Source organism: Oncorhynchus nerka, linkage group LG14 (genome assembly GCF_034236695.1).
Source record: "Oncorhynchus nerka isolate Pitt River linkage group LG14, Oner_Uvic_2.0, whole genome shotgun sequence".
NCBI classification, from domain to species: domain Eukaryota; kingdom Metazoa; phylum Chordata; class Actinopteri; order Salmoniformes; family Salmonidae; genus Oncorhynchus; species Oncorhynchus nerka.
Window position 1 is genome coordinate 73,745,525 of NC_088409.1, and position 72,089 is coordinate 73,817,613.

General features: G+C 42.1%; 2 protein-coding genes across 6 annotated transcripts; both read left to right on the plus strand.

Moving 5' to 3' along the window:
- The first annotated feature begins 2,156 nt into the window (after window positions 1–2,156).
- Window positions 2,157–51,986, plus strand: LOC115141859 (roundabout homolog 2-like). 2 transcript variants are annotated; one of them, XM_029681153.2, is made up of 26 exons: window positions 2,157–2,653; window positions 20,854–21,180; window positions 28,381–28,538; window positions 28,939–29,059; window positions 29,149–29,287; window positions 32,828–32,955; window positions 34,787–34,911; window positions 36,043–36,214; window positions 36,442–36,647; window positions 38,141–38,222; window positions 38,476–38,650; window positions 43,727–43,893; window positions 44,113–44,234; window positions 44,369–44,585; window positions 44,864–44,982; window positions 45,643–45,826; window positions 46,081–46,299; window positions 46,628–46,670; window positions 46,929–47,071; window positions 47,296–47,589; window positions 47,809–47,947; window positions 48,841–49,238; window positions 49,620–49,736; window positions 50,111–50,290; window positions 50,598–50,737; window positions 51,285–51,986. In XM_029681153.2, the coding sequence occupies exons 1-26, from the start codon at window positions 2,575–2,577 to the stop codon at window positions 51,294–51,296; spliced, it is 4,206 nt and encodes a 1,401-aa protein (XP_029537013.2). In that variant the 5' UTR covers window positions 2,157–2,574; the 3' UTR covers window positions 51,297–51,986. The 2 variants fall into 2 exon arrangements, with proteins under 2 accessions (XP_029537013.2, XP_064856441.1); XM_065000369.1 differs by having other exon boundaries at window positions 48,844–49,238.
- A 17,547-nt stretch (window positions 51,987–69,533) lies between these two features.
- Window positions 69,534–71,594, plus strand: LOC115141861 (lens fiber membrane intrinsic protein-like). 4 transcript variants are annotated; one of them, XM_029681156.2, is made up of 6 exons: window positions 69,534–69,735; window positions 69,820–69,880; window positions 70,179–70,354; window positions 70,714–70,863; window positions 71,017–71,151; window positions 71,426–71,594. In XM_029681156.2, exons 2-6 carry the CDS (start codon window positions 69,873–69,875, stop codon window positions 71,485–71,487), a joined length of 531 nt encoding a protein of 176 aa, XP_029537016.1. In that variant the 5' UTR covers window positions 69,534–69,735; window positions 69,820–69,872; the 3' UTR covers window positions 71,488–71,594. The 4 variants fall into 4 exon arrangements, with proteins under 4 accessions (XP_029537016.1, XP_029537015.1, XP_029537017.1 ...); XM_029681155.2 differs by having other exon boundaries at window positions 69,535–69,735; window positions 70,167–70,354; XM_029681157.2 differs by lacking the exon at window positions 69,820–69,880 and having other exon boundaries at window positions 69,535–69,735; window positions 70,167–70,354.
- The last annotated feature ends 495 nt before the right edge of the window (window positions 71,595–72,089 follow it).

Genomic DNA, 72,089 nt, shown 5'->3' on the forward strand with positions numbered 1-72,089 from the left:
CGATTCTGACAACATATCCCGAGTGAGCCATGTTTCCGTGAAACAGAGAATGTTACAATCTCTGATGTTTCTCTGGAAGGCAACTTGTGCCCTAATTTCGTCCACTGTGTTGTCTACAGACTGGACAATGGTGACTAATATACTAAGAAGCTGTGGATGTTGTGCTCGCCTTCTAAGTCGGACCAGGAGGCCGCTCCGTCTGCCTCTCCTGTGGCGACAACGTTGTTTTGGGTCGGCCTCTGGGATAAGATCCAAAGTCCAGGGTGGAGGTCCGAACAAAGGATCCGCTTCGGGAAAGTCGTATTCCTGGTCGTAATGTTCTTAAGTTGACGTAGCTCTTATATCAAATAGTTCTTCCTGGCTGTATGTAATAAGACTTAAAATTTTCTGGGCTAACAATGTAAGAAATAATACATTAAAAAGCGAATTACTGCATAGTTTCGTAAGGACTTGAAGCGAGGCGACCATCTCTGTCGGCGCCATCTTTTTGGGGGGGATATACTGAAGAGTTTGTGTAAAAGGGAAAATGTAGTTGTCTGTAGAGTCTTGTCTCTGGATTGGGTTTCCAGGTTATGGTATGGAGCCAGACGATGATCTGAGAGACATGAGATCAGGGCTCAGGGTGGACAGCTGAATCTCACATTCTTTACCGGAGTCAAACTCACTAGCCTGTCCCACCATCTGTACCCCGCCACACTTTCCCCACCATCCACATACTCTACCCCATGCAGAGGGATCAATTGACTTTCAACATAGCTTGGGACCATTGGATATTACAATTAACAACATTATTTGATCATAAATCGAAAATACATCAATGGCCTCTACCTAAATGCACATGGCTGAATTCCAAGAAAACAACAACTGCTCTCAGGTAAAAATACATAAATATAAACATTTATATACATGATATACATTATATACAAAGGCACAAAAAGTAATGTATTTATTTTGACTGCATCATGAGTGAAATCCCTAAGAATTGGGCATGAGTGCATGGATAACCTCCAACACCTGAAGAGACAGTGTCCACTGGTGCCATTTGTTGTTGTTTAAATATTGAGTGACACCCAATGATGCCACTAAGATTCCTGATGAGATGTTTCCATTTGCTCTGTTTAGCTTTGTAGACTTTGATAAGGTCCACGCTTCCATTGGACCTGGGGGTTAATGCTGTTGTGGCCGGGACAGGCGTCTGGACCACTTCTGTTGCCCAATTTCCAGCCCAATTCAGGGGGACAAAGGGAGAGTAGGCGCCTGGTAGTCCATGAGCACTCTCCATCATGTTGGGCTCTCAGTAAGAGACATGGAGACAATGCATTGAGAGGGCAAGGGGCAGGGGCACACAGAGGCTGGGGTGGAGGCAGAGAAATTGAGCCTGCCCTGGGGAGCAGGGTGTCCTTCTCCCCAGAGAGTACAAGCACCAGAGGCTGTGTGAGAGGCATATTGCAGATCAATGAGAGAGAGGAGGAGTGGGTGTGAACCCGCATCTGTTTAATAAATCACTATGGAATCTGGGGTCTGTGGAGGCTCGGTGGGAGACAGTGTTAAAGGGCTGAGCTGCTCTGGACTGTGGATCACAGTGGAAGGCTATCTTCATCATCAGCAGCAGTACATGTACTGTAGCAGCAGCACAATATCATTATCCTTTATCATCATCATTATGATTAGAATTCTCTTCAACAGGAGGAGAAGCAGAGATCATTTAGTAAATTATTAAAGTCACAACCATAATAATCCTCATCATTATCCCCTTGATTACAGTTCTGTTGGTCAATAACAACATATGCCTTCTGTGATGTAGTTTTCATCCATTTGTGTTAGCCTACTTAAAGGCAACACATGACATTAATCATTTCAGCCAATTGACAGGCTAGGATTATGTTTATTGAATTACCTATAATTGCTTTGCCATACGATGTTAGGCCCATATGAGTTGGGGAAACTGACACCTGCAATTACTGTAAAGATTGACATGGCCGAAACACAGACCTTTAGATTGTGAATCATCTCACGGTCATCTAGCCATGCGTAGCGCAGCAGAGGGATTTGAAGTGGCAAGGTCAGAGCCTGCACAGATGTCGCTCCTGTCTCTTTAAGAATACATCCTCGCATCTGTAGCTGAGAGCTGTGTACGCAGTTGATTCAGCATGCGTCGGGTGCCATTCGTAAAGTGGTGGTCTGTTATTTCAGGCACACATATAGAGATGTGAGCGGGGGAGCGCAACTTCTCCGACGAAGCTGTCTTGTTTATATTTTATAGATCAATATATTTACGTATCGATTTCTTGTTTCGCTGAGGACGTTTCGCTACAATATGATTTCATTATGATTTTGCGTGCATAATGTGCGGGGCGAAGTGATGCGGCGATGTATTTCTTCGGGCAAAATTGTCACGGGGTCCGGAGAGCTGTTTTCAAAGAAGTTCTGTGTTGTCATTTTAACCGTTAGAAAAAACATCAGCTGAGCTTGTAGTAAGCACTGTAATTGTTTACCTTTGATACATTTGGATACTGAATGTGACTGAGGGTTGAAAACCAGCTTGGACATAGACCGACCTGTCACAACGCAAAAATGACCAACTACAAGAATATGGAGACACATACCACGCATGTCTTGCTATTGGCGGTATCAATCATCTGTACCGTATTGGGTAAGAGAGAAACTACAATATGAACTCTTCCATCTTTTCAACTTTTACGTGTAGCCGATGCATCAAGTGCATGTAACTGCCAAAATAAAGGAAACACTTGCGTTAAACTAGGTTTACAAGATACATTGAAAGTAGATGCTTCCACACAGGTTTGGTTCTTGAGTTAATTAAGCAATTAACATCCCAGCATGCTTAGGGTCGTGTATAAAAATTCCCAGTTGCCCATTATTTTGTCTACCATGGCTAGAAGAGATCTGAAACAGGTTCTCAAAGGTGCATAGGGGCGTTTAGTGTGTGTGTGACCAGATCTCAACCCAATTGAACACTTATGGAAGATTCTGGAGTGGCCCTTGAGGCAGTGTTTTCCAACATCATCAACAAAACACCAAATTATGGAATTTATTGTGGCTGAATGTTTTTGCATCCCTCCAATAGAGTTCCAGACACTTGTAGAATCTATGCTAAGGCGCATTGTTCTGGTGGCTTGTGACGTCCCAGCACCCTATTACGACACTATGTTGATGTTTCCTTTATTTTGTCAGTTACCTGTAGGCTAGGCTAAGGAACAATGTTTTGATTGGGATTAATATTCAATGAAAAGTAATGCAAGCTGTTGATTTCTCTTTATTTTTGTTTTACATTATATTTATCATTTTAAAAGGCTATATCACAAGGATATATGCATCACAATGTTATGCAAATCACTGTATTACACTGCTTTTATCCAAAACATAGCTCTGTATTGTGGAGTGTATGGAATCACATTTGATTTTAAATCATTATTGTGAGTTATTTTTCATGAGTCAAAATACTTTTTAATTTTTAAATGGAACATTCAATATATTGTAAAGTCCTAAACATATTGAGAGGAAAACAGTAATTAGACAAAATGTTAAATTTGTAAACGAAAACTAATCTAAAGTCTAATCTAATCCAAAAATAAATTATATCAATGATAAAAAAAGAAACAGAAATTATTTTTATTTTCAATTGAATGTGTTCATGGCACTAGCTAGGTTTCCATTCAATTGGAGAGAGATGTTCATGTGAATATTTTAAAATCTGCATAAAAACAAAGGCACATTTTCCCAGCAGAGATGTTAACATCAATTGACTTGTTGCAGATAAAAGCCTGTGCGTGGTGACGTAGTGCACATAAAAATACATTTTGCCGTTAAATTCCCATGTACAGAATAACAAATAAGTTAGATGGGTCTCCATCAGGTATTGGCACATGCGCTTTAAAGCTAATTTATCCTTGCTCTTGTAATATAGTACGGAGGGTGTGACGCAATTGTGCATCTTCCGAAGGCTTGTGGCGACCAAATTGAGCTCCGTTCCGCATCGCCATTTCTATCCAAATTTTGTAACAACGTATAGCTACACATTGACATGATTGGGTGACGGTAGGTGGGGATGGGAGGTCCTGTATAACACAAACTCACTTCCTTGACAACAGCTCAGCAAAGTACAAGAAGTATGAATGCTCTGACTTCTGCGGAGGCTGCATCAAAGTAAATGCGGTATTTTTTTTTTTTAACCAGGCAAGTCAGTTAAGAACAAATTCTTATTTAGAATGATGTCCTACCCCGGCCAAACCCTAACGACACTGGGCCAATTGTGCGCCGCCCTATGGGACTCTCAATCACGGCCGGTTGTGATACAGCCTGGAATCAAACCAGGGTCTGTAGTGACGCCTCTAGCACTTAGATGCAGTGCCTTAGACCGCTGTGCCACCCGGGAGCCCACTCAGGCTTGTAGTAGTTATTTTAGTCCGACATGTACTTTACTCACATAAAAAGGTTGGATGGAAACCTGGTTACTTACAAGCAATCTTCTCTGCTTTGTTTGCAACTTTTCCTCACCCATGCTTGCATTTCTCAAGCTCTTCAAATCACATTTCTAAGGTTACAATATTTCTTTCCCCAGCGCTTAAATTGTTTAATTTCTCTGTTGGGTTTAGAAGGGAGCGAACTAAATTGGATACTGTTGGTCAATACATTTTGGAGTGAGAGTTCAGCAACCACTCCCACAGAACGCATCATCAACGCTGTCATCCTCTACCAAGCTACATCACTTGCTGTACTGCGGAACAGTAGTGCTCCGCAAGCGGGAGTGAAAGACACTGCCCAGGTGTCGTACTGTCGGCTTGCAGAGCATATGTCGTGTTTAAGACAACTGGGAATAAAACTAAATAGAATGTTTTCAACTCAGAATTCGAGGTTGGAAACTCTGACTTTCCAACCAGATGGTCACTACTAATATTACAAGCTATTTCTCATGTAGGCTACCATCCCTACTCAAAATAAAATCAAGTGGGATGGAACAAATTGGCCATAGCTACTGCAGGTGACATGTGACCATACAGCTGAGCAGAGTGTAGGAGGGAGGGTCCAAGGTGTGAGAAGTGTGCAGAAGGGCATGAGACAAAGGAATGTGTAGTATTGGGGAAAGTAATGGAATGTGTTAATTGTAAGGGTGCCCATGGAGCTGGGGATCAGAAATGTCCCGTGCGAGAGAGGCAGGTTTAGGTTTCCAGTGTTTGAGTAGTGCAGAAGTTGTCATATACAGAGGCAGTGAAGATGGGTTAAGGGGGAGGAGTGGTGAGAGTAGTAGAGATATACCAGTACAGGGGGATAGGCCAAAAAGTGATATATGTTTAATTAAGATTGGAGTTATAGCAATGGTTATCAACTGTACTGCAGGGATGGAACGGAAGTCGCAGAAAATTTAGGTTGAGATGGCAGCTGCAGAGAGGTATTTAGGTGTGCGAGACTTGACATCAGAAGAGTTACAGGGTGTGTTAAGGGGTGATGGCATGAGGTAGGAATAAATACATTTAATAAGTGGAGTAGAGTGGTGTTCATTTTATTTTATATAATTTTGAAATTAGTGAGTGTAGTGTTAAATGGTATGGTATTTATTTAGTACATTTTTATTTTTCAAGCAAAGTATAAGGGAGTTGTACTCCAGTCTAGTAGGTGGCGGTAATGTAACAAATTGGATGCCAACCGCCGTTAAACCTCATAGAAGAAGACCATACAGCTGCCCAGTGGGAAGCACCTCGATGCATCACCGGTGCACTGGTCATTCACACTGTCTCGACGTGCTTCCTGTGAGCAGAAACGTTAGCTAAATAATTGGCATGTTACGGTGAAATACATGGTGATCAAAGTGAATTATCCCTTTACCTTGATGACAGCTTTGCACACTCTTGGCATTCTCTCAACCAGCTTCATGAGGTAGTCACCTGGAATGCATTTCAATTAGCAGGTGTGCCTTCTTAAAAGTTAATTTGTGGAATATATTTCCTCAATGCGTTTCAGTGTTGTTACAAGGTAGGGGGGTATACAGAAGATAGCCCTATTTGGTTAAAGACCAAGTCCATATTATGGCAAGAACAGCTCAAATAAGCAAAGAGAAATGACAGTCCATTACTTGAAGACATGAAGGTCAGTCAACACGGAACATTTCAAGAACTTTGAAAGTTTCTTCAAGTGCAGTCGCAAAAACCATCAAGCGCTATGATGAAACTGGCTCTCATGAGGACTGCCACAGGAAAGGAAGACCCAGAGTTACCTCTGCTGCAGAGGATAAGTTCTTTAGAGTTACCAGCCTCAGAAATTGCAGCCCAAATAAATGCTTCAAAGAGTTCAAGTAACAGACACACCTCAACATTAACTGTTCAGAGGAGATTGTGTGAATCAGGCCTTCATGGTCGAATTGCTGCAAGGAAACCACCAATAAGGGGCCAAACATGAACAATCGACATTCGACCGGTGGAAATATGACATTTGGTCTAGAGTCCAAATTGGAGATTTTTGGTTCCAACCGCCTTGTCTTTGAGAGACACGGTGTGGGTGAACAGATTATCTCCACATGTGTATTTCCCACTGTAAAGCATGGAGGAGGAGGTGTTATGGTGTGGGGGTGCTTTGCTGGTGACATTGTCTGATTTATTTAGAATTCAAGGCACACTTAACTAGCATGGCTACCACAGCGTTCTGCAGCGATACGCCATCCCATCTGGTTTGGGCTTAGTGGGACTATCATTTGTTTTTCAACATGACAATTACTCAACACACCTCCAGGCTGTGTAAGGGCTATTTGACCAAGAAGGAGAGTGATGGAGTGCTGCATCAGATGACCTTTCATCCATAATCCCCTGACCTCAACCAAATCAAGATGGTTTGGGATGAGTCGGACCGCAGACTTAAGGAAAAGCAGCCAACAAGTGCTCAGCATATGTGGGAACTCCTTCAAGACTGTTGGAAAAGCAGTCAAGGTGAAGCTGGTTGATAGAATGCCAAGAGTGTGCAAAGCTGTCATCAAGGTAAAGGGCGACTATTTGAAGAATCTCAAATGTAAAATATATTTAGATTTGTTTAACACTTTTTTGGTTACTACATGATTCCATATGTGTTATTTCATAGTTTTGATGTCTTCACTATTATTCTACAATGTACAAAATATTAAAATTTAAGAAAAATCCTTGAATGAGTAGGTGTTCTAAAACTTTTGACCGGTATTGTAGTTTGTTTTAGGCTTTCAATACTTTTGATTCATTTTTGTTTTACAATATTTATTTGTTTCCTCAATACTTTTTGAACACTATATTTATTTATTTTCATTTAAAAATCCCAAAGTTTTGTGACTCATGAAAAATCACTTACAATTCTTTCTTTAATCAAATGTGATGCCATAGGCGTGCGTGTGTGTGCATGCTTTCATGCATTTGTGCGTGCCTGTGTGTAATTGACATTCTATCCCCCAGACACCCCTCAGATCCCACTGGTGCCATATGGTATGAAGTGTATTGAGTGAGAGGCTTCACACATCTTGAGTTCTATTATGCATGTTTCCACCAGAAGTATTGTGTTGTCACTGACAGGGACTCACATCAGACTCATGGGACATCAATGCAGCTGCCTGAGTCATTGTGAACATCTATGTCATAGGCTACTGTAGGACCTCAAGAATTCCTATGATCCTTTGAGAGACTGGCAATCCTATGATGAAAGGATAAGTACTATAATATTTGAAAATAATGACCCTGAGACAGGATGATTGTTGTCAAAAACATGAACTACTTGGGTACAATTGAAACCACAGTCATGTTTTTTTTAAACAAGCTTTTACTTTAAAGACACAAATGATAGACACTTGTGTACTACAGGGGTGCATGTAAGACAATGATGCATTATCATGTTAGCAGCAGTGGTCTTGGTTGACTTTGGTCTCCACTTTTAGAGTCAGTCTCTGAAAACAGTACTACCTTACTTTTTTGTGAGAACAGGGCTGTTAATGCATGGTCTCCATTCTCTCTCTGGTGTCCATCAATACGCCAATACTTTCCTAAATTGTTTTTGAACTTGAGTGTTGCATGTGTCCTCCTAAGTCTCTGTTTGACTTCGTGAAAAAGAGGGATCCTCCCCAAATTGCATTCGATTGAAGGCAGATTGAGCAAGACAGAGTTGCCAGAGCTAACAACTTAACATATTGATTGCAGTCTCAGCACTTAACTTGCCTCACCAGAGTGTTTCACACGCACAGACTGATAGATCTGATTCAGGTTGGAATTAAATTGTTTTACTCCATGTATCGACAAATCACTGCTATTTCAATGAAGTTAAGTTGAATAAATTTAGAGCACTTGTTGTGCTTGGAGTTCTACTAATCCAATGCTAAACACCCTTCTGAAGGCGACAGTTAATGAAATAGCCAACAGAGATATCTGTCCAAATCCTCCTCCCCCTGCTTACTTAGCTAGTGAAACATCATGGCTGCAGGTTCACCCAAAGCCTCTCAGAGCTGCACTTAATGAAAATGGTCTCTGGTCTGGATGATGAAACCACAAGAACAGTGTCTGCTCACAGCCTACTACTGTAGTACACAGCCTGGCTTGAGTCATATCACTGAATAATGTCCTGCTTCTGGGACATTCTGATGACATCACTGAGATGAGTCATGGGCAGTAAGGGCAACTGCCAAGCAAAGGCCCTATCTCAGATTGGAACTATATGAGACTGTAGCACACACACAGACCACTTGACTTTTTCCACATTTTGTTAAAATGGATTAAATACCCCCCCCCCCCCCCCCCCCATGACAAAGCAAAGATACGTGTATAGATTTCTTTGCAAATGTATAAAAAAAAACTGAAATCCCTTATTTACATAAGTAATCAGACCCTTCGCTATTAGACTCGAAATTGAGCTCAGGTGCATCCTGGCACCATCCCTACAGTGAAGCATGGTGGTGGCAGCATTATGCTGTGGGAATGTTTTTCAGCGGCAGGGACTGGGACACTAGTCAGGATCGAGCGATGGGTGAAGGGAGCAAAGTACAGAGAGATCCTTGATGAAAACTTGCTCCAGAGTGCTCAGGAACTCAGACTGGGGCGAAGCACACAGCCAAGACAACGCAGGAGTGGCTTCGGGACAAGTTTCTAAATGTCCTTGAGTGTCCCAGCCAGAGCCCGGACTTGAACCTCATCGAACATCTCTGGAGAGATCTGAAAATAGCTGTACAGTGACATTCCCCATCCAACCTGACAGAGCTTTAAAGGATCTGCAGAGAGTAATGGGATAAACTCCCCAAATACAGGTGTGCCAAGCTTGTAGCGTCAAACACAAGAAGACTCGAGGCTGTAATCACTGCCTAAGGTGCTTCAGCAAAGTACTGAGTAAAGGGTCTAAATACTTCTGTAAATATAATATTAAAGTTTTTTTTATTTGTAATACATTTGCAAAATTTCTAAAAACCTGATTTTGCTTTGTCATTGTGGGGTGTGTAGATGGATACAAAAAAAATACATATTTAGAATTAGGCTGTAACGTAGCAAAATGTGGACAAAGTCGAGAGCGTCTGAATACTTTCCGAATGCACTGTAACATACGAGTCAATGGAACACTACAAGTTTAAGACTGAGAACATTACTTGAGTGTGCCCTTCAAAGACCATTTGACAGCGTGCCAAGAGTAACCAAACTTTTTTCCTTATGACTCTCGAATGCTTCTCAAGGGCTTTTGGGTCCATTGCATTATGTAAATGATACAAGAAGTGAAATCTTAATGAATAAATCTCAGTGGATAGCAACCAGCCCCCAAGGTAAGCAGCCCCTACAAATGTGTGTGGTGGTGGCCAAATGTATCCTTGTTTGCCAGATACATTATTACCCAACAGGTACACTCTGTCTCTCCGGATTTTTGTATACTGCGAAAAATATAGGAAACAGGGTCTGGGATGTAGCATCTCTGTTTTGAGGAGTGTTGTGTTCCCAGCGCCGACCTAGAGGGGTACTCTTACCCTGAACAACAACAGGATTTGAAGTGAAGCAGGACGTAGTTCTCCCTCTGGTTTTGTTGTTTTCACACCATGTTAGCATGACGGGGGTACACTTATGCCCCTGGGGAAGAAAGACACTGACGCATGCTTAATATTTGTAAATATTAATTAATGAAAGAAGCCCAATTACGTAATGTCATAGCTAGCAGCCATAGGCCAAATATAGCCTTGATCAACAGGGCTGTAAAGATGGGGCTTGATCTTCCCCTAAGCTATTCTCCTGCTAACTCTGCCTGCTTAGTAAGACAGAAGTGTATGAGAAGCCATGAGCCAATATGTGGGTGGGTGTCTGAAGTAGCAATTAGGGCCAATTCAATAGCTTGTCTATCAGATAGTTCTTGGCCTATTTTGCTGTCACTCTCTGACAGGGCTTGGTTGCTTGCTCTGCTGTGGATGTTTCATGTTCTCCATGAATAGCTTTTACTATCTTAATACATCTACAGTGTATGACGATGGATGTTATTTAGACTCATCATCCTTGCATAATGAGTTAAACATTATCTATAAAATGATTAGCTCTTTGGACTCCGTCTCACAGTATGCGAGTTGTAGATGTAAATGGTATTGTAGTTGTGTTACTACATCAAGGTTAGTGCTTTATTAACCTAACGAGGGGAGAGTGTCAGCTTCATTCTGGAAATCTGCACAACATCTATCATGAGGTATGACCATAACAGGAGCTAGCTATTTGCTTTAAGTTTCTTTCCTACCAGAGATACAGGAAACTTTACAGTGCTCCAGACAGATTCTCTGTTACTCTGTACACAACCTTCACTGCTGCGTGGAGATATCCTTGAGAGGCTGGTAGAGAGTGATCACCTTGTTTGAGGCCAACAGCCTCTCATTCAATAGGCCCCTCCCTCTGGAAGACACTTCAAGGTTGCCCACAATTCAGTCTTATGGACAATCCAGACTCCTACTCTGGCATTTGATAGCACTGGAAGCTTCTTCTGTGTGGCGTGTGTTGAGTGAGTGAAGGAATAGTCTGATTGTGAAGTGGGTGTATGTACATTATTTCTCCAGTGTGTAGTGTTACAATAATGACACAAACCTTGCATAACTACTTATTGGATCAACACAGATGGGAGCATTTTGTGACATAGCACAGATTTAAGATTTAGCTCTGTTCTGTGTTTATTCATTTATGTGGACATTTGGATTCAGGAATATGCCCTTCCCTTAGCTGTTCACCCTTAGTGTGTTTAATTTTGTTAGTTCATTTGGAAACAAGGATTGACCTAGAATTATAATTTGGGGCAAGTCAAGTCACACCAAAGCATTTTTAAGAATTCCATATGCACATTGAACCCTCTGAGGACCCACCATGCTATTTATTTCATGTGGTTGAATGCTATCCAGGCCAAATGGGCCATGAGTATTAGCTGAATGTTTGTACCGCTTTATAAAAGCCTCCAATATCGGCAAATACGTGTTTTTCTCTGTCACAAACATGGTTGGTTGCTCATGTTTCTCTCTTTGAAAGGTGCACTCAACTGCCACCCACAATCTTCTTGTCATAAACCAAACATAGCCTGATTACACATCAAAGCAGCCTTACAACGTGACCCAAATTAACTACCCTCCAGTGCATGACTCCCTGTCTTCACTAAAAGATCCCATGGCACTTATCGTAAGAGTAGGGGTGTTAACCCTGGTGTCCTGGCTAAATTCCCAATCTGGCCTTCATACCATCATGGCCACCTAATCATCCCCAGCTTCCAATTGGCTCATTCATCCCCCTCCTCTCCCCTGTAACAATTCCCCAGGTTGTTGCTGTGAATGATAATGTGTTCTCAGTCAACTACCTGGTAAAATAAGGGTTCAATAAAAAAAATGGAAATACTTTATAACATTGACTGAAATAGTACTCATACAACTATGTCATGTTTCAAAAGGATTTCTTTATCCAGATGAAGGGTCCTGCTATGGGATCCCCGATGGCTCCTAACTATGCAAATATGTATGTGCGTTACATGGAGAAACAGTCAATTCTCAATCCTCTCAGAAATGATTTGGACACTACATTGATGATATTTTAGTTCTATGGAGGTGTGATGCAGAACAGATCTAGGCATTCCATGCTTTTCTTAACGCTGGTTCTGACAACCTGAGATTTACTTTACAATCTAACACATCAAATCAGTTTCCTTGATCTTTTGATTATTTGTGAGGTTAATGTTCTATACACAGATTTTTACAAGAAACCCACTGGCTGTATCAGTTTGTTGAAGGCTGATAGCTGTCGCCCTCAACCCTTGAAAAACAGTTTGCCCTACAGCCAGTTCTGTCGAATCAAAAGAATTTGCAAAAAACAATCACACTTCGACAGAAACATGGTTGCGATGCAAATACATTTCTATGAAAGGGGGTACAGAAATGGTCAGATCAATACTGCCATTGAGGAAATCCAAAACAAATCGAGACAAGATCTCTTTCAAGGACAGTTTCGCAAAAATAACCATTCTTGCGTTCTCACTACACACTAAGTGCTCTGAACAAATTAAGGAAATCGTTCACAAACATTGACACATGATAAGATCTGATGATCTGATGGTTTTATTCTCGCAGGGCAGAAATCTCAGAGATCAATTGATAAACTCTGATTTACCACACCAAAATACGTCCGCACAACATCTCAAGTGTTCAATGAAATGGCCCTTACAAATGTAGATCCTTCAAACACCCCCAAACAGGGAAACAGATCCCAATCAAAGGTGTTATTACGTGCTCCACTAAGGCAGTTATTTATCTTATTTGTCCTTTTGGTAAAAATCATGTGAACTAAAAGAAAGAATCTCTGAGCATCGTAGCACCATTAGGTGCAAAAACTCGACGTACTCAGTTGCTGCCCACTTTTTGGAAGCAAACCACCCTATTTTGTCCCTTCGTTATATCGGCATAGAACACGTCACACTCCCTAGGAGAGGGGGAGACTTTTACAATATGTTGTTAAAATGAGAGACCGACCTGGATCTTTAATTTAAAGACATAGAGTTTGATCTGAAGCCATTCCTGTGATTTTTGCTATCCATTGTAAATTATATTATGTTTTGTAGGCCTATATGATGTAGCCTAATTGTATCTATGATCATATGTTATCCATTCATGCTTTTTATATGTACTGTTGATATTTGTAAATTGACCAATGAAATCAGGGCCCAGCTGTCAACATTGGAAATGTATTAATACATTTATTGCATCTGAGTGTGCGGCTTTCCTTTTTCTTCATAAAGCAAACATCCTGATTATACACTGAACAGAAATATAAACGCAACATGCAACAATTTCAAAAACGTTACTGAGTTACAGTTCATATAAAGAAATGAGTCAATTGAAATAAATTCATTAGGCCCTAAATTATCGATTTCACATGACTGGGAATACAGATATGCATCTGTTGGTCACAGATACCTTTAAAAAAAGGTAGGGGCGTGGTTCAGAAAATCAGTCAGTATTTGGTGTGACCACCAACAAATTTCCTTAGATTTGATCATGCTGTTAATTGTGGCCTGAGGAATGTTATCCCACTCCTGTGGGAAGCTGCTGGATATTGGCAGGAACTGGAACACGCTGTCAATTTAGAGCTTCCCAAACTTGCTCAATGGATGACATGTCTGGTGAGTAAGCAGGCCATGGAAGAACTGGGACATTTTCAGCTTCCAGGAATTGTGTACAGATTCTTGCAGCATGGGGCTTCGAATTATAATGCTGAAACGTGAAGTGATGGCAGCAGATGAATTGCATGGCAATGGGCCTCGAGATCGCATCACGGTATCTCTGTGCATTCAAATTGCCAGCGATAAAATACAATTGTGTTCATTGTCTGTAGCTTATGCCTGCTGATACCATAACCCCACTGCCACCATGGGGCACTCTGTTCATAACGTTGAGATCAGCAAACCGCTTGCCCACACGACGCCATACACACGGTCTGCCATCTGCTCAGTACCGTTGAAACTGGTATTCATCCGTGAAGGGCACACTTCTACAGCGTGCCGGTGCCCATGGAAGGTGAGCATTTGCCCACTGAAGTCGGTTACGACGCCGAACTGCAGTCAGGTCAAGACCCTAGTGATGACGACAGGCGCGCAGATGAGCTTCCCTGAGATGGTTTCTGACAGTTTGTGCAGAAATTCTTTGGTTGTGCAAACCCACAGTTTAATCAGCAGTCCTGGTGGCTGGTCTCAAACTATCCTGCAGGTGAAGTAGCCAGATGTGGAGGTCCTGTGCTGGCGTGGTTACAAGTGGTCTGCGGTTGTGAGGCCGGTTGGACGTACTGCCAAATTCTCTTAAATGACGTTGGAGGCGGCTTATGGTAGATAAATTCAGTTCTCTGTCAACAGCTCTGGTGGGCATTCCTGCAGTCAGCATGCCAATTGTACGCTCCCTCAACTTGAGACATCTGTGGCATTGTGTTGTGTGACACAACTACACATTTTAATGGCCTTTTATTGTCCCCAGCACAAGGTGCACCTGATCATGCTATTTAATCAGCTTCTTGATATGCCACACCTGTCAGTTGGATGGATTATATTTCCAAAGGTGATGTATGGAACATTTTTGGGATCTTTTATTTCAGCTCATGAAACATGGGACCAGCACTTTACATGTTGCATTTTATATTTTTGTTCAGTATACGTCAAAGCATCTTCTGAGAGAACAGGTGTTGTGATGCCCTTGGTGCCACAGAGTTTGCATGGATGATACACTTGTCACAGGAGTTTGATTTTGTCACAGGATTGTGCTGCTTTTGGTTGTCACACAGCCAGATAAAGGTGTTTGCCTTTCAACTATGGCTGAGCTGTCTGCTATTCCCCAACAAAATTATAAAACACATAAGCTTTATGGCCTGGCCTGTTGCTCCTGCTATGATGTAAGTACCCATTAGCTCTCAGTAATCCCAGAGAATGGCATTATGGGAAAGCAGCAGAGACTCTCTATTGTCTGATTTAACTTCTTGTGGGGGAACTCAGCCAAATATGCAGATCAAGTCCCAGCATCTGTGAACCATAGGGGAGATGAGACTGGCCATAACAACAACTCAGCTGGAATTGTATTAGAGTTGAAAAAGGGAAAGAGCGATGGAATGTGTCATGATGAAGGCTGCAGAGAGATGAGTCGAGAGGGGAATAGTTTAAACTGTGCAATAATATTTTCAAATGTTCGTTTTTTTCTGTTGCCTTGCTTTTTGTCGTTATGAAAGCAATGAAAGAGATTGAAGGTGCTACAGCTCATCTGATATTACAAACACTCATTCGCATCCTGCATTAGTATTAGCTGCCCTCGTGTGTAACCTGTGGGTTTTAGCTGGTACAGCTACCATGGTGGGATTGTTGTTTGGGTGTTTTCCTCAGGTTCATGGCATGTTGGTCAGTGTTTCTGAGTTCAGGGTAATTCCACAGTAACAGAATTACGCTGAGATTCCCCCCCCAAAAAATCTCACTTTAAAATGTATGCCAAACAACACAATCCTATACACAAGGACTTCCACCAAAAATGTGACAAAAACACATTTACTTGAAAAACAGTGCAGATGCAAAGTTTGGTAACAGAATGACGGCACAAACAGCACAAACCATATGGTTTGTTCAACTTTTAAATACATTTTTGTTTGGTATACATTTTAAAAGTGACATCTGAGTTTCAGCGTAATTCCGTTACCTTGGAATTGCCTGTCATAAATAAAACAAATCTGCTTACAGCTAAAAGCTTGGATTTGTCCACACGCCTCAGATGTAACTACTATAGTGTAGCAGCTAGCATGTATGTCAATAGGTTGCGGTATGCTCCTCCCCACCATACACTTCTGGTAATGAAGGTTTCCATTCCACAGGAGATTATAGACGGACCGCAGTAAAAATAACACAACATTCAGATTCGGATTCAGAAAGTCTTAACTGTTGCATTGTGGGACTGGCTATTCGGTTGAAGCAGTTTAAAAACAACAGGCAAACCAGTAAACAAAAAATAAGATGGACAAGAAAAACACAAGATGGAAATGAAACAAAGGATAATCAAATGTTTTACTGCTTTAGAAGCCTCTGTTCTCAGAGACATGTTTTTCTCTTCGTAACAAACAGCAAGCTTGGTTGATTGCCTGTGATTTTGTCTTTAAAAGGTGCACTCAACTTCCGCCCCACAAACTTCTTCCGAACAAAAATATAAATGCAACATGCAACAATTTCAAGGATTTTACTGAGTTACAGTTCATATAAGGAAATCAGTCAATTTAAATAAATAAATGAACCACTAATCTATGGATTTCATATGACTGGGAATACAGATTTGCATCTATTGGTCACAGATACCTAAAAAATAGGTAGGGGTGTGGATCAGAAAACCAGTCAGTATTTGGTGTGCCCACCATTTGCCTCATGCAGCGCGACACATCTCCTTTGCATAGAGTTGATCAGGCTGTTGATTGTGACCTGAGGAATGTTGCCCCACTCCTCTTCAATGGCTATGCGAAGTTGCTGGATATTGGCAGGAACTGGAACACGCTGTCATACACGTCGATCCAGAACATCCCAAACATGCTCAATGAGTGTTTTCAGCTTCCAGTAATTGTGTACAGGACCTTGTGACATGGGGCCGTGCATTATGCTGAAACATGAGGTGATGGTGGCAGATGAATTGCAAGACAATGAGCCTCTGGCTCTCTTCATGGTATTTCTGTGCATTCAAACTGCCATCGATAAAATGCAATTGTGTTCATTGTCCATAGCTTATGTCTGCCCATACCATAACCCCACCACCACCACCATCAGCAAACCGCTCGTCCACACAACGCTGTCTGCCATCTGCCCTGTGCAGTTGCATCTGTTGGTCACAGATACCTTAAAGAAAGGTAGGGATTCCTCCATTAAGGATTCCGAACTGCAGTCAGGTCAAGCATGCAGATGAGCCTCTCTGAGACGGTTTCTGACAGTGTGTGCAGAAATTCCAGGTGGCTGGTCTCAGACGATCCTGCAGGTGAAGAGGCCGGATGTGAAGGTCCTGGGCTGGCGTGCTTACATGTGGTCTGCAGTTGTGAGGCCGGTTGGATGTACTGCCAAATTCTCTAAAATGACAGAGGCGGCTTATGGTAGATAAATGAACATTAAATTCTCTAGCAACAGCTCTGGTGGACATTCCTGCAATCAGCACGCCAATTGCATGCTCCCTCAACTTGAGACATCTGTGGCATTGTGTTGTGTGACAGAACTGCACATTTTAGAGTGTCTGTTTATTGTCCCCCAGTACAAGGTGCACCTATGTAATGACCGTGCCTTTAATCTGCTTCTTGATATGCCACCCCTGTCAGGTGTATGGATTATTTTAGCAAAGGAAAAAGTCTCACTTCCAGGGATGTAAACAAATTTGTAAAACATTTGAGAGAAGTGAGCTTTTTGTGAAAATGGAAACTATCTGGGATGTTTTATTTCAGCTTATGAAACATGGTACCAACACTTTACATGTTGAGTTTATAATTTTGTTCAGTGTAAATCAAACAGCCTGATTTATTCATCAAAGCAACTTCACAGGTGCCCTTGGTGCCACAGAGTTTGCACTGATTATACAGTACACTTGTCACAGCAGTTTGCTGCTTCTGTTTGTCACATAGCCTTTCAGCTATGCCTGAGTTGTGTGCTTTTCCACAACAAAATTGTAAAACACAAAAGCTTTATGGCCTGGCCTGTTGCTTCTGCTATGATGTAAGTACCAGGGTTGGGGTCAATTCCAATTTATTTAAAAATTGGAATTCCTGAATTAACGTTGAATTCAAATCATTGAATTTGAATTAGACTGTTTGAATTGGAATTGTGAAAACCTTTTAATATTTGGAATTGTATTGGATTTGAATATTTATACATTTCCCAGTTATTTCCCAGAAATTAAAGAACTTAGTATCAAAAATAGAATAGGATTTGTTTTAAATCATTTTTGCTTGGCTGTCTGAACAGTGAAATGTTCAGCCCGAGGGAATAGTATTTGAATTTGTGGAATTGTTAGGAATAATATTGAATTCAATGAGCATTAAAAGTGCTACAACTCCTCAGATATTAGGGCCCTATAACATTTTAGTTGCAGATGGAATCATGGAATCCAGACATTTTAAAACGGAATTAAACAATATTCAAATGTTTTATTGGACTTATTAGGAAATGCAGTGAATCATAAGACATGAACAAAATGCATCAGTGATTCATATTTTCCTGCAACTTTCTGAAACGGCACAGGAATGCCCCTGTGTGTTGTGCGTGCATATGTCTACACTTTGTATAGCCTTTAGCAATGATGCTAATGATAACCTTCTTCTGTTAGAGATGGAAAGGCTTTCCCAAAAATCTTCTCACTTAAATGTTAACTACAAAGTAGCCTATGCCTACCAGGCAGAATGATATCATGACTATTTGTGTCAATCCAGTGGCCATTTGTTTTGCAAACTCTGCATTCACATGAGCGCTACAGCAACACCTCTTAACCAAACACAGGTTTCTTTCTGGTGCACACTTGCATTTAAGGGTAACATTTCTCAGAGTTAAAAAAATAGCCTCCTTGTGTGGTTTAAACATTGTTGTGGACTTAGAACATGCAATGTTGTTGTTCTTCTATAAAAATAAAATAAAATGTCATGTGAATTTGATAGGAGAAACAAAATGGAATTTTGGAGAAAAGAAATACAGAATCAGGCAAAGAACTGATTTTATGTGGCGCTATTCAAGCATTCATCCGCATCCTGCATTAGTATTAGCTGCCCTCGTGTGTAACCTGTGGGTTTTAGCTGGTACAGCTACCATGGTGGGATTGTTGTTTGGGTGTTTTCCTCAGGTTCATGGCATGTTGGTCAGTGTTTCTGATGTGCATCAAATGAGGTCATAAAAAAAAATCTGCTTACAGCTAAAAGCTTGGATTTATACACACTTTTCAGATGTAACGACTCTAGTGTAGAAGCCATTATGTACAGTGAGCTCCAAAAGTGAAATGATAAAATAATTGAGGCATTCCAATGATTTCAAAACATTTACATTACATTTAAGTCATTTAGCAGACGCTCTTATCCAGAGCGACTTACAAATTGGTGCGTTCACCTTAAGACATCCAGTGGAACAGCCACTTTACAATAGTGCATCTAAATCTTTTAAGGGGGGAGGACAAAACTCAGTCCTCCAGAAAGTGGAGAGCATTAGCAACACTTTTGCAGTTCTTCGTGATATATTTTGTATTGGGAACAAAATAATCTAAAACACAACCAATACGAATGGCAAATGCATCCAACAAATGTGTAGAGTCACAAACTTGATGTAGGTATTGCATGCTGTGAATATGGGACCAAATGCGTAACTTTTCGACTAGTTTAATACACATATGAAGTGAATTCTTTTCCAATACTTTTGGTCCCCTAAAATGGGGGGACTATTTAAAAAAATATGTAATTTGTTAATGATTCACCTCATATGGATAAAAAATACCCTCAAATTAAAGCTGATAGTCTGCACTTTAACCTCCTCGTCAGTGTATCATTTAAAATCCAAAGTGCTGGAGTACCGAGCCAAAATAACAACAAAAAATGTACTGTCCCAATACTTATGGAGCGCATTGTATGTGAATTGGTTGTTGTATGCTCCTCCCCACCATACACTTCTGGTAATTTAAGATTTTCACTTCAATGGAGATTTATAGACTGACTGCAGTAAAAATAACTCTAACACGATATTCAATGGCATGGTGAACATTCAAATTCAAAAAATCTTAACTGTTGCATTTCCTGGGCTATTCGGTTGAAGTAGTTTAAAAAGAACAGGCAAACAAGTAACCAAAAGACAACAGATGGACAGAAAAACATAAGAATATAATTAAACAAAGGAGATCCATAGAGAATTACTTTTGATTGTAAAAAAATAAGATACATCTGGTCAATCACTGCACATTGGCTTTTTTTCTTAATTTGAATTATACATATTCCAGACCCAAAACTGTAGTACACATTGTTTGAGCCATCTACTCTAAAAGCTTAGCTAAAGCCCTTGGCTTGGAGAAGTACTCTTCTCCCATACAGAAGAGGGTAACAGTAATGGTTCCCAAGAGGGAGGGCTATATGAGAGCTTTCTCTCTCTCCTCTCTCTTTCTCCCTCTCTTTCTCTCTGATATTCTACCCACTTCAATCTCTATTGGCTTTCTCTTTCTGTCTTGTTTTAGTTACCATGTCACTGGCCTTCATGTCTTCCATGCTGAAATCCTGACTGACATTGAGATTGGCCATTACCATCTCCTGTGGCTTCTTCCTCCTTTGAAAATACCCCATCAGAATAAAACCTGTCTTCTTCAGCAGGCTACCAACCATTACTGACAAATGACATTTCAATGGACGAACAAAGTTGGTTAAAAGGCTAGAAGTCATTACAGTGTGAAGAGTATACAAGCAGGATACTTACTTACCTATGCTCAAGGGAATGTCTGATAAGGTGTTTTGTTAAACACTAGAATAACAGAGGCCCAGAAGGTACAATAAAGATGTGATTTATCTCTACCGAGTGGGAAGAAACAACAACAACAACAACAGCATGAGCTCTTCAGTACCAAAGTTCTGATCCTTGTTGTCAGCTTTACTATCATGGTGCATCAGATCTCAGTGGTGAGTGACAGACATTTCTCTATTATTGTCCAACCCATCTGTCTCTCCCTCAGACTTCATGCATCTATACGTCCATGTCAGTGGAGATGGATTTGGGTTAGCCTGCCACAGAGCTTTTCTACTGCCTTTTTCCACAATGGGATTACATTGTGTTGTGATGTTTTCTTTCAGAGATTGCAGGTTTGGGCTACAGTATGATAGACAGCTGCATGGATAGTAAACTTCTTTCACCTTACAGGGTCCCGTGCACGTTTTGAGGACAGCTCACCTCGGATCTTGGAAGACCCCTCTGACTTGATCGTGTCCAAGGGGGAACCCGCAACCCTCAACTGTAAGGCAGAGGGGCGGCCTAACCCCACTGTGGAGTGGTACAAGGACAGGGAGCGGGTGGAAACGGACCGGGATGACCCTCGATCTCACCGAATGCTCCTTCCCAGCGGCTCCCTCTTCTTCCTGCGTATCGTCCACGGACGACGCTCCAAACCAGATGAGGGCGTCTACACCTGTGTGGCACGTAACTACCTTGGAGAGGCTGTCAGTCGAAACGCTTCACTGGAAGTAGCCAGTAAGTCTTTGTCATTTTACTTGCTGTCAATGTCACCCCATGACCTGTCTCTCTCTATGTCTCTCTCTCTCTGTCTCTTTGTCTCTCTCAAAGCACAACAGGTGTAGAGGACAGGCTTTCATCTGCTATCTAGAACTTCTGAAAATATGACCATTTGGAGAGACTTGTCTATTATTGTGGCCCTTAGGCTCACGTGGTCATCACTATAGTTGTCACAGTCATAAACCCTGCCTATTTCTACAATTTATATATTTTTTATCTGATTTTAACCCTAACCTTAACCACACTGTAACCTTTTGCTTAACCATAACTAACATTATTATTATTTTATTTTTTAAATTATGACTTTGTGTCTGTGGTAACTAGTGACAACTGCATCACTTGCCTCTTTCTCCTTGTAATTGTGGCAGTGTGGCGTGACCCTGGGCTGAATGCAGGTCCTTTCTGCCGTTAGGAAATGGATTAGCAGAGTGTGCTGATTAGGAAAAGGAGCGTAACAGATGAGGGAATGTCTCCTCGTTTAAAAACACAAAACAGCAATTTGCCTGCATCTTATCTTCTACCAGAGCACAGAGCCAGCCAGGCCTCCTCAGCCTCTAACTGCTCATGGCTCACTGACTTCCACAGCTCATGTTCAAAAATAGGGCCAGCTTTAGTTCAGCTTCCACACTGAGTGATATATCCACACTCATAAGCGGCAGAACATTAAATATTAGAGAAAAACTAAAAATATTAGAGCAGAACAGCTTCCAGAGGAAAACATTTAAGCACCACAGTTATATTGCTGTTTTTGATGATGAATTCTCCTCAGCCAGTGGAGATGTAGTCGGAGATGACAGTCCTACCAGTAAGGCTATGCATCACCTAGATGCAAGCACTCTAACGGTGACTAACTGCAGTAATGACTATTGTCCTAGGTCTGGTGCCTCTGGGTAGCTGGTGAATATGTTGATTATGATTTATTAGTACTGAATTGCTACCATGGTAACGATAGTGAAATCACTCTGAGATCAATGCAACTCCTGGCTTGGGAGTAGCTCAGAGGAAAGATACATTGAATTGCTGTGGCATGTAGGCATGCCTAGAACTGACCTCTGAACCATGACACCCCACCCTGCCCTGACTGTCATGGGGATTGGCTACAGTAGAGTATTACCTCAACAGGGTTGTCGAATTTAGATTTCTACACAGTTCATTCCTTCCACACAATCAGTCCCTTCACTGCACAAATGCATCCGAAGTGACATGTATTTCATGCTTAAATGTTTTTCGCCTTCGGGGTCCACAACTCAGGCTTCAGTATAACTAGACACTGTTGCTTAATTTGACTTCCTCAGAATAACTTTCATGTCGGGTATGGAAATACTAAACAGTCAATTATTGCTGGCTGTGTTCTTGTTGTTGGCATGAATAAGCTGTAAGCGACCAGCTGAATAGCAGGGCTGTTGAAGCGCCTAGATAATGAGATATTGTGTATGAATCCATTCACATATTCCTCCCAGAAATAGCAGTGTTCTGCTCTGTCGGTTAGCCTTTATGTAAGAAGAAGAGGAAAGCGGTATCTATTTCAAAGCCATGAATGTGAATGTCTGTCTGAGGGAGCAAACAGCCGCGTTCTTTGAGCTGGATTAAAATAAAGTAGGACAAATAAAAAATCAAACTTGCTTGAAAGGCTTTAGGGCCAGATGTCTCTCTTTCTCCTGATGGGAGGATTATGAAGGACTGACATGTTGGACTGCAGCTTGTTTCTTGGCCTCTTCTACACTACAACTCTGCCACTGGTCTCTTCTTTAAACCCTGAAGAAGAAATACAGGAGAGATGTTTTCTGTATGGACAGATATCGCAGTGGCCAAACTGTTCATTTAAACTCTCTTTATTGTTACTACAATACGTAACTCATTTTTTCTTGTCATAATCATTTACATTAAGGATTCGAGATTTTGAATAATCAAGTTGGCTTTAACAAGTGCCTAAGGGTGAATTTGTAGGCATGAGTTGACCACTCGTCCAACCATTGAAACACAACAAGCTCAGGAGACCTGGCACTGCCTGAGTCCCTCTTTAACCTCAGTAAACACAGACAATGGCTGGATTAAATCAATCCTTCCTCTCGACAGGCGCCCACTGGCTCTATTAGCCATGACACGGCAGTAGCAGAGAGATAGGATTAGACCACCTCTAATGGGTGTTCTCCTACTGTACTGAGACAAAAGAACAATGACTGACTGACCATCAGGTCACTTTACTCTAGGACCTGCTCTCAGCTAGAACACTTTCACTTGCCTGCCAGGCTCCCATCCCATATACATCTCCATCTACATTGACATTTTAGTAAATTAGCAGACGCTCTTATCCAGAGCGACTTACAATTCGTGTGTTTATCTCAAGATGGCTAGGTAAGACGACTACATATCACATTCGTAGCAGATACATTTTCCCTCAATAAATATGTTATTAGCAAAGTCAGTGCTAGTAGGAAAGGGGAGGAGGGTGCCAGGACAGAGAAGAGCTCTGACTGGGCTGAGCGGGAGCTGCCTTGCGCTGCTGTACACAGCTTGCCACTATGTCCTCTGGTTAGTGGTTTTTCGTCATAAATCTTGTTCTGCAGAGTGGTCACTAGCTGGCACAGCCACAAAGTCATAAAAACATATTTTAACCTTTAACCACACCACATCTAATTCCTAACTCTAACAAATTAAGAACAAAAATCACATTTTTACAATATAGACAATTTTGACTTTGCAGCTGGCTCATCTAGCGGATATCGCTCAGTTCTGTCTCAAGGGCAAGATTCATCCCAATTGAAGTCAACCTGTCCCTCCAACAACTCTGCCCAACCTCTCAACCCTGTCCCCCACGTCACCTTTAGAGTGCCCCCTCCATCCTCACCTTCTCCCTACACTCCTCCCCAATCCTGTCAACCCTACTCCATCCTGCCTTGAGAATGTTCAGTGAATCTGATCACTGACTTGATGTTTAGTCTAGTGGTGTCCATAGTGAACTGAATGACAAGGGCCACACGATGCAAAGCAGCCTATTATTGCCATGACTACTCTCCCATCTCCCCACTTCAAAACATTAACAGATGGCCACTACGACTGGACTAAAGCTGCACTCTTGCTAAATGCTAAATATTGAGATTACTGTCACTTAAAAATACAGTGCTGAATATTCTGAGGATATTCTTAATCTCTTAATCTGTATATCCCTGAAGCATTACAATTATGAAAATAAATGGCACTGTCCCAGAATAGGAATGTAGCAGTAACAGTAAAGTATGAAAATGTATGCACTCAATGTAGTTTGCTCTGGATAAGTGTCTGCTAAATGTTTAAAATGTGAATGTAACAATTATTACGGTAGTAACCATAGAGCATAATGGTTAGTCATTTAACAACATTGTTTAAGGTGAGCTAAAGAAATTGCAGGAGGTAGATGAATATGGGCTTTATTTATCCCCAGGCCAGGACCTTAGGTGCCCTCTTCTCCACTCCTGTCACAGTAAGGTGAGGTTGGGATAGTTCAGATTCAGGATGTCCTGGTACTTACTCACCACCATTGGGGATCACAGTGTGAGTCACGTCTGGTACAAAGACTGTGCTTTGGACGTTACTTCAGGAAGTCCCCTGGCCATCTGTCTGTGTGAGAATATCAGAGGTTCCTGTGGTGCCATCATCATTTCATAAAAATATAACAGTGTGTGAATTCTGTGAAACGACTTTTAGCATGTCAGCCTTTAAAGCCTGGGTGCAGGAGGGATCGTATTAACTTCCAACAGCTTCAAAGAGTTGCTCTTGGCTGCTCGCACTGCACAGGGTTGGGGGGAAATTATCTGAGGCTACTTTCCGCTCTCTGACACTTGTTTCAAGCCCTCAAATGGCCCACATTCTGGGACTTCTGTGGTTGAATGTGTGGATGAGAGTGGAGAAGTGTTTGTGTGTGTGGATTAGCTCATTGGATCCATAACCATGTCTTCTCTTCAGTTCCCTCGACATGGCTGGGTAGTGATGGTGTCTGTGCTCCTGGTCTCGTCTCCACACCGGCCCTTTACAGACGGATCTCTAAAAATAATTCACCACTTTCAATTAGCCCTCAGCTCTCTGAAGCTTTTCAAACAAGCAGCCAGCTGAGTGGGGACTACTGAACAGACTGTTGGGAGGGGAAGGGTGTGTGCTTTGTCAGGTAATAGCTCATCCATCAATTGTCTAAAGGGGGTTCTTTAATTGTGTTGGCGTCTCCTTTTGTTGGGTTTTGGGGGCAGGTGGGACGGGAGCTCAGGGGGTTCCGTTATACCCCTGAAGGGACAGATGTTCAGGCAGCGCATGCCTGTAAATGTTCCCTTAAACTGCCCCCCTGCCTATGTACTTAACTCACCCCAGACTGTAGGGGTGCAACTGCTACTATTTGGATGAGCTGATAGGCCTTGTGTATCTTAGATTCAGATGAGATGGATATATTACAATCTGAGACAGAAAAAAACTCCAGTTGGATGTGATGAGGAATTCTGACAAGCTTTTTAATGTTCTGAACAAGCCTTTACTTTTGAAACAAATGGGAAACAGAAATCGACTTTTCTAAAAGTTTAAATGTCACGTCAATGACAAAGTCCAGTCTCAGCTGAGGAATTAAATGTGCTTCATTATAATACAGAAAAAATGCCTCCAAATGATCAAAGGTAGAGATACTGCTGCATTTGAACAGGCAGTGACTTCAGGCAGCCAGAGAGTGTGAGACAGATTGTCTCATATTGGGGGGCTGGTGAGAGGGGGGAGGTTGAGCAGACAGATCGACAGATCGACAGATGACCACTTCAATCATGACAGCGGATCTGAAACGCAGCCGGCTCAGCGACGGCTCAGCCACCATTTGTCTGCTTCTCAGAGATTGGAATATTCATAGCAACACGTTTCCCAAGATAATTGCAGCCTTTACAACTCAAGATAGAGGAGAGAAAGTCTCTATGCTCTAGATGGCTGTGATAAACTAAATGAGATGGTAGTCAGTCAGTCACTGTAGTTGTGAATATAAAGGCCATTTTAAAAGACACAGGTAGCTGCTGTGTTGATGAGGGATCTGTCAAACACACGTCAGGGAATAAGTGATGGGGGTAGTGTGGTTTAGCTGGAGAGACGTACCAGTTGACAGACAGGTGATGAGTTCACTCATGTGTTTAGTATAGATTAACTGATGTTTGAGATTGGACTAATTCACAGCATATTTGCAGTCCTAATTTATTTGATTGGGTGTTGATGCATTACCGTGCTAACAGATGGATAGTTTGACAGGCAGGTAGATGGTCTTGGTCTGATTGTTTACTTTGTAAAATGCCAACCTAAGATATTTATAAAGGTATAAGAAGATATGTTATTCTGGAGTAGTGTGTGTTGGTCAAGGAGGAAAGGGTACATAGGGGAGGGTCACCTGCAGACCCTCAGATTGTGTGTGTGCATTTTCAACACTGGAATAGTAGTGCTGCACAGGTTTCTTGAGGCCTCGGCCAGGCATCAGAGCACATACAGTTTCTTTCCTCTGTCAATCATTGCTGGGATTTAATGACAAAGGTTGCTGCCAAGTCAAGCCTCTCATCCGGTCTTCCTTTGCAGAGAAAAGGCTGCTAAACTCACTGTGTGACAGTGACATAAAGATCATGTCCCCTTTTTTAGTTCTGTCGTCGTTGTGTCACTGTCAGATTTGTAGTGTGGAGATGTGAGTTAGCATAGTTTCCAGTGTGAGGCAGAAGCATTGCATTAATGTGTGATGCCATTTTTCCCTCTGACAGGTTAAATTATTAATGTGTTTGTATTTGTTTAGTCTGTGTTGGACTGAGAGATGTGCATTATTCATCCACTCTGACAGTAGAGACTGCAGACTAGGATGCGGCACAGGAAACATCAAAACACTGCACAACAAGGAAGTTGCCAGGGATATGAACAGTCATGTACAAGCACAAAAGACAATGTACTGCTTTCACCCAATCAGCTTGTTTTCCTCTCGTCTAACCTTCAAACAGAAACTCTACATATAAAATATGCTCAAATTGATTACAAGGACAATATTTGAGATTACTCTTGTGATGACATTGACAGAATACCGCATTGGAGATTGATGTGTACTCCAATTCTGATGTATATATCTCATATAGTTTGCATTTGAAAGACAACATATTCTCAATAACATACACTACCATTCAAAAGTTTAGGGTCACTTAGAAATGTCCTTGTTTTTGAAAGAAAAGCACATTTTTTTGTCCATTTAAAATAGCATCAAATTGATCAGAAATACAGTGTAGACATAGTTAATGTTGTAAATGACTAGTGTAGCTGGAAACGGCTGATTTTCAATGGAATATCTACATAGGCGTGCAGGGGCCCATTATCAGCAACCATCACTCCTGTGTTCCAATGGCACGTTGTGTTAGCTAATCCAAGTTTATAATTTTAAAAGGCTAATTATTAGAAAACCCTTTTGAAATTATGTTAGCACAGCTGAAAGCTGTTGTTCTGATTAAAGAAGCAATACAACTGTCCTTTTTTAGACTTGTTGAGTATCTGGAGCATCAACACTTGTGGGTGTGATTACAGGCTCAAAATGGCCAGAAACTAAGAACTTTCTTCTGAAACTCATCAGTCTATTCTTGTTCTGAAAAATTAAGGCTATTCCATGTGAGAAATTGCCAAGAAACTGAAGATCTCATACAACACTGTGTACTACTTCACAGAACAGCGCAAACTGGCTTCTTTAATCAGAACAACAGTTTTCAGCTGTGCTAACATAATTTCAAAAGGGGTTTCTAATGATCAATTAGCCTTTTAAAGTGATAAACTTGGATTAGCTAACACAACGTGCCATTGGAACACAGGAGTGATTGGTTGCTGATAATGGGCCTCTGTGCGCCTATGTAGATATTCCATTAAAACTCAGCCGTTTCCAGCTACAATAGTAATTTACAATATTAACAATGTCTACACTGTGTTTTAATGGACATATAAAGGTACTAAATTAATACATTTACATTTACATTTAAGTCATTTAGCAGACGCTCTTATCCAGAGCGACTTACAAATTGGGATAGATAAAAACAATCTGCTATATAGTTTGACTCTGTCTATTTTTCCAAATGTGTTTACCTACCAGGTCAAATAAATGTACAGTAATATGAATAGATAGACTAAACCATGTCTACGCTCTCCTCTTCCCAGTCCTGAGGGATGACTTCCGCCAGGCCCCCAGTGATGTGGTGGTGGCAGCCGGTGAGCCAGCGGTCCTGGAGTGTGTTCCCCCCCGCGGTCACCCTGAGCCCACCGTCTCCTGGAAGAGGAACAATGCCCGCGTCAGCAGCAAGGATGACCGCATCTCTGTGAGTCTCACCTATACAGTTTTTCACTGCACTGTATGACCCCTGAACTATGACCCCTTAGTTTCAGCATCAAGCTCATTAGAGTTAGAAGTAAAACCCTCTAGAGTTTGCATACACTAGAGTTCCAACCAACTCAAGTTCCAACCAAACCTCACTGAGCTCAGTGCAGTTAAGTCCCAAGTCAACCCAAACTGTCTCAAAGGCCATTAATATAATTAATGATGCATGCTGATGATGGTGGAATCCTTAATGATACATGCTGATGAAGGTGGAATCATAAATTATACATTCATTTGAAGTGCTGATGTCAGATGGTGGAAGTACTGCCTCTCCTCTGAAAAGCCCAAAGGCTAATACATGGAGTGATATGATGACCTGTCATCACTGTCTTGTTTTTCAGATGCGTGGGGGCAAGCTGATGATCTCCTACACCAGGAAGAGTGATGCTGGCATGTATGTGTGTGTGGGCACCAACATGGTGGGAGAGAGGGACAGTGACCCTGCTGAGTTGGTGGTGTATGGTGAGTCTCTCACACCTGTGTGCGTGTGCGTGTGTGTGTGTGCGTATTACGCTGTCTTCATGTGTGTAACTCTGGGTCTCTCTATGTAGAGCGTCCTGTGCTGATACGGAGGCCGGTGAACCAGGTGGTGATGGAGGAAGAAACCGTTGATTTCCTGTGTGAGGTACATGGAGACCCCGCCCCCACGATACGCTGGCGTCGAGAGGAGGGGGAGCTCCCCCGCGGGAGGTGAGGACACATTGACGGACAGGTCCACTCACTCATAGAAAATAAACTGATTGATTGATTGACATCTGAAGAGATAGACAAAACACTGTGACACATTGATTGATGGAGTGCTGGAGGTACAGACTGACAGAATGAGGAAAGCCCATTCACCAGGAATGCACAGGCATGTGCACAGATACCTGTGCAGAGCTCATGCCCTTTTCCTCTTCCAGTCTCCGAAGTGCCCTTTTTGGTGGTGGTATAATCTTCCGCAAAATTAATTTGTTGTATAAATATTGTGTCATTGTTGTTTGGAGCCCACTACCCACAATTCGTTGTGGCGTCATCAAGTTTGCCACCCTCCTAGTTTAAATTTCAACATTTGATTAACACTTAATAACACTTGATACCACTTGATTTAGCCTCCATCAATAATATTCGCTCTGGTTGGCTGATACACATAGCAGAGAGAGGCAGAAAGATGTAGAGAGGAGAGGCTGCATCAACGACCCTCTGACCCAACTCCACCTGTTCTTCAGTCGGGAGTTGCACATGTATGTCAGGGCAGCAGCAACACAGGCAGTCCAGACTCTAGCTGACCACCGTATACTAAAATATCAACACAAGCAACTGACAGTCAGCCATATATCATGAGTTAGAAGATTATTAATATTATATAATTAAGTTATTCTTATTACTTGATATGAGCTTTGAATATAAATCATAATCAGTCAAATAAATCGCTCTAGGTCACTAGCAGATTTCCATCAATCATCAATATCAATGATCAATTGATAGCCATCCTCTTTTTCGATGTTGTCATGACTTTACTTTCATTAATCTGATGACTGTTATTTATCGAATCAACTAACTATGTTTAACTGTTACCTGATTTAAATGAATCATGTAACAATGAACTCATTAGGAGTTTGGGGCATCATGTGAGCGGTTGTGTATAGAGTTACCATCTCACAAATTAACTCTAAAGGTCTTTACCTATCACATCCATAAAACAGTCAACGTATTAAATCATAACCTCTTATCATATCATCATTCTGAACAGTCGTAACCTCATGCATCTGCAAAAACCCCAGCCTTACTTACTATACAAATTGGTTTATTTATTTATTTATTTACTAACACAGAATAAACATACCCACTTAATGCATGAGGAAAAGGTCCCTAGCGGACTGACACAATACGGTGGCTTTTTACACAACAACAAGGAGAGAGAGAAAAAGAAAGAGACACTTATCATTGATACATTTTTGAAACTTTTCTCACAGTACTCATATACTTTGCACACAAACCTCCACCCGTTTGAAGTAAGAAATCATGAATGCATTCACTGGCCTTTCAGCGGCACGCTTGTATGGCTCTGATTGTCCGAAAGGGGTCTTCCCTTTCCCGTCTCCTACTGTTGTTCACTCTGGAAGATGCTCCTTGGAAGGTGGCTAGCCAGCCGTGTTGACGGTTCCCAGTGGTGATGAGAGTAGTAGAATATGGTGATTTGAGAAGAGTAGTAGGGTGGTCCCACTTAAATTCACTTTTCTAGATATTTGACGTTGAACAGCTAATTAGCCGTACCAGTGATTGTCTGGAAGGTGAGCTTCTCGCCTCTTCGCCGTGTTGATATTCAAGGTTCAAACCACTCTGGACGTGAGCTGCAGCTCTACACGCCTCTCTGGTCTGGGAGGTGAGTTTATTTTCTCCACCTCATGCTGAGGTTCAATGTTCCAACCATTTCAAATGTGTAGCTACCGCTCCACGCATTTCTGGTCTAATGTTAATTTCTCCACCAATTATTTTATGCACTCTGGCCGAAAGGGATGGCCCCGTCAGGCTGATACGCTCTTTGACCTCACTCTGGGCGTAGCTACCTACCATGCACAGTTTATAGGAGATTATCCTATGGCTCCTAAAATCACATTCCTATCTTGACAAAAAAATAATTTTCCATATTTCATATACAACGTTAAGGATGAAGACTTCATACCTGTAGTTGTGTATACTTTTCAAGTTACAGTATTTCCTTTAAAACCTTTTTAACGGCATTACAAAATAACAACCCATATGACATGATTATTCTTTAGATCACCACTGACCATTCCCCACATTCTTATATTCGAAATATGTTCCAGTATTCACTTTTAGGAGAAGTCAAAATCAAATCGGGTTTCGGCGGGAAAACTGTCTGTGTCGACAAAGCACATTCCTTGGTGGATTTTGGAGAGGGACAATGTAAATCATGTGTTTAGGAAGCACTGTAACTAGCTTGCATACAATTTGTGATGAGCAAGTGTGTTGCAGAAATAAATAGGGCTATGCTTATTATTTTGCTACAGAGGCATTCGGTATAATTTCAAGATATGATTGATAAAAGTTATGTTTTTTTAAGCGGTGGGTCATTTTGAGCACATGTCCTCTGAAAGGTCTGTGCATGGCCCTATGGATGCATATGGGTTTAAAGTATATGACATATTGATTGATGCAGTGCTGGAGGTACAGACAGACTGACAGAATTAGGGAAGCTCATTCACCAGGGATACATATGGGATTAAAGTATGTGACCAAGAAAGCACAGCTACAGTAATTACTCATTTATTCATGTCTTCCCTTCCCTCAGCCAATACAAATGCATGAATTGAAGGCCAGTGAGGATTCCTTAGTTAACATGTGACGCTACGACTTGACTATGCAGTTGAAAGATCATCTGGGGGACAAAATATAAATATTTATATTATTATGATTATGCTGTAACTATGGGGAGGGGCAGTGGATGGGTAAGAAAATAAAAATACTTGAATTACTCTAAGGAGGTCTCATGGTGGTGGAGGTGACTCACTCTGCCCATTCTGATTGGCTATTTGACCCTAACACAGTTGACTTGTAAATCTCTCTCTGCAGATCTATTAAGTTATAGGGTTGACTCATCCTTTCTGTATTTAATAGTTTTTTTAATCTACAGTTTCAGATGACTTCATACAGTTACATTTTGATGGGTCAGAGGGTCAGGTACATTCAAGGTCACTTGTACATAGTTCAAGGCAGTGCTTCTCACACCTGGTCCGTCTCCAAAATCTGTCTTGCCTACTACTTACTAAAACTACATACTATGTACTAATCGTACTACATACCATTTAGAACATACAAAACAAATGCAGTAAGCAACAAATATCATCTTACTGGGCTCATCCTACTGAGAATGTGTCGTCTAATGCACAATTGCGATGATTTCCTCCATTCATTAATTTGAGTACAGTGCGTTCCTTATCTCATTATTAACTGATTATCACACGTGAGTCTGGAATGACGATTCTCTTCTTTAAAAGTGTGCATTGAATTCTACTAGATGAAAACCCAAAATGAGTATAACGTCCTGGCATTCTAAAGCTTACTTGAGTCTCGAAATTTCACATACTATAAAACGTTCTATTTACGCATATTTAAAATTCCTACTATTTGGAACGGAAGTATGGGTATTCTGACATGGGCCTGGTCTTTCTGTCTCAATGGTTAGATTTGTGAAAATACTTTTGACTCTGTGTGTCTCTGTTCTAGGTTTGAGATCCACAGTGACAACAGCCTACGTCTGACTAGGGTGAGAGGGGAGGACGGGGGAACTTACACCTGTATGTCTGAGAACAGCGTGGGCAAGACAGAGGCTTCAGCCACGCTAGAGGTCCATGGTAAGAAACAAAGATTCTCTCTCTCACTCAATCACACACACTGATATGTGTTCTCACCCTTCTCATACTGTACAGTACGGTCACACACTGTTATGTCCACTTCATTTGACAGTGGTCATTTAGAGTTGTCAAAGCTCTGCCCATCCATCCGTGTGTGTTGGAATACGTGTTGTCATATCAATGTATTTGTGGTGGGCTTTCTTCTCTTCAACTCCACTGACAGAAGCTTATGCTAAACCCTATGGATTACTCCCTCTGACAGCTGTTTGGGAGATGGTGCAGTTTAACACACTGCCAAAAAGCAGGACCACTATTAATAAGAAGTGTGTGTGCGTGTGTGTGTGTGTGTGTGTGTGTGTGTGTGTGTGTGTGTGTGTTGGCTGAGTGGGCAGCAGGGTTGACTTCATCCTCCATTGCTTTTGTCAGTCCTGATGAAATCTAAACCTCTTCAAACAATGCCTTCCCTTCCTTCTGTTCCGTGTTTCATTGACTATGTAGTAGATGTCATGTTTTCATGTTACTGTAGTCAGCCATCTCATTCCGTTGTATTTCCCCCACACCATTCTGACTTTGTTTGTAGATTTTTTCAAATACATTTTAAAAGCTAGAGGGGTTATACTATTTAATGCATTCAGCATCAGCACCTAATGGTTTAAAAGAGCCTGTAAACATGACTTACTGCATGGTCAGGATTCTAGTCTACTGGCCTGTTGCAGCACTCAGGCAGTGCAGTAAGTAAGCCTGTACTCTGACACAGTGACTTAATGTGTGCCAGATTAAGGATTGGTATCAAACAAACACATCTGCTGTACTCTTATTAAAGAAGTGTGTTGAAATATGAGGTCACAAAGTTCAGACATTCACTTCGTTTGTTACCACAGAAACCCATGATTGCTGAATGCGAAATTATTCCAATGGAAAAATACCACTATTCATTTATATTGTAAAAAAATATATATCTAAATATTAAAAGGTAACAGAACTGCCAATACATGTTCACTCTGATCATGACTCTATTTGAAGTGAACATAAACCACATTAATGTTTAGTAACATGGTTTCTCGACACGGTTCCCTGTCATAGTTACATCCCCCCTGCTGGCTGGTTAGTGATGTTAGTGTAATGAAGTCAGTCTCTCTCCGTGGCTGTGTGTGCGTGCTCCATCTCTGATGTGGGAAGATCTGCTGTGTTCTCCCTCAGAGTGAAAATCAAGACACGACACAGATGACTCAGTTCCCTTGAGGATTTAGCCTGATCCCGTGTGTGTGTGGTGTGTGTATGAAGACAGGGAAGAAGCCTGCTGAGGAGAGTAAACAGCAGGAGAGCTCAGAATCTATGGAATTGGAGTCAATGCTGTCATTGTGCAGTCAAAGTCTATAGGAAGACAGGATGTGGTGGGATCAGAAGCAAGCTGTGGCCACAACACAACCTGACTGCCAGTTCATTTCCACTGATATCACTCCAAAGTAAACCCACAAATACCATCACAATAGTTTAAGATTGGAATTAGATTATGACTCGTCTCAGTATAAAAGATAGGCATCAATGTCTTCACTCGATAATGTGAAAATGAGAAGGCAGATTAATCAGAAAGGGAAACCATATCAACTGCCAGAGGGTTAACGAGAGTTAAGAGAGTTAAAGACAGCAGTCAAATCATGGAGTAAAAAGGGTAGTTCTATATGCTAAATGTTGAATAAATACTGTTCTGGAATTACATAGTAGGTATTGATTATGCAGGGGAGGCAGGAGAAAACTGTGAATTTAAACGCTATAATTTAAAGCCTCAAATCTGAATCTTCTAACCGAGTGTCTCTGCTCTACTCTCCAGTGCCCCCACAGATCACCATTAAACCCCAGGACCAGATCTCCGCTCAGGGGTGCAGTGTCACCTTCCGCTGCGGCACCAGAGGAAACCCCTCACCTGCCATCTTCTGGAAGAAAGAAGGAAGCCAGGTAAAAATGATGGCACTTCCTGACAAACAGGAAGTGAGTGGTCAAGAAAGACTACTTCCTAAATAAAACATTTTTAAAAATGACTAATAAAATTCCAACTATGTACTGTAGAAACTACAACATACGTTGTCATAGATAAATGGCACTTTAAACTGATCAACAAAGTCATGATGTTATGTCACATTTAAGTAGGGTTTTGATTTGTTTTAGCCTTATTTTGATCAGCAGCATACAAATAGTTTTCTCACCATGTTTGTTTGGTGGGGACTCGTTTGATTTCTCTCAGCTTGAAACAAGCCGGGGAATTGTTCGATTTAACAATGCTTTTCACACATTTTTTTGGATTGCCCGTGCTCTTAAAGAGACGTTGGCCGAGGTGAAATGAGGGAGGGAGCTCGTTTGTATTTGGCTGTGAGAGGCGACAACCAATAGGTGTTGGAAGGAATCACAGGAAATGCGTTGGCGAGGAAGTCACTGTTACCTGCAGACAGATGAAGAGAGGGGGAGGAAGGATAGATGAGGGTAGTGACTCAGATGAGCTACATCATCTGGGAGAGGAGCTGCCTCCTTGGGAAATAGGCACAGAAACACTTTAAAACCTTCTATCATTATAACTTACTATAAATACCTAATGATAACATTCTGATAACAGCGGGGGAACAATCAAGATCATTTAGTCTAGATGGTTCTAGTAGAGAACATAGTGGAGTTAACCCTCAGATCTGCCAGGCAGGGGGAAGTTGGCATGAGGCTCTCTGAGTAAGTTTAAATGTGTTCCAGTCTATTAGTTGATGTGCCTGGTCCCCTGTTTGTGAAGCGGTTTGCTGTACTTTTGGGATTATCTTGTGACCTTATAGCCCTGGTCCTCTCACTCAGTCTAAGCCTCTTAGAGGAATGAAATGGAAGGCTGTCCCTTCCCCCTATTCATGCCCATCTCCCCCTCTCATCACTCTGGCCGTGTGTAAAGCATCTGTCAGCTCACATCAAGCCAACAGACCAAACCAAAAGTCTGTAGTTCTCCTGCTATTCTGTATTGTGTTGGAAAAGTGATGGCCATATAATGACTGGATACACCATCTCTCTGATTCATCACTAGCTAAGATGCAAGTTGTTCTGTGTGTGTGTGTGTAGATGCTGTTGTTTCCTGGCCAGCCCCTCTCCCAGTCCGGTCGCTACTCTGTTTCCATGAGTGGTGAGCTGTCCATCACCGACGTGCACCTGGAGGATTCTGGGTATTATATCTGCCAGGCCATCAGTGTAGCAGGAAGTGTCCTGACCAAAGCCCTGCTGGAGGTGGAAGGGGGTGAGTTTGAGGGATGGAGGGGGTTACTTTGGGACGAGGAAGGGCATATGGTACTGGGAGAAGAGCCCAGCAAAAATATATTGATATTACAACACACATACCTGTATATGGATGGGAAGATAGCCTTCGACAGCTCTACATAAACACTGTCAAATAAAGTGGACATTAGTGTGTGTGACAGGACCCACTGACATAATATCCTGTCTGTTCTTCCCTCTCACCCATAGGTCCTTCAGACCGTGTTCCACCAATCATCCGTCAAGGCCCAGCCAATCAGACGTTGGGTCTGGGGTCCATTGCCCAGTTGCAGTGTCATGCGATTGGTGGACCCTCACTAAGGATCATGTGGGAAAAGGACGGGGAGAGGATTGTGGGGGATGACCCCCGCATGACCCTGATGGGGAACGGGACACTGCAGATCACTAATGTTGAGGTATGTGTATGATGTCATGGAATAAAAATATGGCTGTGGTTGTCTTTTGATCCTCATTAATAAATTAGTATCGCACGGCTGTACAGAAATGCCTGCCATCCATCATTGTTACATTTGTACTTTTTCCAAAACCAGAGGGCAACCAACAAATGTTTTTATGTTCTCCTCCATTATAAGTACCACTCTGCCACTCTGTACCACTCTGAAATCAAGGTGAAACTGAATTTCAAACCGACCTCTCTGGCGTGATTACCTGCCTATGCAGTGTGTAATTGTAATGTTAATGAAGGGGCTTGTTTGTAAATGTAAATGTATTCAGCTTTGATGAAAGAGCAGTCCATGGCCCTTTTGTGCTATGGCCTCACCTGGAGGTGAGCGTGCGGAGCGGGGAGAGCAGCCTGGTTTGTGCTAATTGACTGTGGTCACGCATGATTAACGATTTCAAAGCCTTTAATTACATCTCTGGCACAACTCTCTCTCTCAGCAGTGGTGCTCAGCAAACTTAGAGCATTAACACAAGGTCCAATGCATCATTGAGGCAGGGGAAATCTGCCATGTCACTGCGCTCAATGGAACAGAAGAGATGCATTAGCTTGGCATGGAGAGAGAGAGGGAGGGAGGGGAATGGAGAGGACGAGATGTAGCGGGAGAAAGAGGGGCTAAAAATATTTAGCCTAGCGATGCCCCCTCCTAGTCTTCAATATTTCAGCAGTGGTTAAACTCACAAAGAGTTCATCTGTCCACATACTACCAATCCATAAACCAGAGCTTGATGCTGTGGTGAATGATCTAACATAAATTTATGTTGGTTACAGTAGACTGGCACTCTGCCAGCCCAGTGTTAGTAACACCATTAGGACAGTGGAGAACATATTGCTTCTTTGTTCACTGCATATATATATAATGTGTATATATAATGTATATAATACAGTACTGTGGAAAGGGAGAGCAGGTAGACCAGGGGTGTCAAACTCATTCCATGGAGGGCCTAGTGTCAGCTGGTTTTTGGTTTTTCCTTTCAATTCAGACCTAGACAGTCAGGTAAGTGGAGTGACTTACTAATAAGTGAGCTTCATTCATTAATCAAGTACAAGGGAGGAGCGAAAACCGGTAGACACTCGGCCCTCCGTGGAATGAGTTAGACACCTGTGAGGTTGACCATGCACATGGGGAGATGAATCACATTTCGACTGCTGTTCTCTCAGGAGTGTTCAGCACATATGACTCCTTCTACTACTGTGGCTGAGTGATGTCTGCTTTGTGGCAAAGTGGCATTTCATAAAACATTTGAACTTTACACTTCTAAAAGTGAGTCTCAGGACGGCGGCAAAGCAGTGAACAAGGAAGCAATTAATAAGTAAAAAGAGGAGATCCGCTGAGATTTGCTCCACTCGGATTAACAAACACAGAAAGTATCTAAAGCACTGTGGTTCCATTGTTTTGGGTCCCCTCTCCTCATGAAAGGGAGCTAAAATGCACCTTTCTGTTGCTAGGATAAGGATTCGGGAATGTACACTTGTGTGGTGTCCAGCGCCACGGGCGAGTCGAGCTGGAGCGGGACACTCACCATAAGAGGTAAACACACACACTCACCTTGGCGCCTCACAAAACCATACAAACCCCATTGATTTCAAATGATACAGTAAATGTACATTATACTTTATGGAAACCTACTTTCGCTACAGTATTCATCACTACTGTGTGTAGATAAATAGAATTGAAAAATAAACAGTCAAACTCAGACTATATCCCGGTACACCAAGTTACCATTATCACATACCACCACTGTCTCATGTTATCTAATGGCGTATCCCTGTTTGTGTCCCAGAGGACGGAGCCCCTGGGTCATCAGTTCCCCGGGTGTCAGAGTCCATCCAGCTGCCAGGGCCGCCCCAGAAGCCGGTGGTGACGGATGTGACCAGGAATACAGTCACCCTCACCTGGCAGTCCAACCCCCACGAGGGTGGGGCCGCTGTCACCTCCTACATCATCGAGGCCTTCAGGTACGGTATGACATGCAAGGACTGGGTACCAGAGACATATTTAGAAACCACATTGTCCAACCTCTCTTAATACATGGCTCTGCAGGGTACTATATAAATAGGGGATTTCTATTTCAATGCTGGGTACTGGGGTCTTTCTAGGTCTGTTGCTATATCAGTTGTGTCCTTGATTTGTATTCACATACAGGGATTCTCCATTTGGTTTAACATACATGTGCAACAGTGGTAGGAAATAATGACATGAAGGGAAAACGAGCCATGGCAGATTAAATCAAATCATAAAGCATTAAAAAAAAAAGCATAATTTTCCCTGTGGTCCTGGACGGCACCGACCTGGGGCTATGGAAGGAGAGACTAGCCAGAGAGCTCTTATCACAGAGGCAAAGAGGGCAGAGGCTCTGGGCAGGCAGAGCCAGACACACATACAGGCCAATAAGCTGCCTGGCACTGAGACTGACAGCACAGTTTGAGACTAGACATTCCCATGGGTAGCTGTTAGCTACTTTCCTCAAACTTCATCTAACAGAGCACAGTCTTTAAATAGAGCTAGCTGCTGGATGGGGACGTCTCCTATTATTCCTCCACTAACCCTCCTAGGGCTAGAGAACAGGGCTTAATGGAAGAAGAGGGATGGTTGGAGGATAGCAGAGGGCAGATTGTTACTCAGGTCTTATTTTTACCTTTATTTAACTATGAACAAATTCTTATATTCAATGACAGGAACAGTGGGTTAACTGCAGAACGACAGTTTTATTTACCTTGTCAGCTCGGGGGTTCGATCTTGCAAACTTTCGGTTACTAGTCCAACGCCTGCCGCTCCTTACCTGCCGCCCCTTATCTGACACCTACTGTAGTTAAAACTTCTTATGGCTGCAGGGGCAGTATTGAGTAGCTTGGATGAAAGGTGCCCAGAATAAACGGCCTGCTCCTCAGTACCAGTTGCTAATATAGGCATATTCTTATTGGATAGAAAACACTAAAACTGTTTGAATGATGTCTATGAGTATAACAGAACTCATATGGCAGGCAAAAAACTGAGAATAAATCCAAACTGGAAGTGGGAAATCTGAGGTTGGTCGATTTTCAACCCAGCTCCTATTGAATACACAGTGGGATATTGGTTGTTGCACTTCCTAAGGCTTCCACTAGATGTCAAGTGTCTTTAGAAACTTGAATGAGGCTTCTACTGTGATGTGGGGCCAGATGGGAGCTCTTTGAGTCAGTTGTCTGGCAGAGAGCCAGGGCCTGGTCACGCGCATTTCACATGATAGCGACCTGCGTTCCATGGCTTTTCTACAGACAATGGAATTCTCAGGTTGGAACGTTATTGAAGATTTGATAAAAACATCCTAAAGATTGATTCTATACTTAGTTTGAAATATTTCTACGGCCTGTAATTTAACTTTTTGAAGTTCGTCCGACGTTCGGCTGGACCTGCATGAGCGTTTCGATTTGTGTACTTTTGTTAGGGCGTTTAGTATCTACTTGGACATAAATAATGGACATTATTGAAGAAATCAAACATTTGTGGAACTAGGATTCCTGGGAGTGCATTCTGATGAAGGTCAAAGGTAAGGGAATATTTATAATGTGATTTCTGTTGACTCCATGGTGGATCATTTTTTTTTAAAATTCTTACCACCGTTATTGCATGGTTTACTTTTTTAAAATCTGACACAGCGGTTGCATTAACCTTTCTACTCAACAACATTCCGCTGAAAAGGAAGCGCGCAAAATATATATATATATTTTTTAAATGTAACTTTCACACATTAACAAGTCCAATACAGCAAATGAAAGATAAACATCTTGTTAATCTACCCATCGTGTCCGCTTTACAGCTAAAGCACAACATATGATTATGTTAGATCACCGCCAAATTGAAAAAAACAGCCATTTTTCCAGCCAAAGATAGGAGTCACAAAAAGAAGAAATATAGATTAAATGAAACACTAATCTTTGATCTTCATCAGATGACACTCATAGGACATCATATTACACAATACATGTATGTTTTGTTCGATAATGTGCATATTTATATCCAAAAATCTCAGTTTACATTGGCGCGTTACGTGCAGTAATATTTTGATTCCAAAACATCCGGTGATTTTGCAGAAATACTCATAATAAACATTGATAAAAGATACTAGTGTTATTCACAGAATTAAAGATAGACTTCTCCTTAATGCAGCCGCTGTGTCAGGTTTCAAAGAAACTTAACGGAAAAAGCATAATCTGGGAACGGCACTCAGAGCCCAAAACAGCCAGAGGAATGTCCGACATTTTGGAAAAAACTAAGTTAGAAGCAACACCATAAATATTCACTTACCTTTGATCTTCATGAAAAGGAACTCCCAGGAATCCCAGTTCGACAATAAATGACGGATTTGTTCCATAAAGTTCCATCATTTATGTCCAAATATCCACTTGTTGTTAGCGTGTTTAGTCCAGTAATCCATTTTCATGCATTTCATCCAGACAAAAACTTGAAAAGTTACACTCCTTTAGAAACATGTATGGAATCAATCGTTCGGATGTTAACATAAAGCATCAATAATGTTCCAACCGGAGAATTCCTTTGTCTTCAGAAAAAGCACTGGAACACGAGGTAACTCTGTCGGGAGCGCTCGTCATGAGACCAAGGCTCTCTGCCAGACCACTGACTCAGAGGACTCATGAGCCCCCCCTTTATAGTAGAATCCTCATTCAAGTTTCAAAAGACGGTTGACATCTGTTCCGAATCCCTTTTTGGCCCGGCAGTCTAAGGGGGGTGGTAACGAGACCCGTAAACTCATGCAAATTATAATAGTGACAAAGTAAAAGTGCGAACGAAAAACCACAGACAACTTAATTACCATCAAACACTCAGGGTTTATTTGAAAACACACGGTAAAGGGGGGGCAGGAAAAGGGGCTGAGCTGGACCCAAGGAAAGAAACAAATATCCAACAACACCCCTAAACTAGACTAGCCTACTACTATACAGCTAACTAACTAACCAAAAATACAGTGGGTGGTCCGCCCAGTTCTACCTAGTGTTCTTAGACAAAGTAGTCCTATGGGTAGTGTATGCCCATGGGCAACTTGTCTTGGTTCCCCCTTTTTCCACCATCAAACACCATAACACAAACAATACTCACAGGTGGGGACAAAGTGATCTGGAGGTGCTAAAACAAACAAGAGAACTACCGAGAGATTGTATGACAGAGAGATTGAGTTTAAGAGGAAACAACTGAATGGGTTTTTAAACCATGGGAAAAGGGATGTGATTGGGTAATGGAAACAGGAGGAGGTGTGTCTTCTGATTAGCGACTGATTGATGACTGATTGGGGAATAATGATTGCCACTTGTGAGGAGGGGAGAAGGAGAGAAAAGAAATACACACACACACACACAGGATACACACACAGAATACCTGTATCCGTAACAACATCTAGTGGAAGCCGTAGGAAGTGCAATCTCATCCATATCTTAATGTGTATTCGGTAGGCCAAGCTTTGAAAAACTACAAATCTCAGATGTCCCACTTCCTGGTTGGATTTTCTCAGGTTTTCGCCGGCCATATGAGTTCTGATATACTCACAGACATCATTCAAACAGTTTTAGAAACTTCAGAGTGTTTTCTATCCAATACTAATAATAATATGCATATATTAGCATCTGGGACAGAGTAGGAGGCAGTTCACTCTGGGCACACTATTCATCCAAAAGTGAAAATGCTGCCCCCTATCCCAAAAAGGTTAAGGTGAGGTATATCTATATTTCCATGTCTAACAATTGTATTTTCATCAACATTTATAATGAGTATTTCTGTCAAATGATGTGGCTCTCTGCAATATCACCGGATGTTTTTGGAACTAGTGAACTAGCGCCAATATATACTGAGTTTTTTTTTATATAAATATGAACTTTTATCAAACAAAACATACATGTATTGTGTAACATGAAGTCCTATGAGTGTCATCTGATGAAGATCATCAAAGGTTAGTGATTCATTTTATCTCTTTCTGCTTTTTATGACTCCTCTCTTTTGCTGGAAAAATTGCTGTTTTTCTGTGAGTTGGTGGTGACCTAACATAATCGTTTGTGGTGCTTCGCTGTAAAGCCTATTTGAAAAATTGGACACTGTGGTGGGTTTAACAACAAGATTACCTTTAAAACGGTATAAGATACATGTATGTTTGAGAAATTTTAATTATGAAATTTGTTGTCATATGGATCCCGTTAACGGGATTGCAGCCCTAAGAAGTTTTAAGGAGCAGGTCAGAGTTCTAGTGCTGCTTCTTTAAGGCGTCCACATGCTTTCCAGGCAAGACAGGTCGGAAGAATTTGTGCATATATTATGACAACATTTTGTGATGTGTTTTTGTTAGTTTTGTACGAACAAAGGTTTTTTTTTTCGCCTGGAAAGGAAAGGTTTTTTCGCCTGTTCGGGCACACTTTTTTTTTCTTCGGAGCCGAAGTTTTCATCCTTTCTTCAGTGATTGGTCAACAGTAGGGATTCTTATTTTTTGTCATTCAACCAGAGACGACTCGCTTTCATGCAAATTTTTTAATTGAGAAAGACTACAACAAACATCTGAGTAGTAAATTACGCAACTAAGAAATCCTCCACAAAAACGTCAAAATTAATGACAGATTTTGGGAGTTATTTTAGATGAATTCATAGTATTTTGAGGAAGTGTTTACTGGCTACGGCATCTAAAAATGGTCAAACAGTACTATTGACACTTTTTCTTGTTTTTCAAGTGAAGGTCTTTTCAGGGAGTTTGCGAGCACACTCAGTCGGTTCCTGGCTAGGCGCCAGCCGAAATGAAGCATGCTAATGCGTTTTGACTGGTTGGTTATCACTCACTGGGTAATTGACTGGACAAATCATACCATAGACTAGGTAATATGTACTATAGGTCCTCACTGAACTGAGACGATAATAGCATTACCCAACATTCATCAATGCTAGAGGACCCAAATTGTCAAACCACACTCATTGTTGCGTTATTTATCATATCAGGATAAGGACAAGGCCAGACAATCCTCCCAGAATTCAACCTTTAATTGATTAATGTTATTTTCCAGCCAATCCGTTGGCAGTGTGTGGCAGACGGTAGCTGACCACGTGAAACAGGAGAAGCACACCGTCATCGGCCTGTACCCAAACACTGTCTACCTGTTCATCGTCCGAGCAGTGAACTCCTACGGTCTGAGTGACCCCAGCCCAATCTCTGAACCCATCAGGACACAGGGTCAGTATGGACACAGAACAGCATATAATATGTGTATAATCACTCAATCACTTTGACTTTTTCATAGTAAAGTGTTCTGTGCTGTTAGGCTGTTCTGAGTGCAGTGTGTTATGACATTAGGATGTTTTCAGTACAGTGTGGTATGATGTCAGGCTGTTCTCAGTGCAGTGTGGTATGACATCAGTCTGTTCTGAGTGCAGTTCTCTTGTGGTGTTGTAGATGGGAGTCCTACAGAGCAGGGGGTAGACCGCAGACAGGTGCAGAGAGAACTGGGGGAGGTGTCTCTCTACCTGCAGAAGCCTGTGGTCCTATCACCCAGCAGTGCCCAGGTCTCCTGGACTGTGAGTAAAACTGAGTGTCATAACCTGGAGAAACAACATGCAACTTTGTACTGTGCTCCATAGTTTATAATATCTCGGGAAATATATAATTAACCACCTCTATGTCCCTCCCCCTGTGTTCTGTCATTGGTCAGGTGGCACGTCAGTCTCAGTACGTGCAGGGATTCAGGCTGCTGTACCGCTCCACTGGCAGCGCCTGGTTAGTCCAGAATGTGAAAGTGGGGCCTGAGCTCACCACTGTCCTATCAGACCTGCACACGGACACAGAGTACGAGGTGAAGGTCCGCCCCTACTTCAACGAGCTGCAGGGACTGGACAGCCCCCTGGTGCAGCTACGCACCCCTGAGGAGGGTAAGACACACAGCGGGATGCAGGATGTTCCTTCTCTGTGAAGTCCGTAGGCATACAGCAGTTCACTACATTTTATTGTTGCTGCAAGGGCAGTAAGAATCAATTTTCCTCAGACATTCCCTTAGAATTTATAAAGATTTGTTTGCTTCTAAAATGACTCAATGCTGTGATATGTTATTGTAGGACACCACAGCACATGCGTATAGGAACATGTATTTTATTGACCAAAGTCTCTGGGTCTCATTAACCGACAGTTATCCATGTTCACATCATTCCAGTGTTAAGTGCTCCCCCGCAGGCTGTGTCGGTGGTCCAGCTCAGCAACAGCTCTAGCATCAGTGTCTCCTGGGAACCTCCCCCCGCTGATGTTCAGAGTGGTACAGTCCTGGAGTACAAGGTAAGATTACAGAGTGGAGAATGTTGAAGCTGTACCTGGTTCGAGGAAAGTGCTACTCTAGACTACTGTCTGATGTGAATTTAGTGAAAAGTGGGCAGTTAATTAGTCACTACAGCTGGTCGTGGGAAAGAGAAAATGTATTATTTGATTGAATCATCAATGTGCTGATTTTAAGCAGTCGGTTTTATCCTTGTTGCCAAAAACATGCTGTGCTGAATAGAAATGCTGTGCTAGTGGTTTTAATTAAACATTGCTTAGTATCAGTTAACAGCAACAGCTCTGTAGGATGCAAAAACACAATTTAACTAATTTAGTCCTCAGATTTAAATCACTTGTCCTCATCTTGTCGATTGGATCTGCTCTTGGTTTGCTTTGCAGTCAACAAAAATAAATAAACATTTCTCAGACTTTTCTGGGAAGGCGTTTTAAAGCCTATCGTATCCCCATGTCGTGCCGGCTAGCAAAAAAATATCTCCACTTCTGGTTCAGTTGTCCTCTTGGCAACATGATCGACTTGATGCTTCTAGTGTTATTAAATGTTGTCTGTCGTTTCTGTCCCTCTGGAGTTTCTGTCCCTCCGGAGTTTCTGTCCCATTTCTGTTCCTCCAGAGTTTCTGTCTCTCCACCACTCAGTATCAAGCTTATTTCTCTGTCTGCCAGGTCTGGTGCCTGGGGAGTGACACTGAGTTGAAGACAGAGAGCCATATCAACAGGACAGTTGATGGACTGGGGTTGTCCATCCTACTGACTGGGCTGCTGCCAGACCTCCAGTACAGTGTGATGGTGGCTGCAGTCACCAACTTGGGAGTGGGTGAACATAGCCCACCTATAGACCTGGTCCTCAGTGAGTCAGCTTTACCACTAGAAGAGACCCTTCCTTAGATGCAACATTAATAGCCAATTAATACCCTGGTCCTCAGTCAGTATGGTAGATTACTAAAGACGAGGCTTGAGGTTTTTAAATTGTTTGTTACTGGTATACAGTATATCAACACTACTTGCTAGAAACCAATGGGGTAAGTTAGTTGTCTGTTTATTCAGGAAGCCATATTGGAAATGAATTTGCCGGACTGATAACCTGGACTCTCTATCATTCAGCCCTGTCACTGGACATGCCTTCAGACCCTCTGCAGAAAGACAGCAGCCTCAGTCTATCAGAGCAGATCACGGGAGTGGTCAGCCAACCAGCGTTCATCGCTGGGTTGGGTGTGGCCTCGTGGCTGGTGCTCATGGGGTTCAGTGGTTGGCTATACTGTCGCCACCGCAGGAGGAAAGAGCTGGGACACTACACCACCTCATTTGCCTACACACCTGCAGGTATACTGTAACATCCTTAACCTCAACCCCAACATTGTATTCACATAGCATACAAACAATACCCTTAGCATTACACCACTAATCTGTTCCAATCCTGTCACCATCACGTTTGCCAAGTCTGGGTATCTGAGTGTCTTAAAATGTGACTTGTTGTAATCTGTGGGTTCAGAATCCTAGTGTTGCTGTGATCTATGCCTTTTAGTGTATCTAGGTCAAACTCAGCAGCATGGCTGCAATGTGTTTGATGCCATTCCCCTCAGCAGCCTCCACTGCTTTGAGTAAGATGTGCTTATAATTGCAACCATTGCTTTTGTTGTTTTTCCTGCAGTTGGATTTGCTCACAGTGAAGGATCTGGTCTCAGCAACGGAAGGTAGAGATCTTGGTTTTACTCAGATATTCAATGGAAACAAGAATCAAATAAAATTTTATTGGTAACATACAAGTGTTTAGCAGATGTTATTGCGAGTGTAGCGAAATGCTTGTGTTTCTAACTCCGACAGTGTAGTAATATCTAACATATACCCAACACACACACATCTAAGTAAAGGAATGAGTGGACTCTTTTTATTACAAACAGCATAGACTTACAGTAATATCTGACCTTTTAGTTCTCTCCATCTGCCTACAGTAGACCAGGGATCCTGGACTCCAACATGGGGAACTACCCATGGCTAGCAGACTCCTGGCCAGCCCCTGGCCTTGCCCACAATGGAAAAGACTCAGTCAACTGTTGCTCTGGCAAACTGGACTCTACAGACAGATACTACAATGGTGAGAGCCCACAGTCACTTCTTGCAACTTAGGGTGGGATAAAATGCAGTAGTTTGAACAGAGGCTAAATTAATAGTAATAAGCCGCCATTGCTGCTCAAATGATGGAACCTATTTGAGCTTTTGTGATTGACCAGGAAATTGCAGAGGGAAGATGAAGTGGTTCATTCAAGGAAATGGGTTCCACTTTACATTTTTTATTTTATTTCTATTTCTGTCCCGCAGTTGGCATCTCCAATTACCTGAGCCAGTACAGCTCAGTGTCCACAGACAGTCCCATCTACAGCACCATCAATACAGCTGCTGCTGAGGACCTGCACGGTTTAGCCTACTACAACAAATACTCCAACACCCCCTACACCCAGGGCTCCAACACCCCCTACTCCCAGGGCCCTGACCCCTATGCCATTACCCCCGTCCTCTCCAACTCGGGCCTCTTCGGTCTGGAGCAGGACCTGGACCAGTTGACCGTCCAGTCTAGAGAGTACGCCAAGCTGCAGTACGCCAGGACAAGCAATGGTACAGGCAGCTATTACACTTCTCATGTACTGTAGTTAAGGGCTCATGGAATGTTCGTTAGTGAGGATATAGCTAACTCTGTTGCATAGTTGATGTGGGTGTTTGTATGCTGTACACAAACATATCGTGCATGCATATGTTTAACAGAGCTAATTTCTAATGTTCTCTTTAGCTTGATTTAAATAAGTGTGTGGGTTGTCTGCTGTCTCTCTACTGTAGCCAAGCTGGTGAAGCAGAGGTCCACGTGTCCTCCATCCAAGCCTGCACCACTCAACTGGGAGGATGTGCTATCTCTACCACTGCCTGCTAATAAAGAACGGGGTTACACAAAGAGAGACAGGGATGAGGGGAGGAACAGGTAACACCTAGCGCCATATCCCCCGTAGACACCCTCCCATGGGATAGCTTGTTAAGTACAGATGAGGGAACTAACGGTGTATGGAGGGAAATGTCAGTAGAGGGAAGGAAAGCCAGGAGTGCTGAAGTTGTTACATACATATTGAACCTTTTCTCCATAACTCATTGTGATTTTTCCTGGTGTTTCCTTTTTATCTATTCTCTGACACCCTCATTTGAGGGCTATGTTTAGTTTGAATGTATGGCTTGCACTCTATTTGACCTGATAGTTCACCTGAACTATATAGCAAGAGTTTGTGACGTTAGGGCCAGAACCTGTCCTCCGATTCTATCCAGATTGTAAACTCTAATGATGTTTACTACGGTTAAAGTTGGAGTTAAAAACATTCTTGTCTGGAGGCTCAGGAGAGACTCTTATTGTGGCTGCATCAGGGGGAGTGTAGAGTGTCCTCTAACTGACTGTGACAGATGAGATTGTGGCCATAACTGGGGGGACCTAGCTGCTCTGACTGTACATCGTCTTTTGTAATGACATTAGCCACCGTCTGACAGTGTGGATTAGCACTTTCCTGTTTCAATAACATGTCCTCTATTAAATCTGCTCTGATGTCCTCTGACGTTGTCACGGCAACATAAATCATTTGAAGTCACTCTTGTGTTTTGTAACCCAATGCTGCTGGTTCCTCTTTTAAAATGTAACTCTGTCAACTACTGTTACTGTCTCTGAATATGGCTGTTAATGTGCCTCGAAGACTTTTCTTGATGTAAAAGTATTGTGTAAGATAGTCCCCTTGATTTATACTGGGGTCTTACTGACAATGTTTTTCACTGAATGTGTCAGGTCCTCCTAGTTGTTAAACCAGGGGTCTTTTCTCCTCTTCCTCCTGCTCCCAGTAGCTCAGATGAGGATGAGGAGGACTGGTGTCCCCCACTGCCAGCGAGGACCTACCTGATGGAAGGCTCCAAGGATGAGTTACCCAGCCTGCCCTCCTCCAGAAGAGAGGAGCTGACCCAGGGCTCCACCTCCAGCCTGCGGTCCACAGCCATACTTCCCCCCTCCCCTCAGGAGGAGACACACACCCTCAACCCCAACGACAGCCCCCCGCTCCAGCACTTTGACCTGCTGGCCTGCTACGGGCCCAGTTCCCATGTCTCCCATTCCAACCACAACCTGTTTGCCAATAAGGATGATGCCAGCGGACCATATGATGTCAGCGGGCCATACCACACCAACCAATGGGGAGACACCTCCATGGGGGAGAGCTATATTTCAGAGAGAAGTGGCGGAGGAGGTTAGTTGAACACACCTGTCCCCCTGTCTTTACACACCTGTTCCCCTCTCATAGTTCTAATGCATAGAATAATTATTTATATGTGTAGCTAGCCTCTTGAAAATGACCAGCCTGGTCACAGAACTGTATGTGCCTTAGCCACGTACTTTGTCATGTATTGCCATGCCATGCATACAGTCTGTGTTTGGCATGATAATGAACTGGACAAGAGGAGTTGGCTAAAGCCCACTTAGATCTGCTACCAGGCTAATCCATAACTGCATACTTATCCTGAAAAATTCAATGTTGTCATGTTACGTTAACACCAAGTATTTGCATATGAAGATGGCGCTTCCCTCTGAATGTTTACTTGATGACGACATCACTGTTCTTTTCTGTCAGGACAATCTCCTCCTTTCCTGGCTGAGTCCGCCCACGCTACTCAGGGGCACAGAACCAGGAGCAAGAAGAAAGTCCTCAAGGAGGGCCAGCACCGACGAGAGCTGCATGACCAAGCAGGTAAGACATATTGGACAGTGGGCTACATTTATGTTCTCTTCATATCTTCTCTTTGGAGAGGCTTTTATACAAGGCAACACACACAGCTTTTGGAATAACAAGTTACCCCAGCTCATTATTTGCAAGAACCTCGAAATGTCTCTTACTGGCTCTAACTTCTTGGTATTTAAATGCACATGAGTAACATTCCCACCTTGGGATTCAAGCCACATCCTTACAGTACAGTGTATTTACATTTTGGTAATTTAACAGATGGTCTTATCCAGTACGTATGGTTAAAGTCCTATAGTGTACATCCAACTGTGAATGTGCTTAAAAGAGGTAACCTGTTAGGTCAAATGAAGGCAGTTTTTTTATCATGAGCTGTCAATCAGTCTGTGCAGACCTGCCCCCTCCGCCGGCCCCACCCCCTGCAGCAGACGACCCCCTGCAGCTCCTGGCTGATGTGCTGGGCTGCAGCCGGACACCGTCGGCGGACAACTCGCCGGCTCTGCAGAGGAGAGGAGACGACTCCTCACCCCATAAGAGGGGGCCTACCATGTGGGGCTCACAGGGTATGCATCAAACCATCTAATTAATGCAAATGAATACAAATATGCAAATACACATACAGTACAGTATTATAAAAGCCACAACCACAGACACATATTGTGATTGAGGTCTAGTAATGCTCCGTCTACATTCATACGCATACAAATCCTCTGTGGTCTTAAAATAATGCATTGGTTTAAGCACACATATCTAGCAGCAATCCCCTCTACTCAGGTGGACAGAGATGGTGGAAAGTCTGGTTCAGCACTTAGAATCTGACCCATATAATTCCCGCTGCACTTTTGAGTGATTGCATATTGTCATCTGCAGATGAGGGTGTAATCCCGTACTGCCCATCCAGCTTTTTGCCCCGGGGCCAGATGTCAGACTACGGTTCCCTTGGTGGAGGGGCGTCCTCGCGGGCTTCAACAGGACAGAGAGGGCCTGGAGCTGTCCGGAGGAGGGATGAGGTGAGTCCAGTATGGAGGACAGCAGGACTACCTGGTATGGCTCAGTAGAGACATGATCTTAGTCCTATAGTTGTTATCAGTGTTGTTGTCCTCCTAAAGTCTAGTACTGTAGTGGGTTAATGTAAGGCAAGGATTTGGTGATAATCCAAGACAAGTTTGGGTCTTCATAAGTGTTGATTGGTGTGGCACAGAGAGACAAGAGACCCAGTGGCCCAAGACACACCTGGCTCTCCGCTGCTTTAATTTCTCTACGAATCTGCTATGGTTTATCCAACATGTTTAATGCAAACAATATTCATTCCAAATCAAGACTGCAGTGTTTCCATCTATAGTATGTTGCACGGGGTAGATTATGGACATGTCAAACTAATGTTTTGACAATGGCATAGATGTCGGCAAATATGGGGGGTCAGTAGATTTATGAGAGCTCAACATAAATGCAATACTCATATTTGTGTGGCTAAACCTTGGCTAAATTACAGTGTCAGGATTTGTTTTTGGCACCAGTCCCATGGGATGATTGTGTTGTGTGTTTGTTTACTTTCAGAACCTCATGTAGCTGGAAGCAGATTATGTGATGTGAAGTTCTCCGCCATGTGTTTTTTAAAAGGTTCTTTTGCTTCTTCCATTTTTGCTGAAATCCAGCCTGTTGCCATGGTGTCAAAGAAGAGCTGAAGACAAAAGTGAAAGCGTTTAGGCTTGCCACCTGCTTTTTCAATATTAGTTCATATTTTTGTTTTTTATTTATTCATAATTTGTATGTGATTTAAAGTCCTGCCTCTGTATATAAACATCTTTGCAACTTTTTTTAAACACGACCTGGGATAAAGATAATATATTGTATTTTAAGAAAAGGGAAAGAAAGTCTTAAAATGACTATAGATATTATACATCGGATGTTTGAATGTACCTTATGTTTATTGTTTACCATGGTGATGTTTGTGTAATGAAAGGATATGAGGCAGAAACTCTGTTAACAAGACCTGATAGTTGGGCATCTGTGAGGTTCTGTGAGTGTGTTGACAGTTTCTCTTTCTCTCTCGCGCGCGCTGTCATTGTGGAGTCAACCTCCTGCTTCTTCTAAACCGGCATATCGATCTTTTCAACAGCAGATGAAATAGCCTTGTCATTTTAGGTTGTGATGCTGGAAATGTGTGAACCTATACCCTTGTTAAACACCAATTGTTATGTTCTGTCATCAGTGGAATGATTTGTTAAAAAATACCAATAAAACATTTGTTACTCTAAAGACATGTTTCTCTAAGACTGTTTCCTGGAATTGATCTAGTGTAGGTAATCCTATCCTAAAAACCTGCTGTATTGATTCACATTTACAAGAAAAAAGTACCCTTTTCCCTGGGTTCTTTGTATTGTGCCACTGTGCACTGACTTTGATGTAATTGTTAACTGCTAAACCCAGACAGATTTCAGATTGGGTTTTCTACCAGACAGTAGAAAGTAGTTAACAGTAAGGTGGTGAGGGGGACAACACAAAACTACAGTAGAGAACTGGATCAGGCAGGGATATTCTACAGTTAAAAGGTAGCCAGAGGAGGGAGAGGTGTTTATTTTGTGTGGAATATTGGACAGGATATGTGAGGTGTGTTAAATCAACTGACTTGCTGGGAGCGTGGTGGATGAGGTTGGGAGAAATGAGCTGTTTCTGAGAAATGAGGAGCATGTGAGCTGTTCCACCTGAGACACACTCTTCCCGGGTCTCTAAAAGCTCCTCTGTGTACAATATGAACCTCCTTTATTCTGTGTCTCTAGTGACTGGTACACTGGTAACAATCATAAATCCATGCAGTTATCTTTCAATACGGTCGGTCTCGAGCCATTCTGACAACCTCTGCATAAGATCCTGTTAGGTAAGTACATGTAGGGGTTTGTCTGTATAGAATGTTTTTCCTTCATAAATATAGAACAGAAATAAACAAACATCCACTGAGATGTTTTTATATCCGTGGCAGGGTTGGGATCAATTTCATATCAATTAGTCAATTCAGGAGGTACACTAAAATTCTAATTCTCTTCAATGCTTTTCGATGATTTTTTAAAATTTTAATTTGAGTTTTTAAATTTTTTTATTGACTGGAATTGACTCCAACCCTGATCAGTTGTATATGATGAACTGATCTGTTGAGTAGAGATTCATATAGAAAAGGTCAACCATGAACCCATACACACAGTAAGAACATAAAATACCTAAATGTTTGATATCAATGGCAGATGATGGGATTATGAATGTAATGTAGATTATAAATCAAGTATGGTTGTCATCATGGAGAGAATTTGCAGAGATGATCCCATGTACTGTTGACTAAATACTCCAGAGTCAGTTACCATGTGGAGGATGACCAGTTGGCCAGATGAGTCATAGAGGCCTGCTGATCTGGCTCCATATGTGAATGTATGACTTGATAGAAGGCACCATCTAGTGGCTGTTACATAGTGTACATAGGATGTGCAGACCATTTTTAATTTTATTTAACTAGGCAAGTCAGCTAAGAACAAATTATTATTTACAATGACAGCCTACCCTAACCCAGACGAAGCTGGGCCAATTGTGCGCAGCCCTATGGGACTCCCAATCCCAGCCGGTTGTGATACAGCCTGGAATCGAACCAGAGTCTATAGTGACACCACTAGAGATGCAGTGTCTTAGACCGCTGCGCCACCCGGAAGCTCACATTAGGCCACACAGACGCTGTCATAATGGAGCATTTTTTTGTCTCTTAACTTGCTCAAGCATGACTCAAAATTTGAGCAAAATAACTAGTAAATGAATTCAAAATGTGTACAAAATATATGTATATATTTATGCACTCAACTTTCTTTGGATAAAAGTGTATTTATTCTAAATGGCATTTATATTAAAATAACTCTCAACAAATCACTGGCTGTTGACAGACATCTTCAGCCTAACGAAACACACACACAAAATAAATATATATATACAGTGGGGTCCGAAATTATTGACAGCCTTGATAAAGATGAGATATAATGACTGTATGCAGTGCATTTGGAAAGTATTCAGACCCCTTGCCTTTTTCCTCATTTTGTTACATTACAGCCTTGTTCTAAAATTGAGTGAATTCGTTTTTTTCCTCATCACTCTACACACAATACCCCATAATGACAAAGCGAAAAACAGGTTTTTCTAAATTATTGCACATTTATTAAAAACAAAAAACAGAAATACCTTATTTACGTAAGTATTCAGACCCTTTACTTGTAACATTAGACTTGTTTACGTGCTGCTGTGCGGTTTGTTGCTAACCTTCATCAGAATCTTCATCAGAATGCACTCCCAGGAATCCCAGTTCCACAATAAATGTTTGTTTTGTTCGATAAAGTCCATCATATTTGTCCAAATTCAAATCCAAATTCATGAGGCGCGATCACTAGGTCCAGATGAAAAGTCAAAAAGTTCCGTTACAGTCCGTAGAAACATGTCAAACAATGTATAGAATCAATCTTTAGGATGTTTTAAACATACATCTTCAATAACGTTCCAACCGGAGAATTCCTATGTCTTTAGAAATGAAAAGGAACGCAGCTACCTCTCACAGGAGCGTGCGTGATCAGCTCATGGCAGACACCTGATTGAAAGAGCTCTCATTCCCTCCTCCTTCACAGTAGAAACCTGAAACAAGTTTCTAAAGACTGTTGACATCTAGTGAAAGCCTTAGGAAGTGCAATATGACCCCATAGACACTGTATATTCGATAGGAAATGAGTTGAAAAACTACAAACCTCAGATTTCCCACTTCCTGGTTGTATTTTCCCTCAGGTTTTGCCTGCCATATGAGTTCTGTTATACTCACAGACATCATTCAGAACAGTTTTAGAAACTTCCGAGTGTGTTCTATCCAAATCTGCAAATAATATGCATATCTTAGCTTCTGGGCCTGAGTAGCAGGTAGTTTACTCTGGGCACCTTATTCATCCAAGCTACTCAATAAAGCCCCCCAGCCATAAGAAGTTCAAACGAATCATCCAACGATCATACACTGTTTACCAGGGGGCAGGGCTACCGACGTTAAAACTAATCTGAAGACGGTGTTGGTTAAAGCTAAAACTGGCGAGTGTAGAGAGTATAGGGATATTGTTATCCACATCGGCACCAACGACTCTGTGGGTTTTGTTCAACATGTCATACTCTGGACGTAGTTTGGTCCCGTGGAATAAATGTTGTGGATTTTAATGTTTTTCCTCATAATCCTGGACTATTGGACCACCATTTTATTACGTTTGCAATAGCAACAAATATTCTGCTCAGACCCTAACCAAGGATCATCAAAAGCTGTGTTATAAATTCTCGGACAACCAAAAGATTCCTAGATGCCCTTCCAGACTCCCTCCACCTACCCAAGGACGTCAGAGTACAAAAATCTGTTAACCACCTGACTAAGGAACTCAATTTAACCTTGTGTAATATCCTAGATGCGGTCGCACCCCTAAAAACAAAAAACATTTGTCATAAGAAACTAGCTCCTTTGTATACAGAAAATACCCGAGCCCTGAAGCAAGCTTCCAGAAAATTAGAATGGAAATGGAGCTACACCAGACTGGAAGTCTTCCGACTAGTTTGGAAAGACGGTACCGTGCAGTATTGAAGAGCCCTCACTGCTGCTCGATCCTCCTATTTTTCCAACTTAATTGAGGAAAATAAAAACAATCCAAAATGTATTTTTAATACTGTCGCAAAGCTAACTAAAAAGCAGCATTCCCCAAGAGAGGATGGCTTTCACTTCAGCAGTGATAAATTCATGAACTACTTTGACAAAAAGATCATGATCATTGGAAAGCAAATTATGGACTCCTCTTTAAATCTGTGTATTCCTCCAAAGCTCAGTTACCCTGAGTCTGCACAACTCTGCCAGGACCTAGGATTCAAGTTTTTTAATACTATATCTCTTGACACATTTCAGAAAATAATCATGGCCTCTAAACCTTCAAGCTGCATACTGGACCCAATTCCAACTAAACTTCTGACAGAGCTGCTTCCTGTGCTTGGCCCTCCTATGTTGAACATGATAAACAGCTCTCTATCCACCGGATGTGTACCAAACCCACCAAAAGTGACAGTATAAAAGCCTCTCTTGAAAAGCCAGACCTTGACCCAGAAAATATAAAAAATTATCTGCCTATATTGAATCTCCCATTCCTCAAAAGAAAAATGTAAAAAGCTGTTTCACAGCAACTCACTGCCTTCCTGAAGACAAACAATGTATACAAAACGCATCAGTATGGTTTTAAACCCCATCATAGCACTGAGGCTGCACTTGTGAAGGTGGTAAATGACCTTTTAATGGCGTCAGACCGAGGCTCTGCATCTGTCCTCGTGCTCCTCGACCTTAGTGCTGCTTTTGATACCATCGATCACCACATTCTTTTGGAGTGATTGGAAACCCAAATTGGTCTACACGGACAAGTTCTGGCCTGGTTTAGATCTTATCTGTCGGAAAGATATGTTTGTCTCTGTAGATGGTTTGTCTTTTGACAAATCAACTGTAAATGTCGCTGTTCCTCAAGCCTCCGTTTTAGGACCACTATTGTTTTCACTATATATTTTACCTCTTGGGGATGTCATTCGGAAACATAATGTTAACTTTCACTGCTATGCGGATGACACACAGCTGTACATTTCGATGAAGCTTGGTGAAGCCCCAACATTTCCCTCACTGGAAGCCTGTGTTTCAGACATAAGGAAGTGGATGGCGGCCAATTTTCTACTTTTAAACTCGGACAAAACAGAGATGCTAATTCTAGGTCCCAAGAAACAAAGAGCTCTTCTGTTGAATCTGACAATTAATCTTGATGGTTGTTACAGTCGGCAAGCTTGTAGCGTCATACCCAAGAAGACTTCAGGTAGTAATCGCTGCCAAAGGTGCTTCAACAAAGTACTGAGTAAAGGGTCTGAATACTGATGTAAATGTGATATTTCAGCATTTATTTTTTATACATTTGCAAAAATGCCTAAAAACTTGTTTTTGCTTTGTCATATGGGCTATTGTGTATAGATGATGAGGGGGGAAAACAATGAAATACGTTTTTAAATAAGGTTGTAACGTAACAAAATGTAGAAAAAGTCAATGGGTCTGAATACTTTCCGTACACACTGTAAAATAAATCATTCAAATACTGAGCTACAGTATAGTGTAAGCCAGGGTTCCCCAACTGGTGACCCGCGAGTGGTTTTATTAGGCCCCGCTCGCTCGTTGGAGCGAGCGGTCGCATCTGCACTCGGTCCGCAGGTAGTATTACATTTCATTACATTTCATTATAGTACAACGGTTTGATTTGTCTAATCTTAGCAATTTCTTCTTAGCTAGCTACATAGCCGTCTTTGTATCATAGATAATTGCGTAATTATCGTATTTCGTCGTCCTAACGCAGTCTACACTGCCCTGCAGCTAGCCAGCTAGCTAACGTCCACCGTTAGCTAGTCCACCGTCTACCGATTAGCAGCACAACTATTACACTCAACTGAACGACTTGATTAGTGTAGTGTTAGCTAGCTACATAGTTGTCTTTGCTGTCTTCGTATCCAATATAATTGTGTAGTTTAGAGTGTGTAGTTTTAGAGTGATTATCTTAATTTACCGAGGTTAGCTAGCCAGCTATTTGTCGTCCTTAACGTAGGAGACACTGCTAGCTAGCCAACAGCTAGCCAACGTCTACCGAACAGAACTTCCGCACTCAACAATCCGGTCGCATTTCGCTCGCTCCACAGGTAGTATCACATTTTTCATTTCATTTCATTACAGTACAACGGCTTGATTTGTTTGATCGTAGCTAGCTACATAGCTAGCTACATAGCCGTCTTTGTATCAAAGATAATTGTGTAGTCTAGAGCGATTTTCTAGGTTAGCTAGCCAGCTATTGTCGTTCTTTTAACGCAACGTAACGTAATCAACACTGCTAGCTAGCCAGCTAGCCCCGAATAGCAGCACAGTAGAAACTATTACACTCAACGGAACGACTTGATTAGTGTAGTGTCAACAACGCAGCCTCTGCCAGCTAGCCTACTTCAGCAGTACTGTATCATTTTAATCATTTTAGTCAATAAGATTCTTGCTACGTAAGCTTAACTTTCTGAACACTCGAGACGTGTAGTCCACTTGTCATTCCAATCTCCTTTGCATTAGCGTAGCCTCTTGTGTAGCCTGTCAACTATGTGTCTGTCTATCCCTGTTCTCTCCTCTCTGCACAGACCATACAAACGCTCCACACCGCGTGGCCGCGGCCACCCTAATCTGGTGGTCCCAGCGCGCACGACCCACGTGGAGTTCCAGGTCTCCGGTAGCCTCTGGAACTGCCGATCTGCGGCCAACAAGGCAGAGTTCATCTCAGCCTATGCCTCCCTCCAGTCCCTCGACTTCTTGGCACTGACGGAAACATGGATCACCACAGACAACACTGCTACTCCTACTGCTCTCTCTTCGTCTGCCCACGTGTTCTCGCACACCCCGAGAGCTTCTGGTCAGCGGGGTGGTGGCACCGGGATCCTCATCTCTCCCAAGTGGTCATTCTCTCTTTCTCCCCTTACCCATCTGTCTATCGCCTCCTTTGAATTCCATGCTGTCACAGTTACCAGCCCTTTCAAGCTTAACATCCTTATCATTTATCGCCCTCCAGGTTCCCTCGGAGAGTTCATCAATGAGCTTGATGCCTTGATAAGCTCCTTTCCTGAGGACGGCTCACCTCTCACAGTTCTGGGCGACTTTAACCTCCCCACGTCTACCTTTGACTCATTCCTCTCTGCCTCCTTCTTTCCACTCCTCTCCTCTTTTGACCTCACCCTCTCACCTTCCCCCTACTCACAAGGCAGGAAATACGCTCGACCTCATCTTTACTAGATGCTGTTCTTCCACTAACCTCATTGCAACTCCCCTCCAAGTCTCCGACCACTACCTTGTATCCTTTTCCCTCTCGCTCTCATCCAACACTTCCCACACTGCCCCTACTCGGATGGTATCGCGCCGTCCCAACCTTCGCTCTCTCTCCCCGCTACTCTCTCCTCTTCCATCCTATCATCTCTTCCCTCTGCTCAAACCTTCTCCAACCTATCTCCTGATTCTGCCTCCTCAACCCTCCTCTCCTCCCTTTCTGCATCCTTTGACTCTCTATGTCCCCTATCCTCCAGGCCGGCTCGGTCCTCCCCTCCCGCTCCGTGGCTCGACGACTCATTGCGAGCTCACAGAACAGGGCTCCGGGCAGCCGAGCGGAAAAAGAGGAAAACTCGCCTCCCTGCGGACCTGACATCCTTTCACTCCCTCCTCTCTACATTTTCCTCTTCTCTCTCTGCTGCTAAAGCCACTTTCTACCACTCTAAATTCCAAGCATCTGCCTCTAACCCTAGGAAGCTCTTTGCAACCTTCTCCTCCCTCCTGAATCCTCCTCCCCCCCCTCCTCCCTCTCTGCAGATGACTTCGTCAACCATTTTGAAAAGAAGGTCGACGACATCCGATCCTCGTTTGCTAAGTCAAACGACACCGCTGGTTCTGCTCACACTGCCCGACCCTGTGCTCTGACCTCTTTCTCCCCTCTCTCCAGATGAAATCTCACGTCTTGTGACGGCCGGCCGCCCAACAACCTGCCCGCTTGACCCTATCCCCTCCTCTCTTCTCCAGACCATTTCCGGAGACCTTCTCCCTTACCTCACCTCGCTCATCAACTCATCCCTGACCGCTGGCTACGTCCCTTCCGTCTTCAAGAGAGCGAGAGTTGCACCCCTTCTGAAAAAACCTACACTCGATCCCTCCGATGTCAACAACTACAGACCAGTATCCCTTCTTTCTTTTCTCTCCAAAACTCTTGAACGTGCCGTCCTTGGCCAGCTCTCCCGCTATCTCTCTCAGAATGACCTTCTTGATCCAAATCAGTCAGGTTTCAAGACTAGTCATTCAACTGAGACTGCTCTTCTCTGTATCACGGAGGCGCTCCGCACTGCTAAAGCTAACTCTCTCTCCTCTGCTCTCATCCTTCTAGACCTATCGGCTGCCTTCGATACTGTGAACCATCAGATCCTCCTCTCCACCCTCTCCGAGTTGGGCATCTCCGGCGTGGCCCACGCTTGGATTGCGTCCTACCTGACAGGTCGCTCCTACCAGGTGGCGTGGCGAGAATCCGTCTCCACACCACGTGCTCTCACCACTGGTGTCGCTCAGGGCTCTGTTCTAGGCCCTCTCCTATTCTCGCTATACACCAAGTCACTTGGCTCTGTCATAACCTCACATGGTCTCTCCTATCATTGCTATGCAGACGACACACAATTAATCTTCTCCTTTCCCCCTTCTGATGACCAGGTGGCGAATCGCATCTCTGCATGTCTGGCAGACATATCAGTGTGGATGACGGATCACCACCTCAAGCTGAACCTCGGCAAGACGGAGCTGCTCTTCCTCCCGGGGAAGGACTGCCTGTTCCATGATCTCGCCATCACGGTTGACAACTCCATTGTGTCCTCCTCCCAGAGCGCTAAGAACATTGGCGTGATCCTGGACAACACCCTGTCGTTCTCAACTAACATCAAGGCGGTGGCCCGTTCCTGTAGGTTCATGCTCTACAACATCCGCAGAGTACGACCCTGCCTCACACAGGAAGCGGCGCAGGTCCTAATCCAGGCACTTGTCATCTCCCGTCTGGATTACTGCAACTCGCTGTTGGCTGGGCTCCCTGCCTGTGCCATTAAACCCCTACAACTCATCCAGAACGCCGCAGCCCGTCTGGTGTTCAACCTTCCCAAGTTCTCTCACGTCACCCCGCTCCTCCGCTCTCTCCACTGGCTTCCAGTTGAAGCTCGCATCCGCTACAAGACCATGGTGCTTGCCTACGGAGCTGTGAGGGGAACGGCACCTCAGTACCTCCAGGCTCTGATCAGGCCCTACACCCAAACAAGGGCACTGCGTTCATCCACCTCTGGCCTGCTCGCCTCCCTACCACTGAGGAAGTACAGTTCCCGCTCAGCCCAGTCAAAACTGTTCGCTGCTCTGGCCCCCCAATGGTGGAACAAACTCCCTCACGACGCCAGGACAGCGGAGTCAATCACCACCTTCCGGAGACACCTGAAACCCCACCTCTTTAAGGAATACCTAGGATAGGATAAAGTAATCCCTCTCACCCCCCCTTAAAAGATTTAGATGCACTACTGTTCCACTGGATGTCATAAGGTGAATGCACCAATTTGTAAGTCGCTCTGGATAAGAGCGTCTGCTAAATGACTTAAATGTAAATGTAAATGTAAGTGTTCGTAGGCAACAACAAAAACTTTTTAATTTTTTTTTTACATTAGACCAAAAAACACCAGGAAATCAGTTCCAAGTTATTTTAATTTAATTTGCGGTCTACAAATGATTTGTAATTACGTTCCGGCCCCCTAACCATCCGCTCAAGACAAAATAGTCCCGCAGCTAATTCTAGTTGATATGTAAGGGGAGAAAATTGGGAAATTATAGGATGGGCAAATGGCGGCCTGCCCCCCTTCGTGGATCAATTTTCCTGTACCCCATGGTAAAATGAGTAGAACTGCGGCAAAACTGCTCTACAACTGCAACGTTTTTCTCTACGCTGTCAAGAGGAGGGCCCAAAATGTTTTGCTGGTAAGGTGTGGAGGCCCCCGAACACAATGTTGCTTAGGGCCCCCAAAAGGCTACTTTTTATTATTTTCTGACTGAATCTGTGGGTATGTATGTGGGTACGCAGACCCGCGAGTCACTGCGGTCCCTCATGATGAGTTCAGATTTTTTTGTGGCCCCACCCCCCCCATCACAGTTGCCCATTCGTATTTGAAGTAATACAATTGCACAGAGAAAGGCATTTTGTTTAAAAAGGAATACTTTTTTGTCTCAAAAAGGTAGGGGTCAAAATTATTGACACCCCTGTTTTCAATGCCATTCAATATCTCACCTTGCGAGGATAACGGCACTCTTTTATAGCAAATGTTTGATGAGTTGGAGAACACATTGGGAGGGATTTTAGACCACCAGTGGTGGGTTTGGTGTCGAAATGAGAATGCATGAGCAGAAAATGATCCCATACCTATTGTAAAATATGGTGGTTTGAGGTTATTGGGCTATTTTCTTTCAACTCAATTGGTCATCATGAACTTTACCAAGTACATTTTAGCCAAAAACCTGATTGCCTCTGCCAGGAGGCTGAAACGTGGCCACAGCTGGATCTTACAGAAAGACAATAACCCCAAGCACACATCGAAATCCACAAAGAAATGGTTAATTGGCCACAAAATCAGGCAGATTTTAAAACAAAATGTAATATACTTAAATCATACTTCATTAATATATTTAAATATATTTAAGTATGCCCCTGATATACTAAAGCATATTTAAAATGATTAAAATTTGAACTATTTTTAATGCATTTAATGACCATTTTATTTGTGTCTTATTAGCATTTAAGTACAGTGCATTCGGGAAGTTTTAAAAGACCCCTTCACTTTTTCCATTACGTTACGGCCTAATTCTAAAATGGATTACATACATTTTCCCCTCACCAATCTACACACAATACCCCATAATTACGAAGTGAAGATTGTTTTTTTGTTTTTTTGTTGCAAATTTCTATAAAAAAAACTAAAAAACAGAAATACCTAATTTACATACAGCACCTGTCAAAGTTTGGACACCTACTCATTCAAGGGTTTTTCTTTCTTTTTAGTATTTTCTTAATTGGAGAATAATAGTGAAGACATCAACACTATGAAATAACACATATGGAATCATGTAGTAACCAAAAAAGTGTGAAACAAATCTAAATATAGTATATATTTGAGTTTCTTCAAAGTAGCCACCCTTTGCCTTGATGCCAGCTTTGCACACTCTTGGCATTCTCTCAACCAGCTTCAAGAGGAATGATTTTCCAACAGTCTTGAAGGAGTTCCCACAGATGCTGAGCACTTGTTGGCTGCTTTTCTTTCAATCTGTGGTCCAACTCATCCCAAACCATCTCAATTGGGTTGAGGTCGGGTGATTGTGGAGGCCAGGTCATCTGATGGGGCACTCCATCACTCTCCTTGGTCAAAAGCCCTTACACAGCCTGGAGGTGTGTTGGGTTATTGTCCTGTTGAAAAACAAATTATTGTCCCACTAAGCACAAACCAGATGGGATGGCTTATCACTGCAGAATGCTGTGGTAGCCATGCTGGTTAAGTGTGCCTTGAATTCTAAATAAATCATTGACAGTGTCACCAGCAAAGCACCCCTACACCATCACACCTCCTCCTCCATGCTTCACGGTGGGAACCACACATGCATAAATCATCCGTTCAACTACTCTGCGTCTCACAAAGACACGTCGATTGGAACCAAAAATCTTACATTTACATTTACATTTAAGTCATTTAGCAGACGCTCTTATCCAGAGCGACTTACAAATTGGTGCTTTCCCCTTATGACATCCAGTGGAACAGCCACTTTACAATAAATCTTGAATTGGGACTCATCAGACCAAAGGACAGATTTCCACTGGTCTAATGTCCGTTGCTCGTGTGTCTTGGCCCAAGCAAGTCTCTTCTTATTATTGGTGTAATTTAGTAGTGGTTTCTTTGCAGCAATTTGACCATGAAGGCCTGATTCACGCAGTCTCCTCTGAACATTTGATGTTGAGATGTGTCTGTTACTTGAACTCTGTGAAGCATTTATTTGAGCTGCAATCTGAGGTGCAGTTAACCCCCCCCGGTGTCACCCATCTTCCCCATTATCCCCTGTGTATGTATACCTGTGTTAGCTGTTTGTCTGTTGCCAGTTTGTTTGTTCATGAAACCTACCAGCGTTTGTTCCCCTGCTCCTGCATGTTTCTTGCTCCTGTTTTCTAGTCCTTCCCGGTTTTGACCGTTCTGCCTGCCCTGACCCTGAGCCTGCCTGCTGTTCTGTACTTTACCCCACCTTACTTGATTATTGACCCCTGCCTGCTCTGACCCCGAGAGTGCCTGCCGTTCTGGTCCCTTTGAACCCTCTTTGGATTATTGACCCCTGCCTGCCTTTGACCTGTCATTTGCCTGCCCCTGTTTTAGAAATAAACTTTTGTTTCTTTGACAGTGTCTGCATCTGGGTCATACCTGAAACGTGGTAGTACGAACTGACCATGACTGACCCAGCAGACATGGACCAGCTCCGCAACGCCCTCTCCTCCTAAGATGCCACCAATGGAAGGCACGAAGAGTTGCTTCGTAGTCTTATGGAAAGATTTCAGACCTTGACCGAACGTCACAACCAAGCATTGAACACATTGCGAGAGCAATTCCATGGGTTGTCTACTATGCAGCCTACCACGACGGTAATCTCCCATTCAGATCGATGGGTGACTACGGGAACATAAGAAGGAGAGGAGATTTGATTTCACTTGCCTGTCTTTGGATTCCACCTCGCCTCCGAGGTATCACGGAAGTCCCCAACGGCTCTGTTGACGAGAGAACCCGAGGCTACCCGACTTTCCCCGAGAGTCTCAGAAGGCTGCCGATTCACCTATTCCCGAGCCCATGCAACTAGGCAGAGCTAGGCTGTCTCCAGATAAATGGCTATACAAATCAAATCAAATGTATTTATATAGGCCTTTGTACATCAGCTGATATCTCAAAGTGCTATACAGAAATCCAGCCTAAAACCCCAAACAGCAAGCAATGCAGGTGTAGAAGATCGGTGGCTAGGAAAAACTCCCTAGAAAGGCCAAAACCTAGGAAGAAACCTAGAGAGGAACTAGGCTATGAGGGGTGGCCAGTCCTCTTCTGGTGTGCCGGGTGGAGATTATAACATAACATGGCCAAGATGTTCAAATGTTCATTCATAAATGACCAGCATGGTCAAATAATAATAATCACAGTAGTTGTCGAGGGTGCAGCAAGTCAGCACCTCAGGAGTAAATGTCAGTTGGCTGTTCATAGCCGATCATTAAGAGTATCTCTACCACCCCTGCTGTCTTTAGAGAGTTTAAAACAGCAGGTCTGGGACAGGTAGCAAGTCCGGTGAACAGGTCAGGATTCCATAGCAGCAGGCAGAACAGTTGAAACTGGAGCAGCAGCACGGCCAAGGAGTCATCGTGCCAGGTAGTACAGGCTTCACATTAACTTAAGCCTATGCCTTACTTTTTCGAACATTCTGTTAAAAATCGCGCAACATTTCAGCGTCCTTCTACTCATGCCAGGAATATAGTATATGCATATGATTAGTATGTGTGGATAGAAAACACTGACGTTTCTAAAACTGGTTAAATCACGGCTGTGACTATAACAGAACGTGTGTTTCGTCGAAAAGCCCAAGGAAAACTGATCACCAAAAAGTGGAAAAAATATCAATGCGCCACTTGCATGTATTGTATATGGCACAGCAAATTAGATGGGGCCGAGATTACAAGTCCTACAGCTTCCACACGATGTCGCCAGTCTTGACAATTGCCTGGGAGTTGTTCCTTGGTCAAACGAGGAAGAGAGACCCCATTCCATCCGGTCTCCGACAGGATGTTTTGGAAGAGAGATTTCCGACCATGATTTGAAGACGTGGAGCTATTGAATACACATCGCCCCGTGATCAATTTGATAGATTATTAACGTTTACTAATACCTAAAGTTGGATTACAAAAGTATTTCGAAGTGTTTTGTGAAAGTTTATCGTCGACTTTTTTAATTAAAAAAAATGACGTTGCGTTTTGAAATTGTGTTTTTTTCTGGATCACACAGTTTCCATAGATGGATATTTTGGGTATATATGGACCGATTTAATCGAAAAAAAGACCCAATAGTGATGTTTATGGGACATATAGGAGTGCCAACAAAGAAGCTCGTCAAAGGTAATGAATGTTTTATATTTTATTTCTGCGTTTTGTGTAGCGCCGGCTACGCTAATTATTTTGTTTAGGTCCCCTTCAGGTATTTCGGGGTGTTGCATGCTATCAGATAATAGCTTCTCATGCTTTCGCCGAAAAGCATTTTAAAAATCTGACTTGTTGGCTAGATTCACAACGAGTGTAGCTTTAATTCAGTACCCTGCATGTGTGTTTTAATGAACGTTTGAGTTTTAACGAGTGCTATTAGCATTTGGCGTAGCGCATTTGCATTTCCAGATGGCTGGGTGGGACGCAGACGTCTCAGGGGATGCTAAGAGGTTTTAAGAGCTGCCTGTATTATAGGACTACTGGTAATTTTGTCTCCACCTGTCCACTAAAAGCCCAGGCTCTCCGGTAGAGAGAATTTGCAGAGATGATCACATGTTCTGTTGACAAAATACTCCGGAGTCAGTTACCATGTGGAGGATGACAAGAAACACCCACATGCTTATTACCAGTTGGCCAGATACTGGTTACATGAGTAATAGAGGCCTACGGAACTGGCTCCATACTCCTTTGCACTTATTCACATTTTATTGTTACAAAGTGGGATTTAATTGTATTTTTTTTGTCAACAATCTACACAAAATACTCTGTCAAAGTGGAAGATTTTTTTTTTTAATTGTAAAGATTGATAAAAATGTAATAGCTAAAATGTAGTCATTGCATAAGTATTCAGCCCCCTGAGTCAATACATGTTAGAAACACCTTTGGCAGTGATTACAGCGGTGAGTTTTCTTGGGTAATTCTCTAATTGTTTTACAAACCTGGATTGTTCAATATTATCCCATTATTCTTTTCATAATTGTTCAAGCTTTGTCAAGATGTTGGGGATTGTGAATTCCCCTCCCAGTGTCTGATGTAAAGCAGAATGAAGCAGGTTTTTCCCTACAATTTTGCCTGTGCTTAGCTCCGTCCTGTTTCTTTTTATCCTGAAAAACTCATCAGTATCTGCTGATGTCAAGCATAGCCATACCATGTTGCACTTACCACCATGCTTGAAAATAAGTAGGCAGTTACTCAGTGATGTGTTGTGTTGGATTTACCCCCAAACATAAGGTTTTGCATTTAGGCAAAAAAGTGTATTCCTTTGTCGTGTTTTTTAGCAGTCTTACTTTAGTGCCTTGTTGCATACAAGATGCATGTTTTGAATTTGTTTTCTGTATATTCGTATTATTCTGTTCACTCTGTCATTTAAGTGATTGTGGACTCACTACAATGTTGTTGATTCATCCTCAGTTTTCTCCCATCACAGACATTGAACTCTAACTGTTTTAAAATCACCAAAACGGTTGAATACATACAGAGAATTTGAGTTCATTGTTGACAAAAATAATTAAATTAAATACATTTTAATCCCACGTTGTAACACAATATAGAGTGAAGAATACACTTGCTGTATACTTAAGTTTCTGTATACATATAGTGTACTTGATCACTCATAAGCAGAGTTTGAATGAATATACTGAATTCCAATTAGTTTGAAGTTGAAGTACAGGTTTAATGAGTCTGTACGTTTAATGATAGTGAGCATATAGTATACTTAAATACTGAAAAACAATTAATTTATAGTACACTTTTAATAAGCATATTGAAGGTTGATGATAGTGTATTTATAGTATACTAAAAGACTGAAATAGCAATGAATATAAAGTACAATTTTAAGAAGTGTGTTGAAGTGTAATTATAGTATAGAATATATATAGTATTATAGTATATATATATATATATATATATATATATGTAGTATACAGTATAGAATAGTACATTTAATATTTTAAGTATATTATTAGAAATGTTTATATTTAAGTACACTTTAGTATACTTGTAATTGATTAAATATATTTATTTTTGCTTTGGATTTCATTATCCGGACATGAAACCCACTGAAAACCTATGGTTTGAATTGAAGAGGGCAGTCTATAAGCGCAGACAAAGGATATCAAGGATCTGGAAGGATTCTTTCTGTATGGAGAAATGGTCTTAAGATCCCTCCCAATGTGTTCTCCAATGCAAAAAGACTTCACGATGTTATTCTCGCAGGGTGTCAATCATTTTGACCCCTACCTTTTTGAGAGAAAAAAAGTATGACTTGTTAAACAAAATATTTTTCTCTGAGCAATTGTATGAGTTTAATAAATCCTGTTGCGACTCTAGGGGCAGTATTTTCATTTTTGGAGAAAAAAAACGTTCCCGTTTTAAACGGGATATTTTGTCAGGACAAGATGCTAGAATATGCATATAATTGACAGCTTTGGATAGAAAACACTCTAACGTTTCCAAAACTGTAAAGATATTGTCTGTGAGTATAACAGAACTGATGTTGCAGGCGAAAGCCTGAGAAAAATCCAATCCGGAAGTGCCCCATATTTTGAAAGCACTGCGTTCCAATGAGTCCCTATTGAGCTGTGAATGTGCTATCAACCAGCTTACGCTTTCTACGTATTCCCCAAAGTGTCTACAGCATTGTGACGTAGTTTTACGCATTTATGTTGAAGAATAGCCGTAGGCGGCTACATTACACCTGATGGCTCCCAAGGTGACTCTCGCGATTGGAGGTAGCCATTACTCCAATCAGTCCTACTGAAAAAATAATTGTCCCGACGGATATATTATTGAATAGATATTTGAAAAACACCTTGAGGATTGATTATAAACAACGTTTGCCATGTTTCTGTCGATATTATGGAGCTAATTTAGAATATTTTCACCATTTTCGTGACTGCAATTTCCGGGCGATTTCTCAGCCAAACGTGAAGAACAAATGGAGCTATTTCGCCTACAAAAATAATATTTTGGGAAAAACTTAACTTTGGCTATCTACCTGGGAGTCTCGTGAGTGAAAACATCCGAAGTTCATCAAAGGTAAACGATTTAATTTGATTGCTTTTCTGATTTTCGTTGCATGCTGCTAGCAAGGCATAATGCTATGCTAGTCTATGATAAACGTACACAAATGTTTGTCTAGCTTTGGCTGTAAAGCATATTTTGAAAATCTGAGATGACAGGGTGATTAACAAAAGGCTAAGCTGTGTTCCAATATATTTCACTTGTGATTTTCATGAATAGGAAGCTTTTCTAGGAAGATTTCTGTCCGTTGCGTTATGCTAATTAGTGTCAGGCGATGATTACGCTCCCGGACCCGGGATGGGGAGTCACAAGAAGAGAGAAAAAAAGTATTACTTGTTAAACAAAATATTTTTCTCTGAGCAATTGTATGAGTTTAAAATAATATAATTTTCCCATTTATTTGAGCTTAGCTCAGTATTTTAAATATTTATTTCAAACAGTCATTTTTGCTCATCTTTATCAAGGCTGTCAATAATTTCAGACCCCACCATGTATATACAAATTTAAAACACTCACTGATAAAATGTCTTCTGATAATGTTCCCGCCTCCCAAAAGACTTAACTCTCCACCAAAAAATGTTAAATACATCATTATTGATTGCTTTTACTGAAAATGTGTTAATTGTGGAATAGCACTGAATAACTAGAATCACTGTTTTGTGACTATGAAATACATTTACCATCATTTGTTCAAGACACCTGCTACCCTAGCAGGGGAAAGTGTTACATAGTGACTCATATTCATCACAGTGTGTATTTAAAGCTGGTTTTTGGATCAAGGTCAAAGAATTACTGGCCAGTTGAAATTCAATTAATTGAATGCAGTTTTGGGAGTTCAATTGTAGTTTCGATAACATCTGATGTTGTGAGAGATAAGATTATCTAAATTTAGCTTACCCAACATGAGAGCCCCAACTATACTTTTTAAAATTTATTTTCTGTGTGAAATAACTATGTGAAATGAACTTTTACTGCATAGTGTAGGAGCCTATTGCCAAACCATGTCCACTGTGGATGGCAGTGCAGCATTTTGAATTGAAACCTCTGTGTCATCAGTATTACTGTGACTTACCCAGCGCTTTAATAGTTTCGTATTTTCAGCAGATTCTCTAAAACACAAAACTCATCCCCTGTGATTGGTTGTGGCTCAGCATGCTCTATTGTGCCTCGGGGCCGTTTGTTCGCCTGGTTTCCGACACACAATCTAAACTTTCCTGCCAGGCTGGGCAATACCGGGCTCCGGAGTGTATTGACAACCCCCCTGTATTATTGGAATTTCTGACTTTTTTTCAAAAAGGATAATAAAGGTAGGTTATTACTTACCTAAAATCTGACGTCATGTGTGTGCTTTGACATAATGTAGGTGACTTAAAGTTAATATTTCTTCATAGAAAGGACAGAAGAGAGGACAGAAGAGAGAGGACAGAAGAGAGACAGATCAGTCATGTCAGGGTAAATACAGTGTATCAAAGCTAAAACTATGTGCCACATTTGAAAATACCTTGCTCTAACAAACTGTCTAAAAGCAGCAGGCCTATGGTAAAACAAGTGGAATATGAATGTGTACCTTGAAAGATTATTCTTTGGAAAATGTAATTGGTTCAGACCCTTTCAACTATTCAAAGCATGCAATGTTGTGTTACTCTATGCTGTATTCACCAGCCATGAGATGGTAGTGTGTAGAGATGCTTCAGTGTCCCAGCCAGTTGTGCTGTAGGCTAACTGTCTCCTCTGTCAGTGTGCTTGGCAGGATGTACAGCTTCATGGGCGGTGGGTTGTTCTGCGCTGGAGTTGGGAACATACTCCTTATTATCTCCACAGCAACTGATTACTGGATGCAGTATCGTCAATCTAACAACTACATGCATCAGGGCCTGTGGCGCTACTGTATGCCAGGGAAATGCATGACACATACAGATAGCATTGGTAAGAGCAACATGTCTCCTTTGTCATCAAATGTACTGTAAGTTAAATAAAGGCCTTGATGAGGTCACATTCAGTCATTTGTTCCTTGCTGTGAATATCTAGTGTAAAATAATTTCCACAATAAAGGAATCAGCTCCATTTATTTGAGCAGGTTAAGTTGTGAATAAATCACCACATTTCAATAGTTGGTGCAATATATTAAATATTGTGTAATAAGTCATTGTTAAGTGATGTCACATTTTTGTAAAATGTGAAATGTAATTCAGTAGTAGACAGGAATAGTAGTAATGCTTGTTGGGTTAGTACCTGTACTGTACTGAGTATCAGCCTTGTCCTCTCTGTGCCCTCTCCGTCACCAGCGTACTGGGATGCCACTCGTGCCTTCATGATCCTCTCCCTGCTGGCCTGCTTCCTTGGCATTGTGATCGGCGTCATGGCTTTCATACGCTCCTCCTCCTTCAGTGGGTTTGACAAGACGTTTGCTGCCGGCATCCTCTTCTTCATCTCCTGTAAGTGTTTCCTTCCCCCTCCTACTGTCATTTCTCCCTGTCACTCTCTATATCAAGCATAGAAATATAATGAATTCATTCCATGCTATCAAGTCCCTGTTGAGGGATGTGATAAAGGGAATAAAGCAGCGTTTGATTGACTACTCTCCACAGGTTTCTTTGTACTGCTAGCGATGGCTGTGTACACTGGGGTGACGGTGAACTACTACGGTAAACGATATGGGAACTGGCGTTTCTCCTGGTCCTACATCATGGGTTGGGTGGCCGTGGTCCTCACTTTCTTCTCAGGTAGGATGATGTGGTTCTGCCTATAGAGCTAAATGCAATCATTTACTATCAGTGTGTCCCAAATGGCCAACTATTGCCTTTAGTGTTCTACGTTTGACCAAGGCCCATAGGGCTCTGGTCAAATGTAGTGCACTATATAACCAGTAGGGTGCCATTTGAGATGGCTCAGTCCAACATGATTCATTTGAATATTTTCTTCTTCACATAAGTAAATAATCCAGTGGACAGTATGTCCATGAACTGAATGGTAATGTCTTCCCATTTTCTTTTACAGGTATCTTCTACATGTGTGCCTACAGGATGCATGAATGCCCGAGAAACTCCAACTCCCGCTGATTTGAAAAAAAACACAAACACAGCTGACACCAGGGTTTACACACCAACAGTAGCTACGTCATTTCTTGTTTACCTGACCACTATTGAATAAGCAATAAAAAGGGTCAATCCAATTGTGTTTCTTCTTTCCATTGAGTGGTATTCATCGGTCTGATAAGAATATAAACCACAGTTAAGATTATGTTCAGGTATAAGTTAGAACATTTATTTAAAGCTGCATTGTAACTTTTTGGGTGACCCGACAAATTCATAACAATGTGAGTAATAGATCAGTCATTCTGATTAATCCAAATCTAAGTGGTAAATATGTTTTTATTTGCACCATTTCTAGGCTTTCCTTTCTTAAGTTTCAGTTTTGTACACCAGCTTCAAACAGCTGAATATACAATATTTTTCATTATGAAAATATATTTCAGTGGTTTAAATGGTACAGTGATTCTCTCTACACACTATATGTGTTTTTTTTTGTCACAACTGAAATTAGGCAAACTATTATAATTTTAGCAACCAGGAAATGGAGTGATTTCTGCATAGCACAGCTTTAACATTAAATGATAAACCATGATGGTCATCAAGACTGTCATAGGTGTCAAAATTAAAGG

Bases quoted from the DNA above. Each gene is read 5' to 3' on its own strand.
- LOC115141859 (XM_029681153.2), top strand. From the start codon at position 2,575: ATGACCAACTACAAGAATATGGAGACACATACCACGCATGTCTTGCTA. The intron at 29,060-29,148 runs GTGAGTCTCTCA...CTCTCTATGTAG, and splicing joins TGCTGAGTTGGTGGTGTATG to AGCGTCCTGTGCTGATACGG. The intron at 49,737-50,110 runs GTAAGACATATT...GCTGTCAATCAG, and splicing joins AGAGCTGCATGACCAAGCAG to TCTGTGCAGACCTGCCCCCT.
- LOC115141861 (XM_029681155.2), top strand. The intron at 70,864-71,016 runs GTAAGTGTTTCC...TACTCTCCACAG, and splicing joins CATCCTCTTCTTCATCTCCT to GTTTCTTTGTACTGCTAGCG. The intron at 71,152-71,425 runs GTAGGATGATGT...TTTCTTTTACAG, and splicing joins GGTCCTCACTTTCTTCTCAG to GTATCTTCTACATGTGTGCC.